The 72,089-nt window shown below is 33.3% G+C and overlaps 4 protein-coding genes and 1 long non-coding RNA gene across 10 annotated transcripts in view; 2 read left to right on the top strand and 3 right to left on the bottom strand.

Moving 5' to 3' along the window:
- Positions 1-2,835: 2,835 nt before the first annotated feature.
- LOC126723528 (uncharacterized) lies at positions 2,836-8,170 on the bottom strand. Of its 2 annotated transcripts, none has more exons than XR_007654371.1 (4): positions 8,028-8,170; positions 7,386-7,597; positions 3,379-3,704; positions 2,836-3,225 (listed from the first exon to the last, which is right to left on the bottom strand). It is a non-coding gene; the product is annotated as an uncharacterized LOC126723528 (long non-coding RNA). The 2 variants fall into 2 exon arrangements; XR_007654367.1 differs by having other exon boundaries at positions 3,379-3,753; positions 8,028-8,169.
- A 19,782-nt stretch (positions 8,171-27,952) lies between these two features.
- Positions 27,953-31,435, bottom strand: LOC126723523 (uncharacterized). Its single transcript, XM_050427047.1, has 3 exons — positions 30,756-31,435; positions 29,271-29,434; positions 27,953-29,167 (listed from the first exon to the last, which is right to left on the bottom strand). Exons 1-3 carry the CDS (start codon positions 31,363-31,365, stop codon positions 28,073-28,075), a joined length of 1,869 nt encoding a protein of 622 aa, XP_050283004.1. The 5' UTR covers positions 31,366-31,435; the 3' UTR covers positions 27,953-28,072.
- Positions 31,436-36,548: 5,113 nt separating this feature from the next.
- LOC126723509 (stomatal closure-related actin-binding protein 1-like) lies at positions 36,549-49,560 on the top strand. 2 transcript variants are annotated; one of them, XM_050427030.1, is made up of 13 exons: positions 36,549-36,743; positions 37,474-37,773; positions 38,129-38,257; positions 38,663-38,755; positions 40,531-40,671; positions 41,059-41,127; positions 41,676-41,759; positions 43,552-43,732; positions 46,065-46,181; positions 46,582-46,640; positions 47,960-48,094; positions 48,945-49,094; positions 49,198-49,560. In XM_050427030.1, exons 2-13 carry the CDS (start codon positions 37,492-37,494, stop codon positions 49,240-49,242), a joined length of 1,485 nt encoding a protein of 494 aa, XP_050282987.1. In that variant the 5' UTR covers positions 36,549-36,743; positions 37,474-37,491; the 3' UTR covers positions 49,243-49,560. The 2 variants fall into 2 exon arrangements, with proteins under 2 accessions (XP_050282987.1, XP_050282995.1); XM_050427038.1 differs by lacking the exon at positions 36,549-36,743 and adding an exon at positions 36,744-36,893.
- A 3,393-nt stretch (positions 49,561-52,953) lies between these two features.
- Positions 52,954-64,177, top strand: LOC126723491 (molybdopterin synthase catalytic subunit). Of its 3 annotated transcripts, none has more exons than XM_050426978.1 (3): positions 52,954-53,099; positions 57,901-57,954; positions 63,207-64,177. In XM_050426978.1, the coding sequence occupies exon 3, from the start codon at positions 63,342-63,344 to the stop codon at positions 63,948-63,950; it is 609 nt and encodes a 202-aa protein (XP_050282935.1). In that variant the 5' UTR covers positions 52,954-53,099; positions 57,901-57,954; positions 63,207-63,341; the 3' UTR covers positions 63,951-64,177. The 3 variants fall into 3 exon arrangements, with proteins under 3 accessions (XP_050282935.1, XP_050282918.1, XP_050282924.1); XM_050426961.1 differs by lacking the exons at positions 57,901-57,954; positions 63,207-64,177 and adding exons at positions 53,937-55,583; positions 55,706-56,485; XM_050426967.1 differs by lacking the exons at positions 57,901-57,954; positions 63,207-64,177 and adding an exon at positions 55,706-56,485.
- Positions 64,178-69,068: 4,891 nt separating this feature from the next.
- LOC126723496 (G2/mitotic-specific cyclin-2-like) overlaps positions 69,069-72,089 on the bottom strand; it is a 4,960-nt gene continuing 1,939 nt past the window's right edge. Inside the window, exons 2-9 of one of the 2 annotated variants that reach the window (XM_050426994.1) lie at positions 71,257-71,377; positions 71,097-71,151; positions 70,769-71,005; positions 70,550-70,675; positions 70,230-70,478; positions 69,988-70,149; positions 69,714-69,895; positions 69,069-69,632 (exon numbers count right to left, since the gene is read on the bottom strand). In XM_050426994.1, the coding sequence (XP_050282951.1) occupies positions 69,488-69,632; positions 69,714-69,895; positions 69,988-70,149; positions 70,230-70,478; positions 70,550-70,675; positions 70,769-71,005; positions 71,097-71,151; positions 71,257-71,377 (1,277 nt within the window). In that variant the 3' untranslated portion in view covers positions 69,069-69,487. The remainder of the gene's footprint in view (positions 69,633-69,713; positions 69,896-69,987; positions 70,150-70,229; positions 70,479-70,549; positions 70,676-70,768; positions 71,006-71,096; positions 71,152-71,256; positions 71,378-72,089) is intronic. The other variant, XM_050427005.1, reaches the window with a different exon arrangement.

Genomic DNA, 72,089 nt, shown 5'->3' with positions numbered 1-72,089 from the left:
CTCTTTTTTTTTTTGGGTTAGATTTTGATATTTTCTATTTATTGAAGTGCATTCCCCTAAAAAAAAAAGGTGTTGTGAATTTATAAACATGTCATGTATAATTTGATCAATTATGGAGATTACAAACTTAAGTGACACTTAACTGCCACCTTCATAATGGAGATTAACAAAAGAAAATCTAAATATTATATAACACTAGCCGCGAATCCACGCGTTGCGCGTGATAATTATTTTTATGGTGGTTTTATTAATTTTTTTTTTTTACAATTTAAACTAATCTAATAATGAGTAATGTATTTCGTAATTATATTTTTATTTATTATAGGAATAATCATAAATGTAATATAGGAACACTCCAAAACACCAAAAAAACGTAAACTAAAAAAATTAATAAAACTTAACAATGATTAATTGAACCAATATTAGGATAAAAATTTTGTTTTTGATAATCTATTAAGGTTATTTTCTTTATAGAAATTATAATTTCGGCCGCTCAAAACATATTATCAAATAAACAATTATTAGCAAAATCTAAGAATTAAATTTATATACATGTATTGTTATAAAATAATAATAATAATAATAATAAAATTGTAAAAGTTAAAATTTGTCACCTATCCGATTATTTTCATTTGGCTAACCTTTGCTTTTCTTTAAATAAATGGCATTATAGAGTACTTCTAATACAACTATTAAGAATACTTTATCCACCACAAAGGATTAGAAAATTAAAAAAAAATTAGTAAAGTCTCATAGTTTAACATCTAAATTGAGAACTATAAAAAAATCATGCTATGTAACAGAATAAATACCAAATTATCCAAATCATGCTATGTAATAGAATAATATTATATTTTTATATGCTATATTTAATTCTTTAGAACACAATAAGATAACATTTAAAAATCAAAGAGAATAAAATAAAATAAACAACAACAACAACAACAACAACAAAAATTTTAAAAACAAAACTAAATCACAATTTAAAAAACAAAACTAAATCACATTAACCCAAAATAGAGTTTTAAAGAATATAAAAAATTATCAACCTAAAGTAGAGATGCAAGAATAATAAAAAATCCACCAAAAAATTTAGAGAGAGAGAGAGAGAGAGAGAGAGGGAACTTTTTTTTTTGTGAGAAAAAACTATGCATAGAATAGAAGAGATAATGATAAATTTATAGTAAGAGAATGTGAATAAGAAAAGACAAAAATAAAGTAAGATGAAGGAAAAGAGGAAGAATGATATTAATGTAGAGGGTAGTAGGGAGATGAAAAGGTAAGGGGAGGGAGAAAAATTGAAGAAGTAGTGGGGAGATGAAATGGTAAGGGAGAGAGAAAGGTTGGAGAAGTGTAAATATTAAAAAAATAAATGTTAAAAACAATTATAAGAAAATTGAAAAAAAAAAAAAAAAAAAAAAAAAAAAAAAAAAACCCTAAATCTTGAAAGGTTTCAACGTTTTGTTTTTTTGTTTTTTTTTTTTTCTCTTCCTTTAAGTTGAAAAAGGCTTTGGGTTAGGCTTGATAGTGAAACTAAATAAATAAGAGGTGGGCTGGATTAATTATACAGATTTATTATAGGGTGATAGTAAAAATAAATAAATAAGTAATGGGCTGCATTTATTATAGGGTGATAGTGGAATTAAATAAATAAGTAGTGGGCTGCATTTATAGGGCTGAAAATTGTAAAAACCATTTTAAAATTGTAGAACAAATTATATTTTAAAAAGAAAAGAAAAAAAAATGACGTGACAACTGATGTGGCACAACGTGAGAGCAGCAGCATTAAACGATACGTTTCAGCTTTTAATAATATATAGATTAGGGATGTGGATCATGATTCTAAAATTATACAGGACAAAATCAATATTAATTCAAACTTTAAGGAAATAATATGTTATTTAATTTTTTTTTTTTTAACAGGGTTTCGACAACTTTAGCCCACACATCCACACTTGCCTGTGACAGTCCTTACTAAGAAATTTGTAATGACTAGATACAAATTGGTGAAACCCAAAACATTCAAAATGGCTTGTGTTGTGCCCAAAAATGTGCAACCCATTTGGGCTGGGCTTGGTCCTAAATCCCTTTTTTTTTCTCCTCTGGAAAAAATTCATGAGGATTCCATGCAAAACCTATTGTTTAGAACTTTAAAGCCTGTTTGATAAGAGATTTTTAGTAATATTGTTTAAATGCTTGAAAATATGTGTGAGTGAAAAAACTTAGTGGAAATACGTATTGTATTATTTAAATAATAAAAATTGTTGTTCAAACAACGTTACCAAGCTGGTCCTAGATCTTTCAATGAAAGAGTGTCATTCATATATATATATATATATATATATATATATATATATATATATATATATTTCAAACACAACAAAACACATTAACACACAAATACAATTCCATTAAAAACTCTATTCACTTTGTATTATGAATATTTTAATTTTCTCTTAAAAAAAAATAATAATAAAAAACTCACCACCAGGCTACTAGCATGTGTGTTCTGTCAAGACTCCAACGTTGTTAGCCGAGACCACTGGCATATGTGCTCTATCAAGATTGTTTGCGAAGACCCTTCGTGCTTTCGAGGGAATAATTAATAGATACTCCCATAAATATAAAAGGAGAGAGCATTACATTACCATACTCCTAAAATATCTAATAATTTTCCTTGTCAAGATCTTCCTCAATTTTTCTTAGAAAAGAGCAAGTCATTTTTTGATGTAGTGAGGGGCCTAAAGCATTTGTTCTTGGATTTTGGTATCATCATAATGCGATTCAAAGTGATACTTTGAAACTAAGGTAGAAACATCTAGACATGCACAGACCTTGTTCCTCACCAATAGAGATGAAATATCACCAAGAAGCTTTAACAAAACATACTAAAAAAAAAGGGTAGAAAAGGATGCCCTCTATTCGAACCAACATTTTCTGAACCTCTAGACACTAGAATTTTGCATAACATCGTGACCCCATTAAAATGCAAGAATACATTTGCAGACAGGATAAAGGGATTACCATTCACAGATTTACTAGCAATACAGATTGTTAGACCCGAAGTGTCACCCTCTCAGTAGGGACGGAAGAAATATTTGCTTCCATCGATAACTTCACTCGACTAAGGCCCTTTACTATTGCTAGAAGGACTTATGGTGTAGTGAGATCATTCCTCTGTTGGTTTGCAACAGCCAAATTTAACATATTACTGATCTCAGTTTGCTGCAATAGAAAAAAAAAAAACATTTATTAGTGCAATATTATTGAAAAAGCTAAAATAATAATTTGTTATCACTATTAGTGCAGTATTTTGTTTGTGTAAATAATTTATTATCAATACTAGAGCAGTATTATTAATAAAGCTAAAATAATAACCTGGTACATATGGATAGCCGCCTTTGAGGTCGTGAATAGATAACCATGTTGATGGTACCATGTTAGTCCACACCTAAATGGAAATTGTCATCCCCAACTACATGTTCAACTCACTCGTTCCAAAGTCAATGGTATAGTGCATGCTTCCTAAGCCAATTAACACCGGACTTTCCAATCAACTTTACACAATGCACAGATTTATTGAAATTGTCAGGTCACTTTGGATATCTTTGCAACAACCCAAACTGTTGAATGACTTTCTGGATGGTAATACTTCAAAATTTGGAATCATAACAATGGCGCTGTTGTAGTCCATATATATTTTTCTGCAAGACACCATGGATGCAAATAATTATCGTATGGTGTCCAAAAAACCTGCAATTCCAATTACAATAACTATATTATAATCAATCAAGATAATAATATACCTAGTAAATTAACCATTGATGCATCGTAATATATTACATGTTCATTGTTATGTGTGTCGTGATTAGAACGGTACGTAGGCAGAACATGCGTTGGTCTGTGAGTAAATGTTCTTTTGGTATCTCTCCTATACACAATTAATGATTGCCACTGATTTTAGGGTTTGGCAGTATCAAGGATAAACGCTACAGTATACAATATTGAATGAAAATAGAAATTAAATGCTACAATGAGTTAAACCATGCAACATCCATCTGAAAGTATATTTTTTACAAACCATCCATATAAAAAATTACATACTAAGAAAATAATTTTCAATTAAATTAGAGGTCCGAGAAGCTTAATACAATTGGGATACGAAATAAAGGAATGTAGGAATTATAGAGTGATACTTGCAAGAAAAGAAAGAAAAAAAAAAAAACACAATCAGATAATCATATAAACATCTTGTAAAAAATATAATCCTAAATAAAAACAAAATAACAATAATAAAAAATAAAAAAATTAATATATTGTGACTACTACAGTTTTTTATGCTTAATATTAAATATAACTTACAATGCTTGTAGTTCATAATAAAATTGAATGAAACTCAAATAAAGGATTTATGAAGCAAAATTTTTAATAATAACAATAATAGTTTTGGCAAAAATAATCATACACACAATAATTAGTATTAACTATAATATAACTATATATAATATTTATAAAGCATATGATTAATTTTCATTTCTCCACCTATAACCACCTTAAAAAGTGAAGATTCAAGAAACTTAATAAATTTTTATACCAACTAAACTATAAAGAAAAAGAAACATAAATGTACGATTTATTGTACTAAATAAAAATAATAATAATAATGCACATACATATCTTTATTATAAACCAACAAACATATTGTACAATATATTTTTTTTCCAAGTAATAGATGCAACAATTGATAATAACAAAGTAAAATTGATTATAAAAAGATCACAATAATACAATTTGTGTCATATACTAAATAATTTCAAAATTAACAAAACACATACATAAATTTAATTATAGAGTTAAGATGCTTACCACAATTGTGATACCAATTGAAATAGTGAGAACTATAGAGTGATGCAAAAAAAAAAAAAAAACACACACACACACACACACACACACAATCAAATAATAATAAATAAACACAAAATAACAACACCAAAAATGCTTGTAGTCCTAACCATAAATAATTTATTAATCTAAAATTTGAATAACAACATCAACAATAATCATAATCATAGGCATACAAATAAGATTAACTACAACCGTATATTATTTTACAGTGTATTAGCTTCTAATATTTTCAAAGCATATATTTATATCATAATAATAAATTTGTTAATTTCTAGAGCGGTAAGTTGCAAAGTAAAAAAAACTTACATTAACTCAAAACTTACAATTCTTAGTTGTGCACACTAAAGCAAAACAGAAGAGTAACTAAACAATCGAAGGATGTAACTTTGTGAGGAAATGCAATCCTTCAACGAGGGTACTTGCCTTTTATTACAAAGAGAAGAAATAAAAAGATAAAAAAAGAATCTATGAGAAAGATTTTAGGCGTGATATCAATAGGTGGTTTTATTGGGAATGATCAATGAATATATTCCAAGCAGAGAATAAAAATCAAAGGAAAATGTGAGGTGATAGGTTGATTGACTCCTCTCAGAGTACTTTTACAATACGAAATGAAAGAACACACAAACCAAGTCAAAAAATACTACTGAAGAATAAGAATGTGTACCATATTCTTTTTATTCAGACAACTCTCTCTCTCCTCCAATTTTCGACAAATAAATTGTAACAATTTTTTCCCCTTCTATTTTGGCAATTCCATTGCCACAAATCTATTCCTAAAAAAAAATTTCCTTCTATTTCGACAATGTCATTGCCACAAATCAATTACAACAATTTTTTTTTCCCTTCTATTTCGACAATATCATTGTCACAAATCCTTTTCCACAATTTTTTTTCCTCTATTTCAGCAATGTTATTGGCACAAATCAATTGCCACATTTTTTTTCTCCTCTGTTTCAACAATGCCATTGCCACAATTTTTTTCCCTTCTATTTCAACAATGTCATTGCCACAAATCCATTGCCACAATTTTTTTTTCCCTTCTATTTCAATAATGTCATTGCCACAAATCCATTGCTACAATTTTTTTCCCCCTTCTATTTCGGCAATACCATTGCCACGATTGGTTTCCCTTTCAGGCACTCCCCCTAACATGCATTTTGGGTACTTCACGAACAGAACAAGAATTTCGATAATCTCATTACCGAAATTCAATTTTTTTTCCCTCCTCATCACATCACTTACCTTTCTTCTCTCTCAATACCTTTTCTTATAATTTCAACAATGGTGTTGCCAAAATTCAGTCTATTTTCTTATTTTACCAAATAATTTTAAATAGTACCTATAACATCAATAAACTCCATTTATTGCAATATTTAGTCAAAATACTCATGTTCAATGTGTTTGTTTTTTCTTAAATTTCTTATAAGTTGCTCCAAAAAACATTTTTCTCGTTTCTATAAAAATCTTCTAATACCTTCATGTTATGAACTGATTCTAAAAAATTTTCTAACGGGGCGTGCAAGTTTACTCTTTGTTTCATTAGTTGAAACCCATTAGAACTTGAAACTTTCATTTTCTAAGCACACTTACTCATGCTTTTTGCCACAACTCCTAAATAAGCATTCAACCTATCTCACACCACCAATAATATCCTACAAATGGGAAAAAATAAAAATAAAAGACAAATAAAAAAGGTAATAAGTCATTATATATCATGTCACACAATTAGTAATATGCTATTTCTGAAGAGTATTTGCAAAAGATTATAAGAATAATTAGTGTTATCAAGTAGAGTTTGTTTGGGAATATTTAGATTATAAGAATATATGCTAAAGATTATAAGAATATTTAGAATCCTTTTGAACGAATTATTTAAGTGAAACTATTTTTTTTTTACTACAGGTCTTATAAATAAAGCTAAAAATTAACTGAAACAATATCTCATAAATAATCCATATAATAAGACCATAAATATTAACATTAATAAGCTAAGTAGTAAAAATAAATTGACTTTAACAGCTAATGTCAAAGGCAACCTTATTACCCACATCCTTCATACCAAAATAAAAATTGAAGATAAAATCATAGAGCCAAAAAAATATAAAGACGAAAAAATAATAATAATAATAGAGATTAGAGCCTAAGAAGTGAAGATCATTTTAAATTAGAAAAATTAGAGCCCGTTTAGTCATTGATTTCAAAAATTGTTATTTAAAATAATGTGAAAATTGTGATTTAAAAAGTGTTATTAAAACGTGTTTTTAGTGTTTAAAAAATAAATAAAAAATTTGTTTGGTATCATAATTTAAATAACATGTTTTAGTGTTAAAAAAGCAAAAATATATATTTGGTATTTGTGTTTGATTTTTAAAAAAAAAAAAAAACAAAAAAAAAAAACAAAAACTGACCAAGTAGAATTTCGGATTTGACCGTGCATAGACTTTGGGATAATTGTGAGAGGGAGAGATGAGACATACCTGATCAAGTTTAAACACTAAACACCTGAACACCTGTGTTTAAACTTGACGACCATAAAGCCCTTTAATTACCTTCTTTCCAATCCTTCCATTCCAAAATAAACGTGTTCTCTTCCAAACTCCAATATAACACGTTGGCTTAGGAGTAAACATTCTTTATTCCACCCCCTCCCACACTTGAACCACCAGTCTTTGCTCTTTATTGCCCAATCCTTCAAAAAATAAAAGTTTAAGCAAGCACTAATTAGCTAAATATTAAGTGCAATATGAAACCCTAATAATCAAAACCTTTATAACTAAAATATTAATACAAATGATTCTCAAAAAAAATATATATTAATACAAATTTAACATGAGTGTTGTTGACAAAAAACATGTTTAAAAATTTCGTAATCTTTCGAAGAAAGAGCAAGGAACTTTCTTATGCAGAATCTAAAGGGAAAGCATTTAAAATTAATAAAAATTTGGGTTAAACAATAATACACATGCTTAATCCCAAAAACAAACCCAATAAGAGATTCTATCTAAACAAACACTAAATATAGATCCAACAAAAATTCAAGCTTTTGGGTGGTACAAATTCTAGTGCATCATGTTGATGAAAACAACAAAAACATATAGAAACGGCCCACAGATGAGTACCTTTGCGAGCGTTGAAAAGGCTTTACCTTCCTTCATATTGCACAATCGAGGCTCACTAATATGAAGGCTCTTCTTCTCTTTGAGGTTATTAGGGGTGTGGAAGATGAGAAAGTGTTGAGGAGTATATAAAGAGAGACTGCAGAGTGAGAGGTCTCATCAGTGGGTAGGTGAAAAAATTAAAGAGGCTGTGAAGTGATGATGACTTGATTGGAGTCTGCAAGATTCGTACGGACTGAAACAAAAGAACGGAAAACACGTTATAGTACGATAGTTAGCGTAAACAAAAGAGCGGGAAAACACATTAGACAAATGACTTGATTGGAGTCTGCAAGATTCGCACGGACTGAGACAAAAGAACGGAAAACGCGTTACAGTGCAATAGTTAGCGTAAACAAAAGTGAGGGAAAACCCATTAGACAAGCGGGTCCTGCTCACTGGACGGTTAAAATATGGACGTATGTTCAATTTTAAACAAGTATTCACATCGTAATATAGCGTCATTAAACACAAACTCCATCCTTTCTTATTAATTTAACTTTACGAAAAAAACTAGTTTTTTTTTTCCTTCCAAAAATAAAAGATATATTAGGTTTGAAACTTTGATTTGAGTCATTCGACCTATACAAGAGGAAATAAATAAATAAATTATAAATTTCATGACCACAAAATGAATTATTATTAATTGGGATTTAGTAAAGTATGCTCTTAAAGCATACATTAATAAACCATTTTAAGTAACTCTTTATGAAAAAGTAATTAAATATTTTAACAGTTTTTTTAATTTCCCATAAAAACTTTCTCAAAATAAATGGTTAATATGTGTCCTGAGGGTACACATTAACAAGACTCTTATTAATTTTGGCTTTCACCTGCCATAAGAGGTAGATTCAGAATTTTTGTTCAAGATTATAAAGATATTTAAATTAATCAAAATTTCATATAAATTTTTTTTAAATATATCGAGTTATAAAAAAATAAAATTTTATAATTTTCTTCTACGAATTTTCAAAACTTGAAGTTGTTACATAATCTAGATCTATACTATATGAGTATTTGGATTCACGTTTGTATTTTTTGCATTTTATTTTCCAGCGCATATAAGTAGTGAATGCACATGGATTCACTGTGTAGGAGACAAAGTGCACTGTTCATGCACTGTTCACAGGTCCCACGACAATATTCACACATTTAAAAATTATTTTGCTACAATGTTTTCAGTTTTCAACAAAATAAATTGTATCCAAACGGACCCTATATATAAGAGGATTCTCCTCTTTTAACTATACTTTTATATGGTTCAAAAATATCTTCATTAATGAAGAGTAACTTTACTTAGAAATATGGTCATAAATGTCAAATAACAAATTTCATTTTAAATTCAAAAAGAGAATTCCAAAAATTTTGGATTTTTTTTCATTCACGTTAAAAAAAAAAATTACAATTACTACTTATCTCTAAAGTTTATCCTTTTATTTGTTTGAAAAATAAAAAAATTATTTATAAATTATAATATATGCAAATTATTAATTTTTACCCAAAAAAATAAAAGAACCTCTGAGCACGCGCTAATGCGTGTGCTCAGAGACTAGTTATATATAAGAGGATTTATCTCTTTCAACTGAACTTTTATTTGATTCAAAAATGCCGTCATTAATGAAGGGTAACTTCATTTAGAAATAGGGTCATAAATGTCAAATAAAAAATTTTATTTTGAATTCAAAAAAAAGAATTCCTAAAATTTATGATCTTTTTCCTTCATGTTCTAAAAATAAATTACTGCTTATCACTAAAGTTTATCATTTTTATTTGTTTGAAAATTTTAAAAATATATATTTCTAAATTATAATAGATGCAAATTATTAACTTTTACCAAAAAAATAGAAAAACTTCTAAGCACACGCGTGAGCATGTGATCAGAGTCTAATAATACTATAATAGAATATAGCATATATATATATATATATATATATATATATATAAAAGAGGATTCCACTCTTTCAATTAGATTTTTATTTGATTAAAAAATACTCTCATTAATGAAAAGTAACTTTATTTAGAAATAGGGTCATAAATGTCAAATAAGAAATTTCATTTTGAATTCAAAAATAGAATTCCTAAAATTTATGATTTTTTTCCTTCACGTTCAAAAAATAAATTACGGCTTATCTTTAAAGTTTATTATTTTTATTTTTTTGAAAAATAAAAAAATATTTATAAATTATAATAGATGTAAATTATTAACTTTTACCCAAAAAAATAGAAAAGCCTCCAAACACACACGTGAGTAATACTATAATAGAGTGTAGCATCACCCTTATCTATATATATATATATATATATATATATAGAGAGAGAGAGAGAGAGAGAGAGAGAGAGAGAGAGAGAGAGAGAGAGAGAGAGAGAGAGAGAGAGAGAGAGAGAGAGAGAGAATGAATTCAAGTTAAATACGATGTAATAATGTTATATCACTCAGTATTTCTTTATTCAATGCAAATTTTAATAAATCCACCAATGGATTAGATTCTCTTCTTAAACTCTATATGCTTGCAAAATTTCATGATGATCTAAAATTGATAACTATGTCATTGATCATATGTTTAAATCATAAGTTTTTTAATTTAAAATTGGGTATAAAATATAGGCTTTTAGATCGAATAGCAAATGACATCTGATTAGTATAAATTTGATGTGCGTGTTAAAAATATAAAGAACATATAATCCGACAGTGTGATTTTTGAAATATTAAAATAATAAAAGTTATTAGGTGGTGTAATATTATTTAGAGTTACAATAGGTATTACTTGATTCCAATTATATTATTTATTTATATATATATATATATATATATATATAGATATTAAATTTGTGCTTATAAGCCAGTAAATAATTATCGAGTATATTTTATCCTTTGAAAAATGTGCTATGGGAGGACAAGAATCCAAGAACAGGGACAAGTAAAAGAAGGCCAATGTCAGAAGAATAGACCTCGGAAAGTACTAACAGCAAATCCTCGAGAAAATATAAACAACTCATCACAAGCACAAGGAGACTACAATACCCGAGGACCCCAAGGATATTGAAGTGTCCTTAGAAGGGCCGAGGACTAGTTCTGAAGACCATTGAGCACAAACCGAGGAAGACGAGGAAGATTTGTCATCAAGCAAGAAAGAGAAGAATGTAGATAAAACACCCATCACCTCTACATTCAATACTCTGAATCCACTTAATTGGTTGCATTAATGAGGAAATGACTCCTGAATAGTGTCATCACAGCTAATAGCCTGGTGTAGAAACCTTCTAGTGAAGCCCTGATGGAATAAGCATCAAGGAAAATGAACCCTAACCCTACAAGTGGAAGGCCAAGATACAACCTAGAAGACTATATAAGATAGAGAGGCCACTGTGAAGAGGGGAGAAAAAAAGATCTGAGAAAATAGAGAAATAGAGAATCATCATTGCACTCTTAGAACAAGTGTAATCTGTATCTCGGACCAATTCCGAAGAACATAATATAAGCAACCCGAGGATATTGTTAACCAATTCTCATGTCTCATACTTGCACTTAGCATTTATCATTTCATTTATAGCTTAGTTCACTTAAATAAGAGTATCAAAGATTGATTGACATCTCATCTCTATAAATTAATTGTGTAAGGAAAAAAAAAACTAGTTTAACTTATTTTATCTCGCCACATGTGCTTTACAACTAAAGATTGGATATCCATTAATTGTTAGAAGAGATCTATTGACAAGACTCTTTATTTAAAGGAAAATGATAGTTGTAAATTTTATTTTAAAAAACTTTTAATTTTTACAAAATCTTTAGTTTACCTTTAGAACATTTTATCTTCTTTTTTTTTTGGTTAAAAATATTGTAAAAAAAAAGTGAAAAAGGGTGTGAGGGAGAGCATTCAAGAGAATTGATTCTCTCTGCCAATTAAGATTTGCACAGACGTGCAAGGTAGAAAGCAAAAGATAACGTGGGTTGGAAAATTCTCAGGCACTTCTTCTTCTTCTTCTTTTCTTCTTTTTTTTTTTTAATTTTTTAATTTCTTTATTTTTAAGATAGAATTATACTTTAGCCTAATCTAAGTGTATATATGTGTGAAACTTCCTCCTGAAAACTTGAACTTCGGTCATTTCCCCCTACACTCCACAAGCACTTATACTTGTGGAGTGACCATCGCACTAAGGGTGTGCGGTGGTTCAAGCACTTCTTAAATATGGAGAAATTTTGTTTCATCCTCTCATATTTATGGTCGATCTTATTATAAATTTAATGAGTAGATCACACTATAAATATGAGAGAAAAAAGTATCATTCTTCGTACTCTCCCGAAAGTTCATAAGAATTATTCGTTTGGGTATGAGAGAATTTGAGTTCAAATTTGTTGGATTGAGATCATGTGCAATACCCTGATGCAATTGGTGTGGATGGTTGAGATTTAAAGTTTGGTCCCTACATTTTCATTTTACCACTTTTAGTGTCTAAACCAATTAACGCGTGACATTTAAGTCCTTACCATCACCCAACTAACAGAAAAAGCTGACGTGGCTGATGGCACATTAAAATAATAATTAAAAAATCTATTTTGGCATTAAAAAATGCCACATCAGCATCTAAATTTAAAAAATTAATTTATTAATTTTAATTAAATAAAAAGAATTAAAAACAAGAACATCAAACCCAAAAATAAACCCAGCAACGATGTCAAACCCAAAATCAAAGAGCAAACCCAGAATAAAAGAACATGAACATCAAAGATCATGAACATCAAACCTACAGGAAATAAAAAAGGAAAAAAAAAACATGAACATCACCAAATCAAAGAGCATGAACATCACCGCAACGTGTCCCAGTCGTCCATCGTCATCCACGCCTAAAAGAAAACCCAGATGCAGATCCACCAAACCCAGTTTCAAACTAATTCTAGATATTTCAATCAAAAGCCCCAAATTCAAAGATTCAAACTAATCCTAAATCCTTGGCTACAAACCCAAATCCACCAATACCCCAATTGTCCAATACCATCCTAAACCCAGATCCACAACAGAGCTTGATCTATGGCCAACAACCCCAAAGAAAACCAGATCCAATCGATCCCGATCCTGATCCCGATCCTGATCCCGCCCCACCTGACTCGGATCTCCTCGTCTCAAGCTTGACCAGCATGGACCTAACCTCGGATCATCGTCACCATGTGCAGCAATAACATCCCACGAGCTCCTCATCATACATGGATGTTGGTCAAAATGATGGAGATTGAGTCAAAGGATTGGCCTTGACAGAGATCGAGCCTCATCTCTCTCGCCTTCGCTTCCGCCTCCTCCTCCTCCACTCAACAACCTTACATCTCCGAGCTCCTCTCCTTCAATCTCAATCGTCTCTAAAAGGTTTTGGTTTTCTCTCTCTCTCTCTGCTTTTGTTTTGTTGTGTGATAAAATTTTGATACAAAAACTTATAGGAGTCGGAGCTTCTTCGAGTCAATGCAGAGCGGATCCGGAGGCAAATGCAAGAGGTGGCTGTTAGAAGCTACCGAGCATTCATTGCCGCATCCAGTGCATTGTCTACTATTTAAGAAGTGTGGTGGTCGGGTTCTAGGTTTCAATGTAAGTTTGGTGATTGAAGAAGTGTGGGTTGTGGCTTCTGGGATTTGATGATTTTCTGGTTTTGAACTTTCTGGGCTTATGGCTTGGGGATTTGATGATTTTGCTGGGGTTGAAAATGAGGGCTTTGAGATTTATGATTTTGTTTTTGAGCTTAATTTTTTAGGTTTTTTTTGTGTGTTTGTTTCTCAAGAAAATTTCTGGAATGAACCCAAGGAACATGAACATATTCTTCAGAAAAAAAATAATGAGAGAAATAAATTTTTTTAATTTAATTATCTTATTTTATTTTAAAAGAATTTAGGAAAAAAATGAAAATGTCTTTTTTTATTATTATTTTATGCTGACTTGGCATTTATTAAATAATAAATAAATTTTTTTATTATTATTTTATTCGTCACGTCAACATTTATTGTGTCAACAGTGCACTCCGTCTGCCACGTCAGTTTTTTCTGTTAGTTGAGTGACGGTAAGGACTTAAATGTCACGTGTTAATTGGTTTAGAGACTAAAAGTAGTAAAATGAAAATGTAGAGACTAAAATAGAAATGACCCCAAAATATAGGAGCTAAAAGTCCATTTACGCCAAAAAAAAAATGTGAGGGACTTGGATGAATTGCACGGTAAAATTGCATTTACCGAATGCCAATCCAAATTTGTTGAATGCAAAAGAGCATTGAAGTGGCTAAGGATGCAGGGTGAGTGAGAGAGCCTTTGAATTGACCCTCTCTGGCACTGCTTACCTTACGAAAAAGCAGAATCCCAAACGCAAGCAAAGAAGATCTGCGTATCACATGAGATAGAGAAAAAGATATGGGTTTGAACTTTGATTTGACGGTTGAGAGGGGAAAGGTTGCTTTCACAGATAGTTTAATTAAACCTTGCAAAGCAACAAAGGTGAACCCAAATATCAAGAAAGCCGTTTACCAAAAAAAAAAAAATTCAAGAGAAGAAAGCCTTATTTGTAATAATTGATTCTTGTAAGATCATCCACAATGGTGAAGTTAAAAATTTAGTTATTTAACATTACAAAAAATTATTTTATTTATTTTACTTATTTACATTTTACCTATTTATATGTTGCAGCAATGGATCTATTTTAACTTTCAACACAATAAAATAATATAAACATTTGGAGTGTGCACAAACCAACCGATGCTGACCTAACCGACCGGCGCCAACAATACCGCACCGCCGCTGGAGCCGACCGATGGAGCTGAGGCCGGTGAACAGAGGGGAACCCTAGTTTCGACGTTGGTGTGGTACAGAAGTTGAAACACAAGTCTGAAACCGATTCAAAAAATCGAACTGACTGATAAAATAAAATAAAAAATTAAAACGACAACGTTTTGTGCACAACCTTAACCCTAACTCGTAGGTATAAATTCGTTATTTTCTCAGTCTTCCTCCTTAACTCTCTCAGTCTCTCTTTTGCCTCTGGGCTTTGCTGGGCGATGGCTCTCCTTAAGTCACTGTCTGACATGTCTCTCTCTCATTGCCTCACCAGTCTTCGGCTAACCACCTCGCTGCCACCAGCCACTCCACTGGTAACTCCATGTCTCCACTCTCCATCTCTCACCTTGCCGTTTTAAAGATTCTCTCTCTCACTTTGAGTCCAACTATCCAAGTCCATCTGTGAACTATGATCTATCTAACGTTTTTTGTTCTTGGCATTTTTCAGCAATTTGATTTTTGGCATCTGTGAACTATACCGTTTACTCATGTTTTCGTTTATTTATTTATTTTATTTAGTTATTAAATTAAATTTAGGGTTTTCTTATTGTATTGGCTATTTCATTGTTGGCCTTGATTGCCTAATTGAGTAATGAGTAACTGAGTATAATTTGTCTAAGTATGGGTTGGAATATGTTTTTGTGTATGGCAAGTTGTTGTGAAAAATTATTTGTGATGTTTTTAGTTTTTACTTTTGTGTTTGTGTTGTCTGAAGAAAAAAAAAGTTTCAAACCGACCAAATTGATTAAACCGACCACAAAAAACTGCACCGCTATATGTTGGAAAACCGACCCTAAGCGGTATGCATCAGTTCTAATTATGAGAAAATCGATCTCTATCGGTTCGATAACAAATTTGGCAAAACACCGAGCCGACTAAACAGTGCACACCCCTAATAAACATCACAATAAAATAATATATGTACTATAATAAAATAATATATCCCACTAAAAAAACACCACAAACTGATCATCGTCACAATTCACAACCACCGCCAACCAAGAACAACCACCCACAAAAACCTTTCAGCCAGCCACATCCACCTCCACCACCACTCCACTAGCAACAACCTCTATGTGACAACCACAACCCACGGCAAGAAAAAAAAAATCAAACCACCACCAACACAGCCAACAAACAGCCATTTCAACCACAATCCACAATCACAGCCAAACTCACCAAAAAAATCAAACACCAAAAAACCCATGCGAAGAAGAACCAAAAACAACAGCAAAAAAAAAAAACATATCGGAAACCCACAAACCCAGCAATCCAGAACCCATGAACCCAAAATTCCAGTTGTCGTCAATCATGGTGCCGTAGGGACGAGCGATGTTACTAATTACCATTGACGTTTTGTGACAAGCTGTAGCTAATGTTACTGTGGGTTCAATGGAGAATCAACCCTACGACGATGTTGCCCATGCTGTCAACATCCTCGTCGTGCTTTGGTTTCCGATTACACTTCGATCTCATCGCTCTACCCGTACATCTCTCTTTCTGCTTGGGACTTGGGGCTTGGGTTGGCGAGCTGGGTCAGCAAAAGGGGTGGTTTGGCAAGCTGGGTCAGCGGTAGGGGTGGGTCGGAGTTGGGTTTGTGGCGGCGTGTGTCGACGACATGGGTCGGGGGGGGGGGGGGGAGGGGGGCCGGCGGTGTGAGAGGTCTGAAAGTTGAGAGCAGGGACGGACGCAGGAATTTAAGTTAGGGGGGGCTGGAAATAAGCGGAAAAAAAAAAATTTCGGGAGGTTGGAGCGGACATTTTTTAATCTAAGCCCGTCAAATTTCATCTAACAACCTATAAAAAAAATTGTTATATTAGGGTTGAAATTTTTTTATCAAGGGGACTCTGAAATTTTATCACTTTTTTATTTTATAGCAATTACAAAAAATTGCTTCGTTTGATAAAATTTGAAATCTATAGAGTAACATGGGGAGTTGAAACGACGACGCTTCTCTCTTGTACCAATAAAGTCATTGTAACACAGTCAAGCGTCACAGTCACTCTCTCTCTCTTTCTCTGTCTTCCACGTGTCACAGTCACTCTCTCTCTTTCTCTGTCTTCCACCTCCATGAAGGAGAGGACTTTTGGGTTTCCTTTCTCTTCTTCTCTCAAAATTTGATACTTCCAAAACCCAAAAAAAAAACAAAAACCTCTCTCATTTTGTTAAAAACTCATACATTTTTTATTTTCAGACATCCTTAATCTCTGTCTTTGCTCATGGCCAAACCTAGACCTGGGAAAAAGCACTTGGATGCCTACACCATTAGAGGCACTACCAAGGTTGTTAGAGGTAACGAACATTTCAACTAACACAACCCCAATTCTTTGAAAAATTTTCATTTTCAGAAATGTAATTTGGTGGAGCTGTTGAGGTATGAGAACGGAAAGCCGTTGAAGTACGAGATGGGTCTCTCAACTCACAAGCGCCACGGCGTCACGGCGACACGGCATGGGCGTGGGCGGCGACGTCACGGCGTGGGTGAGTGGGTCTCCGTCTCTCTGAGTACTCTCTATCTCTACTCTGTCTCGCCTCTCTATCTCTCTGTCCCTCTCACTTCCCTTTCCTTTTTTCCTTTGTTTCCTTCGTTTTTTGCTTTCTCCGTCTGGTTTTGGACTGTTGAGAGTGAGAGCTGAGTTTTTTTTTTTTTAAAGATTTACATGGGTCATGGGCTCCTGGGCTGTCCGGATGATGGGCTCTAGGGTTCATGATTTTTGGGAGGGGGGCCGGGCTAAAAACTCAGGGGGGGCCGGGCTAAAAACTCAGGGGCCCAAGCCCTTTTTTTTGAAAATTTTACTTGCTAAAAAAAAAAAAATTTGGACCCAGGGGGGGCCTGGGCCCCCTTAGCCCTCTACCTGGGTCCGTCCCTGGTTGAGAGAGAGAGAGAGAGAGAGAGAGAGTTGAGAGTTTCGAGAGTTCTGAGAAGAAAAGAAAAGAAAGAAAAGAAAAAAAATAATATTTTAATAAGAGGGAGAATAATTTTTTTTTTTTTTTTTTAGCTTTCAGCTACAATGCACATTTATTTATAAATGTGCACTGTAGCAATGATGGTAAAATAACTATATAGTGTGGATTTTTGTGTTTTGGTGGAACTAAAATAACTATATAGTTATTTAGTTTCACTGCTGTGAGTGCTCTAATGATATATTTTTATCCAACTATTTCTTGTGCAGAACTCATAGATTCAACGTTTTATTGGGCATGTACTAGGCATAATCTAAAACATGCAACACATTTACGTAGAATTTGATTGGTCATTTTAAAAACTGGTTTTCATGATTTAAAAACAAAATGTGGTGGTGATGGATGGATCCCACTTTAAGTTATTCGTATGAATTTGAAAATCAAATATCATCCTATTTTAAGTCATTATTGTCCCCCTTTAATATAACGTTCTTGATCACCACCCCTTCAAAATCAGAAATGGGAAAAAGAAAATTTATCAACGTTTTAACAAAGTGATGGTTATTAAACTGAGAATTGAGAGATAAAATCTTCTAAAAAAAAAATTCCTGAGAAATAGAAATGATTTTTAAAATGTTTCCCCTTAGGCGAATGTTTGGCTCAGTCAAAGGATAAGGTCAATCCGGTGGGTGCATTGCAAGTGCACAGTTTCCAAAGCAATCTTTTAAGATCGCTTCACCATTTCATTTGGGATAATATGGTCCTCTCTTTTGATCTCTTATGATCCAATGAACTATTTTTCCTAAGAAAAAAAAAGGGAACAAATATAAGTGTATAAGTGTGCGTTTGGGTCGGGTTGATATGTTTGTGTTTATGTTTGCATTTTTTCTTTTTTTTTTTCTGCTGCACGCGTTTTAGAGGAGACAGATTTCACTATTCATGCATAGTACATGAACAGAATTTTGGCCAATTTTCAACACACCAGTGGGTTCCGTGCACTGTTCACGAATCCACAAACTTCATTTTGCAACAACTTTTCATTAAAAATAGGTTTCACGGTACTATTTACACATTTAAAAATTATTTTACTACAGTATTTTTCAGTTTTTAGTTTCAGCAATATACAAACGGACCAAAATAAAACACAAATATTACACATCCCACGAGGAATTCCAAAATCAAAGTGCTCCCTGTCAGGGCAACAATTAACATCAATAAGAATCCAAGTTTCAACTAGGGGTCTGTTTGGATAGAATTTATTTTGCTGAAACTGAAAACACTGTAGCAAAATAATTTTTAAATGTGTGAATAGTATTGTGGGACCCATTTTTAATGAAAATGTTGCTGAAAAGTGTAATTTGTGGGTCCATGAACAGTGCACGTATGTACTGTTCACTGTGGAAAGTTAACATTTGCGATTACTGTTCGCGTGAAAACAAAAAAAAAAAAAAAAAAAAAAAAGCAACGCAGCTTTAAGTGAACCCAAACACACACTAAGGGTGACAAATAGCGAGTTGGGTAATAAATAGGTTGGGTCATAAAATGAGTTGAGTGTGTAATTACCAATTTATCTATTTATGACATGTTTATATATAAATTAATTATTCATTACCAACCTAACCCATTTAATTAGTAACTCACCCATTTAACTCATTATAAAATTCATATTTAACAATTCAACAAGAAATTTTCTGAAAAATTTTCACACCCATACAAATATCATGCAAATCATTTGAGGGTTTTTTTTTTTATTTTTTGGTTTGGCAAAACTAATTCACCTTTCCCTCAAAACATAACACTGAAACTAACCTGCAGATTTTCTTTTCTCCCAACTTTTCTTGGCAACCAAACAAAAGATAAGTAAAAAAAAATATTAATTAAATCATGAGAATTGAGGTATCATTCTCAAGTCTTTATCCACCTTGTGCAAAATTGCAAATCACATAGATTTTTCAATCCAAAACAAACTTGAAATCCCTCTCACTCTCTCACGAAAATGAAAATTCTGATGCTCTGTTCTTAACTTGCTTAGTTGCTCTGTTCTCGGAATTTGCTTTTACATTTCCGTCACATGAAATTCAAAATTCCATCGGAAACTTGCTCAGCAAAAAAAATCTCCAGAGCCTTAAATTTCACCGAGATTTCTCTTCCGCAAGTTTGAACTTGGCTTGTTCTCCGATCCAACGGAGACCCTGCTCGAATCGCATGAAACTTCGCTACCGAAGTAGGAGCAAGAGCTAGAGTCCACTGGAAAAGCAGAGAAACCAGAATTCTTACAAGGAAGAGTTAAATTCAGAGACGAATATAGAATCAGAGAGACATGTGATGAAAAATGGTTATGTTTTCTCTCTTTATATCGAAACCCTAGAGTCGTACTAGTTGGATCTAAGAAAGACAAACTTTAGAAAGAGGAAGAGGGAAAGGAGTTTAGATTTTGTCTAGTTTGGTAGCTGAGAAAATGCCTAGAAAATGGAGGAGAAAATTTTTACATTAGATAGAGGAAGAGGCGGCTGTGATGTTTTATTGTTTGTTAGGGTTTTTGACTTTTTATTTAAGTATTAAACTTTAAATTTTAAATGGGTAATTGGATCCCAGTGGTTTAACCATCAAAACCTATTTAATTGAATTATCCATTTGGTCTTATCCATTTAACCCAAATATTTAATTGGGTTGGGTCAAGTCTTATTCAAATTAAGTGGGTTTTGGGTGGGTTTATGGGTTTGGATAAAAATTGTCACCCTTAGTTTCAACTAACATAAACTTTAGAAAGTATGCATCAAATACCAATAGATGTATTATTCTAACAAAAAGTCATATATCCAAGTCTAAAATTTTATTATAGCCGTCAGTAGCAACCCAAAGATAAGAAAAGAGACACTTATTAAATTGGGCTATAAAAAAAACCCAGACAACACCCAATTTGAATAGCCATGTAGAGAAAAAAACATTTGATGATTGCTACAAAAAATCATGAGCTAAAACTGAAAGTTTAATCCAAAAGTCCTCCATAAAATAGGAATAGAGTATGGAAAAAACAAATAGATGAAGTTTGACTTATCTCTAATTCTAACAACACGATAACAATGCCATATGAACATATTTTGTAGCACCTTTAAATGAGAATGAATTTCATTGTTACAATGCACGGGCTAGTAAAATAAAAAGATAATTAACCAACCACATGGTAAGAAAAAAAAAGATTTCAATTTCATTGAGACATTCTATCAAACACTTAGGGTGATGGGGAAGATTTTAACAAAACAAACATAAAATTTTTACCAAACCTTTAATTTTCATTGATTCTAATTTCTTTGGGACATTTTGTAAAACACTTAGGGTTGGCCTATTTTCACAAAGGATACCAATTCTTATATCATTCTCTTGACCATTATACCAGCAAAAACATGAGAAAGAGAGAATTACAAAGAGAAAAAGCAAGAAAGCTGGTGAATTTGTCAAACAAAATTGGATTTTGAATCACATATGAAAGACTTTGTATGTTTTGAATAAAAGGAAGATCATCTATATATAAAACAAAATAAAAAAGAGAATAATCAAATAAGATAGCCAAATTGGATTGCAAACATATATTATCAAATAGAATAATATAATTAAGAAATAAAAACTCACCTGGAGAGGATACAAATTTTGAACGAAGAGTATCGATTCACGGTGATGGGCTGCAGGAGCGGCTTGATGTATTTGGGGGCCTAAGACGAAAATTAATTATTTTGTTTTAAATGCAAAATTACTACTGATTAACATAAATTACGTAGATTTTTTTTTTTTTTAAGAAATTTTATAAACAGAAAAAACTTGACAAAATTTTTCATACTTATTGATATGGTAAATTGATAATAGTAAGTAAAAGAGTGATGTTAGTGGTAGACTTAGACAAGAACTAGTAAAAATTTGCTAACTAAACTATTATTATTATTTTTATTTTTTTTAGAAGTACAACATTCACAATATTTTTTTACAATAAATTCTAGGTTTTAAGTTTTTTTTTTTTTCTTCTCTTTGAAAATATCACTATAATTATTTTTTTGCCATCAATAACAGGTTGTAACAACCTGCTACTTAGCATAATTGTAAAAGTGTTGTAAAAAATATTGTGGATGTTCCATTTTTCTCTATTTTTTATTTGTTTTTCATCTCGTAAAAAAAATTATTTTATTTATTGATTATAAATAACCCTATTGGTTAAAATTTGGGAGTCTTTTTTTTACTTGGGGCCTTAGGCGACCGCCTCTCTTGCTCCACTATTTAGCCAGCACTGATGGGCTGGCCTTTCTTTACAAAGGATATTGGTTTGAATGACAGAAAGAAAGCTTGGAATGAAGGTAGAGAAGGGAAAAAGATTGGAAGCAAGGGAACGTGTATGTAGAGAGAGGCATGGAGGAAATTGTGTGTTTGAAGAAGGAGATGGGACTGCGTGAAAAAGAAGAGAAGGAGTTTGATGAGTGTTTTTTTTTTTTTCTTTTTAATAATGCCGGTTTTTTTTTTTTTTAGTCTTAGAAAAGTTTTTTTTTTTTTTAATGTTTTTTGTGCTGACATGGAAAATTGTGGGAGTTTCAGAAATTTCAATTTTATATATATAGATGAGAAGTGCTTATCTTATTGAATTATTATTATTATCATAAGGTGAAATATTCTTTTCCCATTTTGACATATATATATATATATATATATATATATATATATTGAAAAGAAATATCTCAAAACTACTTTCTTTCTTTTTTAACTCAGCCATAATTGGTGATAAGAACATGATGAAGGTGTGGAGGAACATCCTCCATCCACAGAGTAAAACCACTAACATGTCTCACATGTTTAGCTAGGTTATGAGTTACAAAATTGTCTAATCTATGAGTAGGAGAGAAATAGATACTGCTAAAGGCATCTATAGATTGTTTATGAAGGTTATTAGGTCATAGATAGTGTTCTTTTGATGACTTGATGAGAAGTGTAAGTGAGGTTCCATCATATGATGATTTGTTAGGTCATATTTGAAGGATTTGATATTTATGTCTCTTGGGTGATGCCTACATGACTTATAAAACAAAAAGGAGGATTTTAATTGATATACTTCTATGTTCTTATACTATTATTAATTGGGTGTGTTTTGCTCTTGAAAATTTTGTAATTGATCAGATTGGTTATTAAAACTTCTTCTCATTAAAAAGGAAAAGAGAGTGAGAAAAGTATATGTAATCGACTAACCCTTGAGTTACGGTACTAATACAAATAAGATTAGGATTTCTAGAAAAATAAACCTAGACTAGGATAATATGAAAGACTTGGCTTTCACTAGGACAATACAAGGGGTTTGGGACTTAGATACCCCTAAGGCCCTAACACATTATACTCTTTAAAATGACGTGACAGCTGATGTGGCAGCAACGTGAGAGCAGTTGCATTAAACGCTACGCTTCAGCTTTTAGTAATATATTAATATATAGATGAGAAGTGCTTATCTTATTGAATTATTATTATCATAAGGTAAAATATTCTTTTCCCATTTTGACATATATATATTGAGAAGAAATATCTCAAAATTGCATTTTTTTTTTTTTTAACTCAACCATAATTGGAGATAAGAACATGATGAAGGTGTGGAGGAACATCCTCCATCCACAGAGTAAAACCACTAACATGTCTCACATGTTTAGGTAGGTTATGAGTTAAAAAATTGTCTAATCTACGAGTAGGAGTAGGAGAGAAATAGATACTACTAAAGGCATCTATAGATTGTTTTGGTTTTGACATATATTTGGGGTACTAGTCTAATTATTCTCCACAATATTACTGCTAGTTTCCACACTCATCTCTATCTAATATATACACTCCATGGGAAAATTCTTGGGCACTCCATGAGTTTGTACAAGTTGTTGTAGAATGAGTAAAATGAGATCGGAGCTCAGTGAGCGGGATTTTGGACTGTGGATTAAAAATCCCAGTTTCATAACTTGCTTCTTCTTTTTTGCTTGGAGTTTGATATTTATATTTGGACTGAAGCTGTGGTGTTTATATTTTTTTTTTTTTTTTTGTTTTTTGTACTTGACTATTCATATAATGACTGGGCGTAATTTAATCTCATTCAGTTATGCACATTTCTATATAATACATACACCGCAACTTCAGTCCAAGATTAAATTAATGGAATATAATCTTATTTAGTTGTGCATAACTGAATAAGATTAAACCATCTGAATAAAATTTTTTTTTTTTTTGAAAGCAATCATCTGAATAAAATTAAATCATAATCTGTCATCAGTCATCTCAACTTTAGTTTTTTAATCTTAACTAATAATTTTTAAATTTATATTATACATGCTCCATGATGATTTGTCTTTATCATCTTTCCAAGATATTAATGAATTCTTTTTTGGTGTAAGATTCAATCTAAAGTCTCTTATTTGATCACAAGAGAATTTACCAATGGAACTAATTGAAATCTACAATTATGAATACTCAAAGCTTAGAGATTATGGTTATAACCAAAAAAAAAAAAAAAAAAAAACCTTAGAAATTATGTAGTAATTTGAATAATGAGAACTATGCCTTAATAATGTCTACAGACAATAAGAATCTCATTCTATAATTTTCTGAAATTTGTGGAAAAGAGAGGAACATTGTTAATGCCCAAGAGTTTTATAACTCAATTGGCACTTTCTTATATTTTTCAATGAGATGCCAAAGGTTTAAACCCCCCCCCCCCCCCTCTTTTCCTCTCTCCCATTGTTGTAACTATCAAATTATAAAAAAGAGAGAGGAAGAAAATCATTGCTTGTGGCTCATAAGAGTCGTAGACTTACTTTTTATGCTATATTTTTTCTTAGGTGATTGATTTAAAGATTTTGTTATTGTTAATATTTGTTCATACATCATCATAAACATACTGTAGAAACATAAATAAGTTTTAGAGTGACCAATGATCCTTTAGGTGTATTCTTAGTGTTTGATGAAGATGTTCGTGATTCAAATCTTCTCTCCCCACTTAAAAAATATTAAATAAATAAATAAATCAGTTTTTGAATGATATCTTTTGCTCTCTTCAACCATGTTAGCAGAATCTTTGATTGGTTGCTTTACATTGATGATTTTTATTTTCTTTTAAACAATGCTACAAACATAAAAAATTTCATAATTATTGAGGTGATAGATTATGATTTGCGTAACGTTACTTTTACATGAGACCACCACTAACATCACTTTTATTGTATATCAATCACAATTTGTCACATTAGTAAATAAATAAATAAAGTGTTATCCCTTTAGACTTAGTGTTGTTGCAATGAAATATGATACCACATGCTCTATCTTTTTACTCAAAAATATGATACCAAATTGGAGAAGAGAGGGAGAGAGAGCGGACTGGATCATGTTGATGAGAGGAAAGAGAAGAGATAATATATATTTTTTAATTTTTTTTACTTCTCTCTTTTTTTTTTGGGTTAGATTTTGATATTTTCTATTTAGTGAAGTGCATTCCCCTCAAAAAAAAAGGTGATGTGAATTTATAAACATGTCATGTATAATTTGATCAATCATGGAGATTACAAACTTAAGTGACACTTAACTGCCACCTTAATAATGGAGATTAACAAAAGAAAATCCAAATATTATTTAACGTTAGGGATGTGGATCATGATTTTAGAATTTTAGAGGACAAAATCAATATTAATTCAAACTTTAAGAATATAATTTGTTATTTATATTTTTTTAGCAGGGCTTCGGCAACTTTAGTCCACACATCCACGCTCGCCTGTGACAGTCTTTACTAAGAAATTTGTAATGACTAGATACAAATTGGTGAAACCCAAAACATTCAGAGTGGGCTGTGTTGTGCCCAAAAATGTGCAACTCATTTGGGCTGGGCTTGATCCAAAATCCTTTTTTTTTTTTCTCCCCCAAAAAAATTCATTAGGATTCCTAGAACCTATTATTTAGAACTTTAAAGCCCGTTTGATAAGAGATTTCTATTAATATTGTTTAAGTATTGTGAAAATAAATATGGGTGAAAAAACGTTGTGGAAATATTTGTTATATTGTTTAAACAACGAAAACTTTTGTTCAAACAACATTACCAAATAGGTCTTAAATCCTCCAATGAAACAACGTCATATATATATATACAAATTAACACACAAATACAATTCCATTAAAAACTCTATTCACTCTGTATTCTGAATATTTTAATTTTCTTTTCATAAAAAATTGCCTCCAAGCTACTAGCATGTGTGTTCTGTCAAGACTCTAAGATTGTTAGCTGACACCACTAGCATATGTGCTTTGTCAAGATTGTTTGCAAAGACCCCTAGTGCTGTTGAGGGAATAATTAATAGGTACTCCCATAGATGTAAGAAGAGGGAGCACCACATCACCATACTCCGGAAGTATCTAATAATTTTCCTTGTCAAAATCTTCCACTATTTTTCTTGGAAAAGAGCAAGTCATTTTTGGATGTAACGAGAAGCCTAAAGCATTTGTTCTTGGATTGGTATCATCATAATGCGATTCAATGTGATACTTTGAAACTAACGTAGAAACATGTAGACATGCACAGACTTTGTTCCTCACCTACAGAGATGAAATATCACCAAAAAGCTTTAACAAAACATACTAAATACGGTATTGAAAAAAAAAGGGTAGAAAAGGATGCCCTCTATTCGAACCAACATTTCCTGAACCTCTAGACACCAGAATTTTGTATCACATCGTGACCCTCATTAAAATGCAAGGATACATCTGCAGGCCGCATAAAGGGATTACTATTCACAAATTTACTGGCAATACAGATTGTTAGATCCAGTTGCATCTTGCATGAGCCCGAGGTAGAAACTGGATTTTTTTTCTATTATCATGATTCTTCTTCGGCAAAGGAAAAGGTTCTGGTGTCAACAATGCATATAAGTATAACACAAATTATATCATAGACACTATATCAGACACTATTCTAAGACTATACGTGAACTGAACTTGTTAAGCAGGTTCTGTGAACAAGAGCATTACGTGTCCCAATTTGGCGTCCACCCACACATTGACAAAGGTCTGGCATCATGCAAAAAATTGTAAGGAAATGCATATCACCTTCAACAAAAAATTTTAAAATTAAGCTGATGTTATAAGAATGAATCAAACAGTGACCTCAATTGAGAAGCTAATTATGTTCATATCCAGTGTTCTACATCCAAAGTATGACATCAAGAGGTAGTAAGCAAGAATGATGTTCTTCCCAAGAGAAGTCAAAAAGGTTTGAGTAAGATAACATGCCAATTGAGAGCAATATAAGATGGCCCTTGTTTTTCTTCAACAAAAATAGAAAGAGAAATGAGATCAAAAGATTCACAACCACTATAAGGAACTCATTCCGAATTTTACACTTTTTCAATAAAATGTAATGTTGAGGTTCATGTTGTATACACAAAATTAGTGACAACTGACAATTCTCGATCTTAGCCAAAAGGCTGAGAAAGGTATCTAGTGACACAACTGTGGACAAAGGGAAACTTGCCACAGCCTTAACCCTGAAGTGTTTGAACACATTGACTTTAAATAAGGGTTTAAACCAATCACTTTCGTAACATGACATTTTTTTTTTCACACAATATTCAGATCTAAAATCAGCCCAAATTTGAAATTTTTTGCATTAAACTGAACAAATCTACAAAAAAAAGGGGGGGGGGGGGAGACAGAAAAAGAGTGAATCCAGCTAGCATCGAAAACATGAGAGAAACACAGAGAGAGAGAGAGAGACTGAAGGTTGTGGAGCTTGATCTTTTGACGTCGTGCAAGAGGACTCAGTGGCACCTCTGAGCTGAGCATGTTTACCTTTACAAGACAACTTGGTTTGAGTTTGAGAGGATATTTGATCTGGTTAGGTTTAGAATAAAATTGTAATTTTGAGAAAACATTGAGGGAAACAATAAAAATATAAATAAAGGTCTACAAAACTCAGAATCCCTCCCACTGCTTTGGGGAATTGAAAAAAGGGGTATCCTACCAGAGGGACATATATACCCCCAAATTCCTCTATACTCCTCTCAGATCTTCCCCATCCAAATACATTGTTAGCGTAGTCCTTATGAACCATATCTACCCTTCGTTGTCCAAGTTGGCCTGGAAGCATGGCTCCATTACAAAACAGTAAAGGTCAAGCAAATAATTTGAAGAGTGCCAATGTTCCGAAATTTGCCAGACTTGATTTGGTTTACAACTAAGATAAAATGGCATTAAAGAATATGAGCAAAATTTTTACAGATAAAATACAAAGATTCAAATTTAATTGCTGCCACATGTGCTATAACCTGTGACAAACAACAGCTATGCACGAAAAGTCACTATCCACAAACCACATACCCAACTCTTGAAGCCGCTTCTGAATTAAATCTAAAACTATCTCACTAGACCAAAAAACCATCTTCTTTCCACCCCCTAAAGAAGATTGACTAACATTATTGGTATCAATATTCAGGCCAAGGCTTGTCTCATCAACCCTTTTAATCCTCACACCCTTCTGTTCCAATAAGTTTGCCGCTACATACACAAAATTCATGCCATCTCTTGATATTGAAGCTTTCCTCGTCAAAGAGTCCACCATCTCAGCAACCTTGGACATTATAGCACCAGTCCAGAATTTCTCAGCAGAAGATGAGCTTCTGACATGCATAAGTTCCAATCTTTTCCCAACATAGAAATCAACAGTGGGATCAATGGTTTCAAGAAACAGGTCACTACTGGTGAAAAGCATCTTCCCATCCACCATCCAAGAGTTATACCTATACTCCAAGCACTTCTTGATGACATAGGCCTTCATTAAAATCTCCTTAATCAGCTCTGCATTAGAATCTTGAAACGTCATTGATTTGTAAGCTCTAACACTATAGAGAAACTTGTCAGCATTAATCACTGGATGTCCCCTTCTTGATAGATCGAGTAAGAAGTCAGATTCAGGGCCCATAAATATGTAGTTCCAAATATTTAGCCTCTCAAAATGACATAGCAAGTTCCTAGTGACCGGCTCTGATACCCCAAAGAGGCTTACCAAAATAATGGACTTCTGATTCTGCACACCATAAAGAACAGACCCAAGTTCAGCATCGCTTGTTACAACTCTTCCAGGAAGTACTTCTTTGAAACAGAAATCATACCATTTCAGATTACTCAAGGGTTGCATTTCCAAAAAATTGAAATCAAGAGAACTTTCATCCAATAAATGAGAATCAGGACCAGCTGTTTTTCCGTAGTTAACACCAGCGTCCCTGTGAGAGACACTAAGTGCTCTCTCACGTAAAAAATTGGTGTAGATATTAAAATAACCGTGTGAATGAATAAATTTAATAAACCAAGGAGTCCATATTCTCTCCCCCATCTTCTTGTACCATCCTGTTGTCACCTGCACAAAAATTTTAAAATTTAATCAAGATGTTGTTAATACTAAAAGCTTTCCAAGAAAGATAAAAGTCAACAAAATATGAGTGACATTTAAATTTGATTACCATCCCCTCAAGAAATGGCTTAATGCCTTTTGCCTTGTGTATGTCATACCACAACCTGAACTCTTTCCAAGGTTTGGGAAAGAGAAGCTGGCCCCAAGTGCCAACCAACTGGTACAAGAAAAGTCGTGCATTGTTATCTAATTGTATTTTGTTTCCATGTTTACCTGTAGCCAGCAACCAATTAACTCAAGAGGAAATCTTTTTTTTTCAATAAGTAACTCAATAGGAAATCATAAAGGGATGAAAACTAACAAACCAAAAGTTGGTTCTAGGCAAATGTGTAACAAGGGTCACTGGCATAATAGTTATTCATGAAAATACAATAGGAAGCAAACATAGATATGATAGTCCTTTTGCATGATTAAAAAAAAAAAGAGTCAACCAGCACATTGACTTAAATTGAAAGTAACAAGGCTAGTTTAAACAGGCAAAGGAATGACACATATTGCAATAGGCATGTCATACATAAAGTTACTTGCTGAAATTTTAAATCATTATGTACTCTCATTTCAAGCTTTTTTTCAACAATTAGGGGTGTTTGGTATATGTTTTTAAATAACATTACACGTATTTTCACACATTTTTTCACCCACACATATTTCCACACATGTTTTCAAACAACAATTTTCAGTTTTTAAGTGCATAAACCAAAGACCCCCAAATAATAAAAACTAACAACTCTGGTGACTTTTTTTTTTTTTTTTTTGATAAATAACGTAAGTGATTTTATTAAGAATAAAAATCCAACCACGTACACAGGAAATGTAATACAGTGGCAAAGATCAAGAACCCAAATTACAACAATCAATAAGATTAGGGAGGGACAAAGAAAAACAAGATGGCAAAACTAAACTCCAATCAAGGAGAGTACAGAAAAAGAAAGACTTCATATCACGGAGAGACTGTTCACAATCAAAACAAACAATGAGGCACAAACAATGAAAACTGACAACTCTGGTGGCTATTTTGTTGCTTGATTGATTACAATGTCACGAACGTGATAGGAACAATCACAATTCTGTGGCCATTGGGAGGGAAGTACAGTGGAATTGCACAGAATTCTTGTACTTGACAATGAACTTTTGATGACCACCTCTCAATCAAGTCTCCTTGTATGATAAGATCAGGTATTAGGAGAGTTCCTTGTGAATTGTAACGGGCTATTGAAGCTAAACTACAATGTCATCATTCAATCAAATAATTGCCATTAAACAGGTTTCCAGGTAAAGCGAACATAAATACTTACTCGCAATTCAACTTTTCAAAACACAGTTTACAATAACAACATATATTTAGAATCTTTTTCTAACCTTCCAGTTAATGAGTTAAGGTTCTTTAATTCTATTTGAAGAAAAACAAAACTCTTTCTCTGTCACATTTTGTTGGACTCATAATTCAATATAAATTTCAATGTGTTCGAACAAATCATTCACATTACGATCTCTGTAAATCTGTTATTATGTCCAAGCAAGTAACAAGCGGTACCTGGAACGAACCTAGGTCGCTGCAACGAAGCTCCAAAGATGTACGGACTGTAATTCGAAGCGTTGTAATAGAAATTCACAATCAAGCTCCGAAGAAACCTGTAATAAAGCGGCGACACTTCCAAATCGTCTTCGACCACGAACGCAAACTCGTTATCGGAGCTCGGCCACCACGCCTCCAACCACTGCGCTTGCAGCCCGGCATTCCCGGTCCGATAATGCACTAGCTTTTCGCCGAATCTCCAGTCGAAATCATCGACGAACTCCAGGATCCGATGCGAGGATCCCAAATTGCGGTCCAGTTGGAGAGAATCGTTGTTGGTGGAGGCGAAATGGTCAATGTGGATATGGAGGTGGACGGGATCGGAGAGGTAGTCGGCGGCGGCGAGGGAGCGGAGGCAGCGGGAGAGAGAATCGAGGCGGTTGAATGCGAGGACCTTGATGATGAAGGTGAAATTGGGGGACTTAGGGTTAGGGTTTTTGAGGGAATTGATAAAATTAGGGTTAGAGTTAGGGTTAGAGGTGGAGAAATAGGAGTGGAGGAAGAGGAGGAAGAAGGCGGAGATGGAGAAGAGAAGGAGGAGTGGGAGGAAGTGTCTTTTGGGACCCATAATTTGCGAGAAATTCGAAGCTCTGTCTATCTCTATGCATTTGAATTGCTTATCGTTTTAGGTTATCTCTTATTTTTCAAAAATTGAAAAAAAATTTGCCCAAAATATTATTGTAAAATAATTTTTAAACATATAAATAGTACTGTCGAAATTCAAAAATGTATATATATTTGTTTTTGGCTAGATTGTGAACAATATCGTGAAACCCAGCTAAAAACAAACCCAATTAAGAACCCAAATGCCATCATCACACACTATTGGTACGATGATCACTCTATAAGTATAAATATTTGTGGGTGTGAGGATAAGTACCGAAGTTCAAGTATTAAAGAGAAAGCTTCATACATATATACACTTATATTATACTAAAGTAGAATTACTATCTTGTATTAAAAAAAAAAAAAAAAAAAAAAACCCAAATGCTGAATATTTGATTCACAAATGCGGGTGCATTTTGATTAAAATGAAAAATTAAAATTATTTCACTATTTATTTTTTTTGCTATTTATATTCCCACTACACTTTTTGGTACTATTTATAAGTCAACTATTTCAATTAACTTTTATCTTTATTTATAATACTTTTTACAATAATTTTTCAATTTCAACAAAATAAACGGTATTTAAACACATTATTAATCTGTATTTAAATTTTGATAATTACGCTTTTCATCATCGTATTAATCAATTTTTAGCGAGAATTGACGTCTCTGATTGATACTGTGAGTGTGACTGTGACTGTGACTTAAGTTATGAATTTACAGTACAATGTGACAGAGAGGATGTGTGTGTGTTTGCGTGTGGAAATATCAGACTCACTCTCACACGAGCGAAGAGATTGGGTGGGGGAAGGAGGAACACTGGGGTGAGTGAGTGATGTGAATGTGATGTCAGTTAACAGAATGATTAATGAGCCATCATTATCATTACCTTTTTAAAAATAATAATAATAATAATAAATTTCAAATTTTGAATAAATAAGTTATGATTACTACACCACACCTGTTGCCGATTAAATTACTTAGGACTTAGGAGAGTTGTTAAAAATCTTTTCCATTTTTTTTTTTTTTTTTTGAAAGAAATCTTTTCCATTTTTTAAGGATGGTCTTTTCCATCCATTGATAATTTAAATAAAAATCAAAAGTAACAATGTCGTTAGTTAAAACATAAATATTACCGTTGGTAAGTTATAATTCTCTTTTTCTAAGTTGTTCACAGTTTTTTTTTTTCCTTAAAAACTCAACTTTACCCCTCTATTCTAAAGGCAAAACACAAAAAAAAAAAAAAAAAAACCTAATAACTAAACATGTATCATATAATTTTTTTTTTGGTAATCAGGAAATTGCATTAAGACTAGAAATTTATATGAGTTACAGGACAACGCCTGTTTAAATACAACTCAGAATTGTCAAATTCTAACAGAGGTTTCACATCCTTTGGAGGACTAGAATGAAGACTACATGTATGATATATTATCGTTAGAAAATCAATGTTGCTGGTGACCAAACTCTTTACTGAACTCACCACACCTTATAGTTCAATGGAATTATATAAATCTACCTGCCTCGTGCTTGCTTGAAACGTCGTTATCACTTCCTAACACGTTATCGGACATGCCAGTGGCATCTTTGCCTCTCTCTCTCTCTCTCTCTCTTTCTCTTTGACATAGAGATAGAGAGAACTCTCTTAAATGTCTTCACCCCTAAGTAAGCTTTTTAATTCTAAAAATAAAATAATATCTATCTATTAACTTCCAAAGATTAAGGGTGTGTCCATGTGTGTCTATGAATGGAAATAGAGAAAAGAAAGAAGAACAACCTATAAAGAAAATGATGGCTAATTAAACAGTTAATTTTTTCAAAAAAACATTTTTTAACAGTTTTTACTAAACATTATGTTTTTTGAAAAAACTCATTTCCAAACAGCACTTACTAAAACCATCACTTTTTCAAAAAGTACAATATCAAAAAACTTAACCAAATTCACCCTAAATATTATTGACACGGTGAAATCTAAGTCAACTTAAACTAATTCAAAACATTTTGGTGAAAATACTTTTGTATTTTTTGTGGTTTTGTTTTTTGAGAAAATATTTTTTCTTGGTTGATTGTGTAATTACAAATATTCTAGTATTGGGGTTGGGGTCATGGCTCCCCTTCCCACATAGTCCATCCTTATTATGCTTATAGTTTTAGACCAACATTTGTTAAATATGATACAGTGTATGACAAATAGGCCCATAATTTTTATATATATATATATATATATATATATGCATGGCAACTAGCAAAGCTCAATTAAGCAATTTGACAATTTGCAGTCATAGTCCTAATGATTTGGCACATCTAAATACATTGCAATCCAAGTCTTCTTTATCAAATGAACTTCCCAAGATTAACGTAAAACTCTCTTTTCTGGCCATACTAGTTAAAAGTTGAAAATTTATATCATAATTTCATAATATTAATTGAATTGTATTTTGAAAACATGATTTTAAATGAACATATACATCAGCGAGTACGTGATAGAACGTATATATTGATGAAAGTGTGGACAAAAATTAACCTTTATATAACATGCATTAGAAACTTTTAATTTTTTTTTTTTTGTTGAGAAAGAAGAAAATTATAAACTTAAAAAAAAACAAAAAATTGAAAAAGTGTTGTCGTTATTGCAAGAAAACTAGAAAAAGTAACCAAAATAGACAAATTCAAAGAATATTCAGTTACTCGTATGCTTCGTGAACGCATTAGACAATCATAGATGCTTTTAGTTATTGCTATTTTGAGTCTTGGGGGGTTTGTTGACTTTCCTCAAAAGACTAATGTGTATAAACTTTTTATTTTTATTTTTATTATTTTAGATTAAACACTAATATAATCTTTTACAATAACTTACTAGTATGCTTCTAGAAAGTATTAGACTATTATAAATGCTTGTAGCTATTTTAGCAAAAAATAAATACTTGTAGCTATGGCTACTTTGAGTGTTTTGTTTTGTCCTTAAACAAGTAGGGGAGAGGGATTTGAAGTTATTTATTCGATTGGTTAATAATTCAATAACTGAGAAGTGGGATTTTAACTTTGAATTTATCTATTAGAAACACTAAAAAGTTCCAATTAATTGAATTACAAAAATTTTGAAAATTGTGCTGTATCTATTGTCTATAAATAATAAACAATTTTTTTTGATGAAAAATATAATAAAACAATTTGATTATTCACAATCATGTAACAAGCTCACAACAAATTATATAAACTTTAGCTTATTATTTTAATCACTAAAATAAATAATCACTGAATATGTACCACTTCATAGAGCAAAAGTTCCGCTAGAAGAACACCCTTCTTTGTCCAACCATTCTTGAAATATATAATAGTAAATCACTTTTAATATACATAGATATTGTTATACATATAGACATGTGTTATCAATATACCATGAATGGTGCACATAGGTCTATATATATAGGTTCATAGAAATTACTCAAAATAAATGAGCATTATCAGCATATTTATTTTCATAAATATCATACTTATTATTATAATGATAGGAGTTTCTAAAATTAAAGATTAGAGTTATTTGTAATTCAATAACTCTCCATTATATTTGAAATTCCAATTACCACAAAATTCAATATAAATAAATATTATATGAACATTTTTTTTTTGAAAAAAGTATAGAAATATTTCAATTTATTTACTAATTAGTACTCCCTCAATCCCACTTTGTTTGTTCTATTTGAAAAATCAAACTTTTTAAGAGAACATCATTTATTATCTTGTTTACCTTTTAAAAATATATGACTTTCCAAAAATACCCTTAAATAAATTTATCAAAAAATTGAATTAGTAAATTAATAGGGGTATAATAGGAACATTAGTAAATTAATGACTTTTATTTTTAGAAACAGGACAATATTTTGGAACATCTCAAAATGGAATAGAGGACAAACAAAGTGGGACGGAGGGAGTATTAACATGCACCAACAAATTTGAAAAGTTACTTATTCTCGAAAATATAATTTAACCATCCTTTAAAAAAATATCATTTGTATAATATTGATAATACAACAATGTATTTAAACACAATTTAGAACTTAATATATGTACTATTAACTAAGAAATTGTACTTATTCCCCTCTCTCTCTCCCGTCCCCCCTCCTCCCAATAAATCGTATTATAAGAGTTTTGTAATTTAATAGTACTATTTGAATCTTCGTCATTTGGAGAACTTAAGTTGGAATTTCTTTTCCCCTCAAAAAAAGAAAAAGTTGGAATTTCTTTCCTTATTTTTTGTAAAATGAATCATTAAGATAAAACTCCTCCGAAAAAAGAAAAAAGAAAAAAGAAAAAAGAAAAAGAGAAGTGGGTCTTCTTAATTTTTCAATATACAAGTTTCAATGTCCAATTTTGGTTCAAATCTTTAAGTAAACCAAATATAAAAAAACAGCTCAAATCTATTTGGCTGTCTCAAAATAATGTTTAGTTAGCCGGCCCAAACATAAAATAAGATAAAATCCATAACCTTTGAATTAAAAAAAAAAATGATCAAACACAACAATTCATTTATTAACAAACAAAGAAAATTGAAAAAATCAAATCAAACCGTTTTCTTTCAGCACCCGTCCGTGTCAAACTTCCAGCTGTTGTAATAACGACTTTGGTCAACCATAATTTCCACCAAATACTAGAAAAAAATTAAGAACCAAAAGTTTTAGTCAACCACAAATCGAGGGCAATCTAGTCAATCCTAAACAAATTGAAAAATATTAAAAGCACAATTTTTACCGTAACTTATTCACGTGGCAAGTCGGGAGTGATGGGATAAAAATAGCGGGTGTACAACTCCACTGCTTAGGACTTAGCACACGAGTAAAATTGTAGTAAAAATTGTGACAAAAATTATGGTTTCTAATATTATTGAAACAAAAATCTAGGAGAAAGAGAAAAAAAGAAACATAAACGCAAACACAGGAAAGGATAAAAAAAGGACAGAACAACACGTGGGGACCGCCAAAGAGGTTTAAGTTTAAAGCACAAGCATGAGTCATGACACAACACAGTATCCAATTCTAAAAAGTTTTTCAACTCAAACTAGCTCGCAACCAATTTTTTTTTTTTTACTGTTACTACTAAAACCGTAACATTAGAGGACGGCTTTATCGTCTCTCTCTCTCTCTCTCTCTCTCTCTTCCTTGCTTTTTGAAAAGCAACACCACCATATTTCTTTGCATATTCTCTCACAAAACTCTCTCTCTCTATCTCTTTCATTGTCACAGGCAAAGGTTATTGGATAACCAAGTTGAAGCTACTAGGCTTGCATCTGATCCAAGAATCTATTATAGCCCTACATAGTTAAATGTTTTTGTGATGATCTGTAAGTCCAAGTCTCCCTTTTTGTCTCCATTGTTAACTTTTTCTCTGTTTCTCTTTTTTATAAAAGTTGAGGGAAAAAAAAGGGAATTCTATGAACTAGGGTTTTGTTTCTGTTGTCTTAGCCCTTGTTTTTACTTCTAAGCTGTATTGGGTAATTGCATTTGGTCTTATTTTTTCTTTTCTTTTGTGTGTATTTTAATCTAGTTTATCATGGCTATGTGAATGGTATTTTTTTTTATGTAATTGTTTGAGTTAGCAATGATCAGTGTGAGTGTCTTGAAAAAAAAAAATTGCTATGTTTTGATTTCAGTGTTGAAATTAGGAAAAAGGTATTGAATTTGGGCTTTCTGGGTTCTGTTTGTTTGTTTGGGTTCTGGTATTTGCTGTTACTGACTGTTTGGTTGCCTAGAAGACGATGGAAAAAATGAGAAGGATATGAAAATGATGAGTTTTTTAAGAAATGGTTTAACTCCTCAACTAAGCTGTGATATAAAGGTTTTTCCTTTTTTGCAGTTTTTATATATTTTAAAATTTTAAAACGATTAATTTCTTCCATTTCCTGGGTTTTTCATACTGACCAAGCAGATGAATTTTAGAAATTGATTATGTAATTGAAGCAATATGGTTGGCAGACTCTAATTTACTATTGTGATGAGGTTTACAGGCCTTTTTTTAAGACTTGTTTTGTGGTTAATTCGTTTCCATTAAACTTAGCTTTTGGTGATTTGCAGAGTAGCTGGTCTGAAACAATGACGAGGGTGACTCGTGATTTTGGTGACACCATGCAAAAAGAGGCGGTTCCGGCAGTATCTGCTGATGTGATGTTTAATTCCAGTCGGTTTCCGAATTACAAAATCGGAGCTAACAATCAGATAGTGGATGCGACGGATGACCCCAAAGTGCTATCCATGAAGGAGGTTGTTGCCCGGGAGACTGCACAACTGTTGGAACAGCAGAAACGCCTCTCAGTTCGAGACCTTGCCAGTAAATTTGAGAAGGGGTTGGCTGCTGCTGCTAAGTTGTCTGAAGAGGTTAAGTTTTTTCTAAAATTTGTTTGTCTCTGCTAATTTCAGAAATTACAAACGGCTTTGATTGTACCAGACTTGTTCATTGCTGTAGAATTTTGTTTCATTCACTAAATTTTCAATGTTTTTTTTTTTTTTTGGAGCTTCTGGTCACTTAAGAGACTAAGGAAAGTTATGGAAATTGTTTCTTGAAACTTATGATATCTTATATTAAAGTTTTGGAAAGTTAATAAACCCATTTCTGATATGTCAATTAGTGGGTATTAAGCTCTGTTGAAAGGAGAGTTTGTTTTTCTTAATTCAATTGCTGAAGAATGAATTATTGATAACCAAATAATAAGCAGTCATTTTTGGACTTCAGGCTAGACTAAGAGAAGCAGCTTCATTGGAAAAACATGTTCTTTTGAAGAAGCTTAGAGATGCACTGGAGTCCTTGAAAGGGCGTGTGGCGGGTAGAAACAAGGATGATGTAGAGGAAGCTATTTGTATGGTTAGTTTTCTATATTGTTCTCTTTTTATTGAATTTGTTCCTCTCAGTATTCCTATGCCATGTATCATTCATGATTCTTTGAGTTCCTGATTTCAAAAGTAATTTTATATATGAAACTGCAAAAAGAGGAAAGAGCCATAATTTTTTTTCCTTTTGCCTTCAACCCTTAAAAACCATTGTTGTTTCTTGCCTCTCTGAAGACAAACTATAAGTATTTATATTCCAACCAGTGGCCTTGTAGCTTGGTGTTACTTATTAAAGGAGGTCTAGGGTTCAAATATGGTGTTTGAGGGGTTGGGGTTGGTTTCCCTTGTTGTTTAGCCAATGGTCTTTAGATCAATTGAAATCTCCTCTCTTTATAAGTGAAGCAAATAATGACTATCAAACTATTTCCACTTCCTGCAGGTGGAAGCTTTAGCAGTACAGCTGACTCAAAGGGAAGGGGAGTTAATACAAGAAAAGTCTGAAGTCAAGAAGCTAGCAAATTTTCTTAAGCAGGTGATCTGAATTCCTTAGTAGAAGTTGGGTAATTTGACATTTTTCTGTGTTGTGTATTTTTATAAGCAAATTCTTTTAATCACTAATATTAGTTAGATACATCTTAATGACTTAAATAAATCTAATAAATTATAAGTTTAATGCTTGTGTGGAGTTAATTTTCTGTTTGTTAAGTAGGTTGTAAGTTTGTTATTCATGTAAAACTATAATGAACTAGTTCTGATGTTGTTTTGATGGCTACTATCACATATCAAATCCTCTGGAAGTTTCATTGGAACTGAGCCATCCAATTCCTAAATGGTATTTCCTTCAAGCGTCTTAGAGTTTATTGTGTTATTTTTAATAGAAGTCTTGGCTGATTAGGTGTTTTATTTTATTTTGGGTAGATAAGTAATTTTTGGCCTCAAGGGGAGGTGAGGGGAGATTCAAACTAGTGAGTAGTGACTTTTGTTTCATGAGGCATGGTCCCTAGTTTTGGCTGATTAGTTTTTTCAGTTCACAATCAGTTATTGCTATGGTATTGGAGGATGTTGTGCCCATTTACTGGAGCTTTGTGTTTGTCTTGGGGTTCATTTGAGTTTGAGTTGGACACCTGATGATGGGATGCTATAATCAGGGTTGGGTTGTGAAGAAACATGCATGACTGACATTATAAGATCGCTGCCTTCCTTTCTTATATTGGCTGGTGACAGCAACTCCCAAGTCTGTCAGTGTGCTACATGTTCTAGATTTCTAGGAAACTTTATGTTTTTTTTTAAGTCTATTTCTAGGAAACTGACAATGGATCTAACCAAAATACCTAGGACAGTGAAAATTCATAGTCTGCTGTTTACACACACACACATACACTCACAGATGCTGAAATACATGGAAACACTCAAAAAATTTTGGTGAACATGTTAAAGAATCAAGGAACAACGAGAGAAAAAAATGGAGAGCAGTGGTTTTGATTTGGCAGAAAACAATGGTGCTGATTTCTAGTAAAATGATATTGATGAAAGAAGTGGAGTAGATATATCACTTTTGATACTGACACCTTCTCCAATATCATCCATGTATGGCCTCTAGTGATCTAATTGTTGGGTTCAAATATTTTTAAAATGTGATAGAAATGTGTTTTTTATTTTTGTTTTCTTTAAATCTCGGCAACTTTGATCTGTACTACCCTATCCTGGGAAGTTAAGGAAGCACCTATCAGATGTAAACAATAAAAAAGCTGTAATGGAATAGCAATTCCTATTTATCTGGTTGGTGATTATACTGGAACAGAACCTTGAATCTTTATTTCACAATTTAGTACAACATTGAAGATGATGGAATAGTATCATATTCCAATTCAAATTTCATAAAATGCCCAAATAAAATTATATTTGCACTCTGTGGGTTTCGCTTAATATTCAATTATGTACAAATTAAACAATTGTATAATTGATGTTATTGTGCTTCTTTCAAAAATTACTATCTCACAAACACAAACCATTTCTGTTTCATTATTGCTTTTAACATATACACCTCACAAGGCTTTCTTTAGAACTCCCCCACCCTCTTTTGAACTATTTACTCCCGTTTGGTGACTTCAGTCTAGCCTTGAGCTCCTTGATACACTTCCAAACTCCTGCTCTATCTTTCTTACATAAATTATTTTGTAATTTGCGCTGGTTTTGTGTTACGTGAAATGTTTGCTCTTCTACATTTATGTATTATCTGAAGAGAAATGTTTATAGTTCTCTACCTTTTCACATTTCCCCACTTTAACTGTTTGGATTCATTTGTAGGCATCAGAAGATGCAAAGAAACTTGTTGATGAGGAAAGAGCTTTTGCTCGTGCTGAAATAGAAAATGCCAGAGCAGCAGTTCAGAGAGTGGAAGAGGCCCTTCAGGAACATGAACGAACGTCTAGGGCCTCTGGGAAGCAGGTACGTGTTATTACTTTTTTTTTCTTTGGTAGGTTTGTGTTATTACTGTATTTTTAAGAGCACTTGATCATGACAGTAATGATGCAGTATTCAAACCTTTTTTTAATTTGAAAATGTTCGGATGCACCCAGTTTTACAGTGTATATGCATGTGTCCTTTGTTGCGTAAGCTATTTCTATACTTTTTTATGTTTGGACCTGGATGGGTGATTAAATTGATTTGTCAGAGGATTTAGGAAGATAGTTGCATCGTGGTTTATGTCTTGAAGCTGGTTTCTAGTGTTTGATTATTGTATGCGTAATAATTAGTGCATCTTTAATACAAAACACTATCTTTATTCTCTATTCTGTACTTTTTAAGCAAATATCTTTTATTTGGTTCTTTTAGGATGTGGAAGAACTGATGAAGGAGGTTCAAGAGGCTAGACGAATTATCATGCTGCATCAGCCAAGCAAGGTATTTGTTAGCCTTTGGTCTTAAATCTGTTGCATATTATAAACTCAAGAATTCCCTTTTGAATTATTCCCTCCGTGTGCTTTGTACTAGCAATTAAGTTGAACTAATTGCTAAGAGCTTTAGTTTTTGGGAGATCTGCATGAAATTCATTTCCTGTTGTCATTAGAACCGTGTTAGACATCAACCCTGCCAAGAGTCTGGTCATAGATTTTCCAGCAAATTTGTCATCTGATAGTTGAGTAGCTGGTCTTATATCTGGTGTTACAGATATAACGTTCCAGACAAAGACCAGCTATTCAACTATCAGACGACAAATTGTTCTTATGTATAACTCTGTCAATGAATTATTATAGGTATCCATTAAAGTTGAACTCTCCTGAGTATGTTTAATTTGTTGCATTGTAAATATAAGTGGTAACATTTCAAGCCATGTGGTGAATTAGATTACTTTTATTTCTATTTTACTTTCATACTTCTGTTTTGATTTAAAATGTATTGATTGGATGATATTTTTTTTTATTAACGAGTGAATCAACATTAATCTGTAGGTTATGGACATGGAACTTGAGCTTCGAGCACTGAGGACACAGCTTGCAGAGAAGTCAAAGCATTCTCTGAGGCTTCAGAAAGAGGTTTGTTTATTATTTTACACCATGTTTGCAGGATTTTGTATGACTTTAATAGGCTTCCCATGTATTCTTGGCTCAATAATGTGTTAATATGTGCCTAATCTATTGGTGGCATATTATTTTTCTGCATTATCCATGTGTGAAGTAGTCACAGTTTTACCTTTGTAGTTTTCCTCCATCAATTTTTTTATTGCTTTAAGTTTTCTATTTATTATGTCTGTATTCAGAGTGTTCTGTTACTTATTAAAAATTTATTAGAGTGTTGTATTGTTTAGCATATCTATTCTATAGGGGTTTTGAATAATTTGTTTTGGGATGTTGTTTGAATTTTTTGAGGGAGCCAAGTGCATGCATCTCTGGAAGCAACGAGTTTTAAAGCTAGTTGATCTTTTAGCATGAGCATACGGTAGTCTGCAGTTAATTGGGTTCTTAAGTTAAAAGCTTGAAGCAATCCATTTATCCTTTTAAGTTTTTTTTTTTTTTTAAATTTTATTATTATTATAATGGGATGGAGGGTGTGGTCGTGGGTTTGAGACCCACTGGGTGTGTGCATAAATTACCAATAAAAAGAAATCTATGTTTTTGCATAAGGAGTTGCAATTTTTGTTAATAGGAAATTTCATTTATCCTTATGGAAGATTGTGGTGGCATATATGATTCCTGTTTCTCATGCACTCACACTCATTAACCATTTATGCTAATGGATGTTAATTATTCAATCTGAGCAAATGACATTTTTTTCCCTCTCTCTGTCTCTCCTTTTCTCACACATGGAGAAGCATATACGGTAAATAGGCACGCCAGAATTTTATATTATTTTAAATGCTTTTAGTCCTGTTTTGAAGACAAGGGTGACATATTTGTTTGTACATATTTTTTTTTCTGGCTGCTTCATTTTTCTAATGAAGTAGTCTTTTCTTAATACAAGTTTTCTTCCCTATCAAAAAAAAAAAAAGTGAGGAGGGTGACATATGCGTATTATATTATTTTAAATGCTTTTAGTCCTGTTTTGAAGACAAGGGTGACATATTTGTTTGTACATATTTTTTTTTTTCTGGCTGCTTCATTTTTCTAATGAAGTAGTCTTCTCTTAATACAAGTTTTCTTACCTATCAAAAAAAAAAAAAAAAAAAAAATACAAGGGTGACATATGCGTATAGGGTGTGCACGAGTCCCTCTTAAATATCCCCTCAGGGTAGTATTGTATTTGAACAACACATGATCATTTATATGCATCTGTATCTATCATTTTATTGATGCTAGAGTTCCTTCATGATGTCATGATTCATGTAGTAGAGTTTCTTCATGATTGTTTTTTGTTTTCTACTCTCTCTAGAAATTCTTCAAAACACCAAAAGGGCATGATAGTGAAATCTCTGGCCTAGGTGTTCTTAGTACTTTTCCTATTTCTTAAGGCTTTACTATTTGCCTTTGCAACAAGGGCATGCAATCAGGCATTAATTACCAAAAATGGAAAAAAAGTTACTGACATTGGGATTTTATAATTGTGACACAGGCGACAATTTATTTGTATTTGATGTGTCATTGGGTTTCACACGGCAAGAAATGATAGAATATTATTGTTGTTTGTAGGGATTTGCTGGTGAATTATTTTTGTTACTATTTATATTTAATCTTTGTGGTGAATGTGTATGTGGCTTTCTGGTTTAACCTTTGCTTTGCTTTGCTTTACTTTATGTGGTGTGCTATATAAATAATTGTATATTGCATGGAAATGTAGCATTTGTTCCTAATTTTTTATGCTCTTTAATTTCCATCCCTCATATCTGTTCAGCTGGCAAAGAGCAAGAGGGTCGTGGAGAATGGTTCCCAGTCATTTGAATTAGATGGGCATGAAGCTTTAGGTTCATACTTGCGGATTCAACCTTGCACTGACAATGCTCCAGAACTTTCTAAATGTTTGATTCAGTGGTATCGTGTATCACCAGAAGGTGGCAAAAAGGAGCTTATATCAGGTATATATGCAGTAATATTTTGCTGCTTCGCATTTTATGGACTTTTGAGAATAGATTACTATAGCAATTGCATTCTTGTGCTATTCTCTGTGTAAGAGATTATGCTCTCTCTCTCTCTCTCTCTCTCTCTAAATGCTTTTTCCTTTTTCAGACAAATTTAATGGCTAAATCCTTGACTTGTTATTCAGAATGTAAGATCAGAATAATTACATAGATAATCAGAGAATGTAATATAGTTGTGGAAGGTTTTGGGCACATGGTCCCCAAAGAATATAAAATATATTTTTGATTTTAATGGAAAAAAAAAAAAAAAAAACAGAAATTCAATGGGACCTTTAAATGCAAACCAGCACTGCCCTACTGGCCTATTCCCTTTGTACTCTCTCTCCATATATTAGCAGCTTCATCCTGGGTGTGGAAGTGCCCATTCCATTAATCTTGCCTGCTCAGCTCAATCAACGGGAGGAACGAGAACAGCCACTATAGAGCTCAGCCTTGGTGGTACTAGATAGGGAGGACAGTTAGGAGTTCTTAACCTTCTTGGGACTCAATGGACCACGAGAATGCTGGTGTCAAGGAGAACATATCAGTTCCTACCCAATTTGCCATCCTTGCCACCTCTATCTATTAGTAAAGCTTGGACCACTTCAGAAAATTCCTGTACTTTTTTGCCACCTCTATCTACCAAAATTGTTTTGTGAATCAATAAATATCATGAAAATTCCTGTACTTTTTTCCTTTGTCTATCTTGCAACCAGGGGAGTGGTCATGTCCATTATGTCCTCTCTTATTCCAAACATGCTATGGTGCCCCAGGATGGATAGGAGTAAGTTTGGTCAATACTGTGATCCTCTTGCATTGCTTAGGGTATCGTTTATTGGCTAGAAAGTAGCCTATCCACTACTCAATTAGATATTGTCCAGTTGCTCTTGGTGAGGACTGAGGAGACCTTAGGAAAGTTGTTAAAACAAATGGGATGGAAGGCTTGCTGTCACACCTGTAATGTTCATGATTGGCCTGCTCAGCTGTGTAGATCTAATACTTATTTAGATGTTGACTTGTTCTGCCTTATCCCAGGCCTTGGGCACCTTAAATGAAGGTTCCCTTCTCTGTGTGGTGTTCGCTCTCAATATATAAAGACATAGCCGTATTTTCTTATGATAGCCTGACACCCTTTGCTTACCTTCCAAAAGCTGAACATCACCCACTGACTTGAAACCAGTAAAAATGACCTTTCTCTATGGTACTCAAATTCTATTTGTGAGAGCTTCTTGAAATTCAGCCATAAGCTTCACCTGAAGAGGTTTGTTTACTTCTTGAGTGATAGTTCCACGATCTTCACTGATGTTTGGAGTAGGGACATCCAAGCTTGACCAACAAGTTACTGTTGGGATCATTGAACTATCACTCGAGAGGGCAAGATTTCTTTTTTTTTTCTTTTTGGTTTCTCTGCAGCTTGAAACAAAACATCTTTTTGGTCTGTCTGTCTGTCTATAGACCTATTTTGGCTGCTGACTATTGCTTTGTGTTTGATTCCAATCACTACGTATTAGCTATATATATATGGATCAGGATCAAGTTACACTTGATTTAAGTTTTTTCTTAATGGTACACCACTTAATAACTTTTTATTAGATTAATATTATGAAAATCGCACTGTTAGATTACATATTTCTATTTTCTTAACAAGCATGCCAACTTATGTGTTAATTGTTATTTACTAGTTTTTAAATTTAAAAAAAATTAAAATTTACATTTTGTAGATGAGATTCCAACCCCCCCACCCCCCCCCCCCCCCCCCCCCCCCAAAAAAAAAAATCTATGATGTTGGATATAAGGAGACAATGTGATCCAACGGTGGGTTTTTAAAAAATATATCCAATATAAAGCTATTAAGTGGTGTAATATTGACAAAAGTTACACCAAGTGTTAACTTAAACCCAACTATATATATATAAACCAAACTATATATACGGGCCTCACACCTGGCCTATGACCATCCGTCATTAATAAGCCAACATTTGCAAGTTCTTTTTGTATGTACTTGTTTCATTATTTTATCTATTGGTTCGGTTAACACGTCATATTCTTAGATTTACTTTCTATATATTTGTGGTCAGTTATCGTAGGTTTCACATAATAATCACTTGCCCTTTTGTACCCAAATCAGCTTTTGTTTTTAAAATGGAAAATTTGTTAATGATGGTAATTGTGTTGCCTACATTGTTCTAAGACATCAAATCAGATGCATAGAGTTGCAAAATTGCAAAATTGAGTACTTCTTTTTTCCAATCTTTGTATGTTTCTGACTTAACTTTCCCTCATGCCTCAGGAGCTACCAAATCAGTTTATGCTCCTGAACCTTTTGATGTTGGGAGAATTTTGCAAGCCGATATTGTTTGGGAAGGACAACAAATCACATTGACAACTGCAGGTCCCATTGATCCAGGTCTTGTACTGATCTTGACTCTCCTTTTTTTTTTTTTTTTTTGAGTTTGATTATCAATTTGTGAGGTTTCAATCTCTTCCTTTACTCCAAAATTTTATTTTAATTTTATAATAATGATTAAATTAATATTTTTTGAATTAGTTAAGCTTTTGGGAATAGTGGTAGTTTATCATGGAATAAGAGCTGGTAGTCCTGAGTTCCAATTTCCAACCTTGTCTCTATTTGTCTTGCATTTGAAAAAATTACAAATTTCACATGTTGGGCTCAACTTGGTTAGGTATAATGTTAGAATAATGACTAAATGATTAAATTAACCCTTTCTTACCAGCTTAAGCTTTTGGGACTAGCAGTTGTTTGTCAAATCTAAATTTGTGTAATTATGTTGTATTTTCTTGTGCAGCTGCTGGTTTGGGAAGCCATGTGGAGGCACTTGTGCGAAGGCATGACATTGAATTCAATGTATGTTGTCCTAGTTCTATTCAAATTTATTTTCCTGTACATAGCTAATTATATGTTAGCTTCAATGTCAACATATTGATATTTATTGTCAAAACTTTTAAAGTTCTTTTATTTTGGGTAGCGTGCATCATTTTCATGGTGATCTTGATGATACTCTGTCTACCATTCTATTTATAGTGTGTGCGGTTGGTCAACTTTTATTCTTTCAAATATCATGAGTAGATGCCAAAGATTGAATTTTTATAACTAGTCAATGTTACTGAAATTTGAAACAAATAATTACAAAGGGTATACCAGCTACTCAAACTCAAAAGTATCCCTTCAAATGAAGGACACAATGACTATGAAATCACATAAGTTCGAAGGTCTACACCCATGCAAAGAAGCCCAATTGAATACGATCCCAACAAACCTAGATTTCACCCTCTCACAACTCATGCTTACATCTTCTATTTGAAGCATATAGTTCACAGAGCTCACCACTTGTTGATTACATCATGCTCAGAGCTTGTCAATTTCTGCATGGTTTGAATACATATCTAGATCAAGGCCCTAAAGATATAGTGTTTGCCTGTCTGATTATATACTTTTTTAAAGCCTGAAAATCTTTATTAAAAAAACAAAAACAATGTACAAGGTCACATAAAGCAAGTCAGATGCTTGCCTTGGGGTAAAGCAATAATGAAATATCTGCAGGCTTTATAAGTTAAATGGTGTTCTCCTCTGGCCTACACTTTATGAGCCAAGTTTATTTGAGAGGTGCATCTTTGCACTTTTTATTCATGATTTTTCTTTCCTCCAAGCAACTATTCATGTTGCCTTTACTACAATGAAGACCATATTTTGGGAATAAAATAGAGGACTAACAAAGAGGAATGGAGGGAGTATATATTAAAAAGCAATGCTATGATGTTACCTCACTATTACATAGCTCTATTTGATAGATTTATTTACCTTATTTGATTATGTATTTATTGAACTGCTTATCACTCTATATGGTGTACCTATCAGAACCCTTCATAGAATGAGGTAGTGTGCTGCACCTTGAGTTACAATGTACAAGATTGGTCTGCAACTTACCAACATCACAGGACCATTTAGATTTATTGAAAGTGTTTACATCTTGCATGTTTATATAACATGAGTAATGTCATTGTTTCATGTACCCTCATCAAAAAAAAAAAAGAGTCATTGTTTCATGTCTAAATCTTTTGAGGTTTAGATTTTCTATATATCTGGATATTGTGGAAAAGATTGAGTCTATTTTTAGAACCTGTAGATCTGCTGTCTGTTTTGACATTGTTTATCGCACTTTGCAGGTGGTTGTTACCCAGATGAATGGTGTAAATCACCCATCAGAATCAATTCATGTGCTTCATGTGGGAAGGATGAGGATAAAGCTTCGTAAAGGAAAGACAACAATCGCTAAAGAGTACTACTCCACTTCAATGCAGGTATAGCAGATTTCAAATTCGTTTTCTCTGTTAATGAAAGGGCCAAGAGTGATGTGACATGCATTTCCTGTCACTCATTCTCTAGATATTGTTTAAGCATACCATGTGAAGCATTTGATTTATCAAAAAAGGAAAGATGTATTTGACGGCTCAAATAAAATAGAAAATTTTGATTTTTCCTTCTCTTGTGAGTGTATTGGACAAAATTGAAGGATGTCTAGGAAAGTATAATTACAAAGCTCATGAGTGGTGGTCCTTTGTATTCTCTATGTTCAGAGTTCAGTGGGTAGTGCCTGAAAGAGTTGTGGATCTTCTGTTTGGGTGGGGGAACTGGCTTGGTAAATCTGTAGTTTTTTTACTTGGAATATAGTTCCCCTATGCTTGTTGTGAGTAGTATCGAAGGAGAGGAGCAACTGGACTTCTTAAGGAAGTGGAGACCTTGGTTGTCGAGCTGAAATTGGTGTTCTTGAGATCATTATTTGAGTGGTCTTGTATTCTTGGCAATAATGATTTGCATGTCCGTTTGGGAGCAGTTTATTTAGTTGAAACTGAAAACATTTTGTTGAAAGTATTGTAGATAAAGGTGAAAGTTCGCTGAATAATACAGTGAGACCCATGAATAGTATAAAAAAGTGCAGTAGGACCCATGAATAGTAGCAAAAGTAAGCTGAAAGTGTAGGTTAGCTGAAAAATTCAGCTCATCCCAAATGCACACGCAATCTATTGTAGACTAAATTCTCTTTCATTTCGAATGGAACTTTTTATTGTGTTGAAGAACTCAAATATCTTTTCTTTTGTTTCAATGTGTCACAAATTTTGTTGGTTATTTCTGACACTTTTCCTGCTTTAGCTCTGTGGAGTTAGAGGAGGTGGGAATGCTGCAGCACAGGCACTGTTTTGGCAAGCAAAAAAAGGTCTTTCTTTTGTAGTAGCTTTTGAATCAGAGAGAGAGAGAAATGCAGCTATTATGCTGGCTAGGAGGTTTGCTTTCGACTGCAATGTATGTGTTCTCAATGGCCTATATTAAAACTTCTTACTAGCAATTAAGTCTCTATTCTTTTTTTCTTGCTTGTGTTATTGATTCCAAACACTTAAAATGTCAGATCATGCTAGCTGGCCCAGACGACAGAGCTCCTTTAGGAACCTAATGGACCTCCATTGATCTCACTTTTGCTAAATGTAATTAATTTGAGTTTCCCACATATCATGTATTATAAGTTTGTAATGGTAGAGATGGCTTTGTATAATTGTGATATGGTGTTCCACATTTTTTTTTACCTCGATTCTTTTTACCATTTTGTTTCCCAACATCAAGGCAATTTTTTATTTGCCTTTTTGTCCCGAGTGTTAACAGAATTTCCCACTTACATTTTGAGGAATGGTTGCAGCTCATTGTAAATCTGTAAAACATCACTTGAGGTTTTGAATGATTGATATATTTGATGACTGGTTCATGATTGATGATTGCTATTGGAGTTATATTTGCAGCATTTTTCATTGAAGATACTGCAGCTCATTTTTATTACACATTTAGTTGCGCAATGGATAAGGAAATGGAATGGAACAATTTGCAACTTTGTTGTTTATAGATTAATATGCATGGTTTTGAGATAAGGAAATGGAATGGAACAATTTGCAACTTTGCTGTTTATAGATTAATATGCATGGTTTTGAAACCCAGACCGGACTGTACGGTCCGACCGGGAAAACCGTGAACCTCACTATTATGGTTCTTTCACCTCTCCAAACCGTTCTAAGTAAGAAAAGCAGGGAACTGTTCAAACCACGATTGAACCGTCTAGGTTTGAGAATCGTGAACAGTTTTACAGTTCAAGTCAGAGCTATTTTTATTAAAAATAAAAATAAAAACATTACAGACTCATAGCACCAAATCACCATTGTTGAAGCTTCAACCATAACATTCTGTCAAACGTTGAACTCGCACAATGTTCTAGATAGTTTCAGGCGAAAATTCCTTTTTGGCAATAAGTGGTTCTATGAAAATTTTTATGACAAAAAAGAAGAAAAAAAGAAAAAAATGAAAAAGAAAAGAAGAAAGGAGCAACCACTGCACGGTGACAATGTAATGCTCTGCAAGAGTTTTTGACAAAAAAAAAAAAAAAAAACCCAGGATTGTTTCTGTGAGTGAGACTGAGAAGGAGGTAGATGAAGAGTTTTGTGAGGAGATTTGTGAAGAAGAAAGAGAGAAGAGGGTTCATCAAGAAAGAGAAAGAGGGAACACTGAAGAAACGTGTAAGCAACTAGGCATTGGGAAAGTAAAAGAGGCATTGAGAAGGTAAAATTTTTAAATGCGTGGATGAGAAAAATTTAAGATACCAATGAAAAGAAAAGAAAAAAGAAAGAGATAAAGATGTAGAATTATAAACGGTGGAGGAGATAAATCAATCAATCAAACAGTGGAGAAAAAGGGAAGAAAAAAAAAAAAAAAGAAACAGAAAAAGGAAAAACGAATTGTACTTAGGCAATTTGAAAAGTTTAAGAAATTTAAAAGAGAAATGAGATGTTCACAGTATTTTCATAATATTTTTACAATAAATTTTAAGTGGCAGGTTGTTACTGGGTGTTATTATTGGAGCAAAAAAGTAATCTTAGTGTTAGGTTCAAATTTGAACCAATAACAACTAACCACCTATAATTTGTTGTGAAAATATTGTTAATGTAGTACCTCTTAATCTAAAAACATCCCTTCTCACGTCACTTCCTCTTCACTCTTCATGGTTATCATTGATTAATTTTTTTATTAATTATAAAATGGGCTGAGTTCTATTGGATCATGTATAACTTATAATTGAGAATTAAAACAATATGGAATTTTTGATACTTTATAGGAATATTTATCAAATAATTAAATCTATATACATTAAAATAATATATCTTCTCAATGTTTTACTAATTTAATTATTAATTTATATTTTAAATAATTATTAATTTAATTATGACATTATCGCGGTTCAACCTCGGTTCGACCTCGGTCGGACCTCAAAAACCTTAAACCTCTCATTTGTCTGGTTCTTTGAATGGTCCGAGTTTCAAAACCATGTTAATATGACAGTTCAATATATTTATTTTACATTTCTCTTTGATGATGCCTTATTCAACACTTCAATCTATGTACACTATAATAGTCAAATAAACTAACTATGTAGGTGGTTGCACATGTTGAATGCACTAGGATGGGGATGGGAATGTTTAGGCGTTTTAAGGTTGCGAAGTTTTACTGTAAAATGGGGGAAAGATACAAGGGAGGTATACATAGAAACTGTAAAAAAAAAAAAAAAAATGGTGTCTAAAATTCAAAAAGTAATGAGAATGAAGGTTTCCTAAAGCTTTTGCCAATCAGTCATATACTAGGGCTCTTAAGAACATATAGACTTGGATTGAATTAAAATTGAGCCAACACCATTGAATGAGAGTGCAGTTATTTCTCTCTTCAAAGCATCCACAAGAGACAGTCTCATCTTACATTTTCAGAAAGCGATCCTCTTGTTAATTGTTGAGACTTGTCGTCTAATGATAACAAAATGACAAAGAAAAATTATTTGATAACAAAAGAAAAAAAAAAAAATTATCAGAAATTTAATAAACTTACTATACTCGTGGTTTCCAAGGGCGGGATAGGAAATAGCAAGAATCAAAAATAGTTTTTACCCCCAAAAAAAAAAAAAAAAATCAGAAATAGTGATATGGATGGGTATAAAAGAGATTGTAAATTACACAAATATTGATGATATTCCACCACAAACAAAATAATACTTTCTTCCCTTGATATTTGAAAAAATCAATATTTTAGTTCTTCCATTAATAACAATAACAAAATATTCTAAATTTTGAGAAGATTTCTTGACTAAATTCTAACTATATATATATTTTTTTGATCTAAGACTAAATTCTAACTATGGTTTGGTGATAAGGAAAACTATTTAACAAAAAAAAATCCTTTCACTATTGTGTATCGAAAGTTGGTTTGCATCCATGGTCCAAATTCAAATGTATAAAGTACACCGTCCAACTACATAACTTTTTCTTTTTCATTATTTCCTTGGTTATGCTTCTATCATGTACAAAAGTGTTGTCCCTTTCAGGTCGTCAATATGGAATTGCTAGCAACATAAGCATATGTCGGTACTAGGAGTACCCAATTTATGTTGATTTCACTACTAACAGTTTTGAATTTAATATTGTTCCGCAAACCCCCCAAATATTTTTCAACTTTGCACCAAAACGTTATACTAGTTAAAATCTTACATTATTTTGTCAATTCAACAAGGGCGACTAAATGCCTAATTTTGCCAATTTAATAAGAACGGTTAAATACCTAAAACTTGCCTAAAATGAGTCAAACCCACTCTACTCTACTCCCGTTTCACATGAGTTCTCTTCGTCATAAAGAGGGGACGAGACAGTCCTAATCTGATTGTTATAATGCCTTTTTATAATATGAGGGAACTTTCCCCCCTCTTTTCTTCCTCCAAAATATGCCCTTAATCCTATGTTTGGTTTGAAGGAAGAGAATAGAAGAGAAGAGAAAATGAATGTGGGGGAAGGAAAAATGTGGGTCCAAGTGATAGATTTTTTAACAAATTTAGTTAATTTCCTTTTCCATCATGCTACCCAAACAACGGAAATGATTTAATTTCTCTTCTTCTCCCTCCTCTTTCTCTAGTGTAAATGCGAATCCATGCGCGTTCCCAAAGATACCCTTGGAAGTCAACACCAACTAAGTTGAACATTGGGAAAAAGGGTTTGCACTTTATTGTAATTAAAGTAAAATATGAGTGCCTTTTATAAAATACTAGAAAATAAAACTGGGTCTATTTCATAAACTCCCATATAATACATTAATACTAATAGAAGGCGTTGAAAAAGAAAAAGAAAAAAAAAGGCGCTTGAAGTAGCGAGGTTTATGAGTGGACAACGAAACCCTTAACATTTCTGCTGGACTCACTCAAGCACTTGAAAAGAAGAAGACAAAACCCTTAAAAAGGTGATTTATGTTATTTCTAACTTCTCTTTCATTTTTCTTGCTACAAATTTTTAGCTACTCTCTATTGTATACATCGTTCAATATCGATTTGAGTCTATGTATTTTTATACTATTTTATTTTTGTAATATATCTTTTAAAGTTGTTATTCTGTTAAGTTTGTGATACCCATCTGAGAAAAACGCATTATCTCTCTCTCAATACCACTAGAAATTCTGAACTGAGTTGATAAAATTTGGTCTTAGAGTTCTCAATTCAGGAGCATGATTTATGGTATGAAAATTAGTCCATTTAGAACTTCTTGTTGCTGTTGTTGTTATTGGTGGTGGACCCAAAATTCCATACAATAGATTTAGAATTCGGAAGCAATGCGTAATGCATTCTGGAACGATTGAAACGATGTGAATATAGCTCTATGGAGCTCTAAATTTGCCAATTATCATGTGTTTTTAGCCGCATTTCCAAGTATGACAGAAGCTCTTAAGGATTGCTCCCTGTTATTGGTCATGTTTAGAAAGTTCATATTTTTAAAGGGGACATTGTTTAATGCAATGTCTTTTAAATGAAAAGATACGCTTTTCGAAAACTTACCCTCTTTAATTTAGATTCTAGTGGAAGAGGGGTATTCACTTTTTGAATGAAGTAAAAAGGGTAGTCACGAAATTTATTTATTAGCTTTTCGAAGAAGACTACATTTTGGGCATCCTGAAATAGAATAGAGGACTAACAATTTAATATAGAGGAGTATTTGCGTTTCTAATTGTTGCTTGTGAATCTTTGTGTCTGATGTTTATGGTGTAGATGGTTGTCAATGGATTAACTTGTACCTATTGTTTTAGGAATATGACTTGTGTTGCTGGTAGTAGCACTCCCACGGCTGAGGATGATATTTCCCCGCTTTGGAAGTATGTAACGAAAATAGACAAGATAGGTGTAGGGGGAGGGAATTGTAAATTCCAATGCAATTATTGTCAGTTGATTTTTAAAGGGTCATATACTAGAGTTAAGTCTCACTTGCTAAAAATACCGGGTCAAGGAATTCGGGGATGCTCCAAAGTGACACCTCAAGATATTCGAGAAATGCAAAGAGTGGTAGTGGATCAAGCTGAACCGAAGGTTAGAAAAAATCCCCTTGAACTGGTTCCTTTGCTACTGCCACCGCCGCCACCGCCGCCGCCGCCACCACCACCACCGCCGCCGCCGCCGCCCCCTTTTAATGTAACCTCATGGTCTTCTAGTGCTTGTTCTGGCATTGGGGCATCTGCCATTGGTTCATCTAGGCAGGAGAGTTTAGAGCCAAAGAAAAGAAAGGCCGCAGAATGTGCAATTGTAGGGAAATCGTCGACTCTTGATGCTAAGGAACACTTAGATGCTATGATTTCCAAGATGTTCTATTCAGAGGGCTTGCCGTTTCAATTTGCTCAAAATCCATACTACATAAGCGCATATTCTTTTGCTGCTGAAAATCTAATCAGTAATTATTGTCCCCCTGATATCAATATGTTGAAAACAACACTTCTTCAAAAAGAGAAAGCAAATATTGAGAGGTTGTTGGAACGCATCAAAAACACATGGAAGGAGAAGGGTGTAAGTATCATAATTGGTGGATGGGCTGATGAAAAAGAGCAACCGTTTGTAAGTTTAATGGCAGTAACTGAAGATTGGCCAATTTTTTTGAGAGCCATTAACTGCGAAGGTAAATATGAAGATGAAAATTTTCTTGCTGTTGTGATTATGGAGACCATTGCTGAGGTCGGACCCCAAAATGTGGTTCAAGTGATAACAAACAATGCCCCTGTTTGTAGGGCTGCTGGAATGCTTGTTGAGGCCCAATATCCACACATTTTTTGGACACCGTGTGTGGTTGAAAGCATCAATCTTGTTATAAAAAATATATGTGAAGCAAAAGACACAGAGGCTAAAGATGTTACATATGATGAATGTAGGTGGATTACAACTATTATTGCAGATGCTATGGTAGTAAAAAATTTCATTATGCATCACTCAATGAGAACAGTCATCTTTGAACTGTTTGCTAATTTGAAGATGCTTGCAATAGCAGATACACGCTTGGCCACAATGATTGTCTTGCTCAAAAGGTTTAAACTCATTAAAAGCGACCTTGAGAACATGGTTAATAGTGATAGATGGGCTCGTCTGGAAGTTGATAATGTTCAAAAGGCACAATTTGTGAAGGAAAAAGTATTAGATCACTTATGGTGGGAAAAGATTGATTACATACTTTCATTTATGGATCCCATATATCAAATGCTAAGGGTTGCTATTGCAGAGAAGCCATCTCTTCATTGTGTATATGATATGTGGGACTCGACAATTGAAAGAGTAAATGTGGCTATATATCAACATGAAGGGACACAGGAAGATGAGGATTCAACCTTTTATTCCGTAGTGCACAAAATATTAGTTGATGGGTGGGATAAAAGTCACACGCCTCTTCATTGCTTGGCACATTCATTGAACCCAAGGTGAATTCTGAGCTCTAACATGCTTAATGTTTGTTAGGTTTTATAATCATGATTTGATCTATACTAAGGATAAGTTTATTATATTGATTTCTTACAAGGAGCTGTCATTTCTTGTTTTCTAGGTACTATAGCAGAATGTGGCTTGATGAGGCTCCTAACCGTGTTGCACCCCATGGGGATGCAGAAATTTCTCGTGAAAGGAACAAATGTATGAAAAGATATTTTCCAGATATTGAGGAGCGAACAAAGGTCAATACTGAGTTTGCAAAGTTTGCAGCTAAGTATGATAAGTTTGGAGATCATGATTCCTCGCATGATAGAGGAATCATGGATCCAAAGATTTGGTGGATTGTCCATGGGTCTTCAGCGCCCAAACTACAAAGTTTAGCCATAAAACTACTTGGACAACCTTGTTCCTTATCTTGCTGTGAGAGGAACTGGAGTACATATTCGTTTATAAATTCGATCAAGAGTGACAATTTAAATCCAAAATTTGCTGAAGATTTACTATTTGTGCATACCAATCTTCGTCTCTTGTCAAGAAGAAGTCCACAATACATGCAAGGAGAGAACAAAATGTGGGATGTGGGAGGAGATGCTTTTGAATCATTCGAGGGTGCTGGCATGCTTGAGACTGCATGTCTTTCACTTGATGAACCAGAGTTGGAGGCTGAAGTATTTGCCGATGCAAGAAATAGCTATGATGTTGAGCCTATTAAAGTGGGGTCCAATGGAAGAAAATTTTAGTTTTAATTTTTATGATCTGTTTTCCTTGATTGAATGATGGATAGTGAATTTATGATAGTGATATCTTTATATGGAGTTAGATACTTTAATGGGGTCAAGTACTGTTCTGTATTATAATGGTTTTTAGATGCAATTAATTTTGATTTATTTGTTCATGTATTTCATTTTGCGCCTTCTGCTGTTTATTGCTTTAGGTATGTATGATTGAGTCTTTGTCTATTTCTTTTGTTATTTTAAAAAGAATGTTTTCCTTATTTTTCCTTTATTGTTAAGCAAACAAATTGCAGATTCTGGCAACATGGTCATTGAATGTTAAAAGATACAACTCATTTTTTTAAAACTTCAAAAATTTCATTGCCATATGTGTGTGTGTGTGTGTGTTTTTATTTTGAAAATTTTGTTCTTTTGGCACTTTCGGCCTTGTCATATCTCACCGAAATACTATACTACTATTCAGTGTGATGATTGTTTTTATGATCAATTCTGCTTGAATATTAGTGGAGTTTACATGAGCAGAGATAGTCTTAAGGCTGTGAACTCTTGTAAAATACTTTATTTTCTAGTTTTCACTATCAATATTGGCTGCCTGTTATAATGTGCTTGTGGACTGGTGCTAAATAAACAGAGAGTAGTGCATTTGTTTGTAGCATGAATCAGTAAACTGAACTTTGTTATGTGGTAGTATTGCAATTTGCCCTCTGATATCTGTGGAAAGCTATCAATGTGATTTGTCACATACCTGAATTCATCCGACCACAGTTGAGTTTTGTAGTACAGTTCACTAATATGCATTCCATGCATATATTGTAAATATATAATCTATCATAATTAGTGAGGTTACTATTAGGTGGATTAGTATGCTCTGACTTGTAGCTGAACCATCTCAATAGTATCTCTCATAATTAGAGTACAGGTATGGGTTCTTTTTTTTTATTATTTAATTTTTTTTTTTTCATACCGACCTATTAGCCTCTCTAGAGGTACTTTCTCTAGTTGGTAGTAATTTTTAGACTATATACTGTGCCTTTATGTTCTATAGTTGTTAAACTTACCCTGCAATTCATAATTGTTTTGGTTTTTGTTTTCTCGCTCCATATTCCGAATATTGGTTGCTTGCATTTGCATTTTGTTCTTCCATGATTATTTCCATTTGGGATATTTTATTAAACTGGTGCACTTTAAGCTGCATTATGTTTATGCCTAATGAAAGTGCGGAAAGTCTGCTCATAATGCAATAATTTTTTATTATTTATATATTTAGAAAATTATCAATATGATCCTTGGAAGGTAGGATTTGGTGTGTTTGGGTGGTTGGGGCCATTACCTTTAATGTAGTTCCTTTTTTGGGGTGTTACCATTTCTTCTTGCCCTTATTTTGTGTTAGCTTAAAGAACATATAAGTGCCTTCAATTGACAATAATTGTGAGCATATACTGTTCATTGGGTTTGTGCAACTGCCTTCTTTTTATCAAGTTTCTAGTGCTTCTTATATGTTTTGAATTGGTTTTGTACTACTTATGCTTTGCCTTCTTTGTATAGTTGATTAACTTGAGTATTTCTGTTGGTATAGGCATGTGCTTCGATAGATCCCAAAGTCTTATGATATTAGGCTTCATTGTTAAAGGTATGTGATCTTTACATCATTAGCTGAAATAGAATCTGTTTGATTGTGTGTACATCGTTGATATCCTAAAACTGCAAAACATTTTAAGTGACATCTGACGGAACTTCTTCTGAAGCAAAACTATGCTTCTCTTGTCCTTAGTTGGACAAGCTGTATGGTATGTATTTGATAAAAGGCATGCTGCAGATATCCATGCCCATGGTCCCGGAATCAAGTTTATTACATGAATATTACATACATCTTGGAGTTTCTGTTGCTAATATCTTCTTCATCTTTTTTTTTAAATGTTGTTACTAGTCATTGTACCTTTTGTGTTCTTTTTCCTCTTCCCTCTTCATCCTTATAGTTGCTTTAATTATCTTTCAGGTTCTCAATCTGCAATGTGATCTCTCTCTCTCTCTCTCTTTTCTTTTTTTCTCATTTTTCAAGGATCCCACATGTTGCAAACAAAAAAATGAAAAGAATCACTGAGTTGCGGATTGAGTTGGTCTTTAGACATCCCCAATGTATTCTTAGCTGATTTTTTTTTTTTTTTTTAATAAAAAAAATTAGCATTTGAGTACACAAGTTAGCACCAAATTTATGCAGTACTTATGTTGGTTTTGCAAACCCCTTGAAAGTCCTCAATAGGCACTCCCAAATTAGGAAATAAACGTCACACCAAACACCTGGAAATATTTTTCAGAGCATTTTTAGGAATGCAACTGAACACCAGAAAAGAAAACATTTTCAATTGAAAACATTTTTACATAAAAAATGTTTTACAACAAAACAACCAGAGCCTAAATAAATTGTGGAATACTGACTAATTCACTGTTATTGACTCAATGGCTTACAATCTTATGATTTGTGGTCTAGGTTAAGAGAATCCTTCATCTAGTTGAAATCTTCTTTTGTAATATTATTTTTTGAATGGCCTCTCCCAGGAGCTCTAGCTCAACTGGTACCTCCTCCCCCTTATAAGTCTAGGTGGAGGGTGAGGTCATGGGCAGGGCCAGGGGGCCAATTGCCCCCCTTACCCTACCTGACCCTTCCCAAAAAATTATTTACCGTGTATTCTTTATAAGCTTCTTGTCCCTTCCCCTAAGAAACTGTTTGACTGACTTCTCTAAGTAAAAAAAAATCCTCCATGTTGTCCACCTATAAAAGGAAATGTGATATATATTGAAGTTATATTTCAATGCTTGATCTCTCTTAAAATTCTTTCCATAATAATGTAATATCATTGAGTTGTATTTGGATTTATAGATTATATTTTCCTTTTTTAAAGTTACTAAATTTCAATTTGCTCTTTACATACCAAGTTACATTTTAAATTTTTTTTGTTTAAATCAATCATTTAAGTTAATACACCAATGATTATATAGATATATATATTTTATATATATATTTTAATCATATGAAATTCATAATATATACCTATAGCTATTTGATTTTGCCAGGAAACATGTACATAATTAAATTATATTAAGTCCCAATTTAATCCTAAATGAACTTGTATTGAAAAGGATTTTCCAAATATTGTTCTAAATCTGAAAAAATTTAGTACCGATTTCAATTATAGTTCACATTTACATTATACTTCTTACAGCCATTAAATTTTTGATTAATAAATTATAATATTAGTTGATAATTAGTTTTCTATATTCTATTTTAATTTTGCCCCTCTAAAATCCACAACCTCATCCATCCTCCACTTAAGCACTTGCAAGGGAAGGAGGTGTTGCTTTAGCTAGAGCTCATTCCTCCTAGAAATTGATTTTTAGATCCTATCATTTTGTTTTGTTCTTCTTTTTGTTTCTCAAGCACAAGTCCTCTCTTAAGAGTTTTTTATCCTATATCAATTTTGGTATTAGAACAAACAAACATTAATCCATCAGTTGCCCGTCTTCGACACCAATAATTATCTCATGTCTTGGATATATGCAACCTCCTTACAATGTGTGGGTGCCACAGACTCACACACTGTGAAATGGAGGATATATATCCGATATATGAGATATCTCCTCCTTTGACACCAACAACCAAGACACCATCATTCATAACAATAATAATATCAGTTGACCCATGCCCATAAACCCAAAATCACCCCAACCTGCCCAAATCCTACCACCCTGGTCACCCTTTCACCTCCAAATAGCAACCACAACAACAATAAAACCACCATATACCTCCTTGATTGTGACTGGAATGGTCGTTGGGGGGGGGGGGGGGGGGGGTGGGGGGGGGGAACCTGTTGTCATCGTGAATCAGTGATAGACCCACAGTGCATAACCCCAAACCACTACCATCAAAGCCAAAAATATCACTCTCACCCCAACCACCCAAACTTCCTTAAGCCGCCATTGTTGCCTTTCAAAATTGTGGTTTTTTTCCCCCTGATAGACAAGATAGAAATCAACTTATGGCTGCTCTATGATGATTGCTTTTTATCATCATCATCATCATCAGCAGCCCAAAACACCAGTTGTTTTTTGGTGTAGACGAGGTTTGAACCCCAAATGTCTTATTCAACAATGTGTTATTCTTGCCCAAATAAACCCTCATAGCCGGACAAAACCATAAAAGACTTATCATCCCATCTCTGTCAGCACTAACAACCCACTTGTCACAGCATGACCCAACCAGTGTAAGCTCATGACTCAAACTCTTGGGCACCACCCAACCCATCAGCAGCAACCAAGCTTAAACTTGGTTTCTTGATCCGACAACTCACATTAACAGGCAGCCCCAATCAGATTTGATCTGGGTATGCAATTAAAAGATTTACTGATTCATGTAATCGCAATCTTGTGAACATGTCGGCCGAAACACCAACTTGAAGCTCTGTCTTTGACCCATCGCTCTGCTGTTGACTTTGACCACAAAGCCACATATCCCAAACATTGTCAAAGCCCACTGGGGAGGCTGACTAGCTGCCACCACCACCAAGCCCTCAAAATCCATTTTCTAGAGATTAAAACCAAACCCATTAACGATCCCCAATCCCTTCAACCTGACCTTTTAGAAGGGGGGAAAAACTCCAATCCCAGTTCACCCATTACTCAACCTGACTCATCAAAAAAAAAAAAACAAACAAACAAACAGTTCAGCATAACTTGGCCCATGTGGGGAAAAAAAAAGCCCCACTCACTCCCAAGGTTTCCCAGCCATCTAATATCAACATGAGCTACATTGATAGGAATTGAGTGTCTCCCACCGCAGGAGAGTTAGAGTGGACACTAAATTAGACCCATTTGATTGATTTTGTTGGACCTAATTGATTGTGATTGATGATGATTAGTGCTGATTGATGCTGTTAAAGAGATTTTGTTTTATTTGTATTTCCATATACTATGCTATGTTGCATGGATACGGACACAATATGTAGAACGACACGATATCTAGTACGGCGACACAACATTTCTTGAAAAACTAGGATACGACATGGCTAGGATACAACAATTAATATTTATTTTTAGGTATATATATTTTATAATTGGACATAATTTTTTATACATTGATCAACATGGCAGGGCAATAAGTATTACTATGTACTCTCGGCATTAGTTTATTTTCTTTCCATGTTGATGTAATTTGGAGAGCCTATCAAAAGGCCATGGACTGAACAATCAGCATTAGATAGTTGATCAGGGATTTATAAAATTTGAGTTGGAATTTTACCAGATTTTGGTGATGATTCCAAGGAAGCCTAGGTGCTGATTGATAGGTTCCTATCCTTTTCCTACACTTGTTGATTCCAAGAAACTCAACGTGGTGAACTGGTGAGTCTTGGGTTCTATTTTTCTTTTCCAAAGCTTTGTGCTGATTTAAAGCAAACCTTAGTTGATTCATAGGTCTTAGTCCTTTGTGTTTTTCTTATTTTTGTTTCTCAAACACAAGTCCCCCCCTTAGAGTTCATTGTTTGGCATCAGTCTGTGCTTGTACTCTTAGGTAATATTGAAAATATGCCTTGGTAGCGTTTTTGAATGTTTCAGTTGCAAAAGATGACATAGATAAAGCACCAGTGACTGGCTGAAGAACTCTATGGCATTTTCTTACCTTATTTTATTGGTAAATAAAAATACACACACACACATGCATATATTTTGTGTTTAAACCATTTATCAAATGTCTATGTAACTGTTGTATGATGGGTGTTTTCAAAAGTGTAATTACTGTTGCCTATAGGTGAACATTGTCTTCAATTCTGTATAAGGAAAAGTTTTGATTGGGCCCCCCATCTAGTCTTGTGCCTAGTTAAATTGCTAAGAAACTCATATAACATCTTTGCTATTCACTTGTGAAATTGAATCATCTATGGTCTCAGTGGCTTTACTGCCTCCATTGACATGTTTGGCTTTAGCGACTGTTTTAAAATCATGGCATGCTGTTGCCTTTTGTGACTGTTCTAAAATCACGGCATGCTAAAATTTACTTTTAACAAATTTCATTTTCTGAATTTTACATTTTGACCATCAGAGAAATTTCAGTTTAAAGACAAAATTGTGCTTTCTCATTGAACAAGAGCGATTATTAAAGCCAGAACTTTTCTTACCTCAATTGAACTTCTTGAATTAATACATGAATTTTCCCTTTCATATATTAGGTGGCGTGTTCCTTTATAAGAGAGTGTTTCATTTTGTTACTGAAAAAGGGAGTGAGAGAGAATGTGTTTCTTCCAAATCCAAACCATATAAATGGTCTGTATTTTTATTTTAAGCAGAACACTAAATTCAGTTTATGAGGGATTTTCATGCAAGAGTTTTTTCTCCCATTTACAACTTGATCTGATTATGTCTAGATGTCAGTTTGAATAATTCTATGAACTATGAACAAGCTCTGAAAGGCTTAATTGTGTGCTAGTTAAGATGAAAACTGCCTTTTCCAACTTTCAACAAAGAATCTCTGATTGTGGACGCTAAACTTTTGTCATACTACTTTTTTATTTGGTGCCATATTTCTTATCATAAGAGAAAGAAACAATAAAATCTTATTTCTAATGAACTCACCTCATGAAGAGGTCATTATTTCGGATCTTTCCTTCCCCTTCGTCCTCTCCTTGAAGTTAAAGCTAGCTTATGTGTGTGTATATATATATATATATATTTAAAAAAAAAAAAAAAAAAAAAAAAAAAAAGAAGAAAAAGAAAAAGTTCTCCGATTATGATGTCATTAAACCTTTTTTTCTTTTAAGTTTTGTTGCTTGGGTCATGATATTGACATTCCAAATTCATACACCAATCTTCCCCCTTGTTTCCTTATGCAAACAGTGTGGCTGATATTGCCATCCTTCTGGAATCTGGACCACTGAACCACACGTTTCTATTACTCTTTGGAAATCTACGCGAAGGAATATAAGTTAACTCAATCTTTCAGAGCTCAGAATAAGTCCAACTGTCCCTCAAATGATGGCTGCTGAGGAAAAAACTTTAGTGGAAATCTTGGAAGAGCATAATCCAATTGACCTTGCCAAGTACATAAACTATGTAAGCGCTCCACAAGCTGGTGCAATAGCAACATTTTCCGGCACAACACGTGACACCTTTGAAGGAAAAGTAGTCTTGGAGCTAAGATATGAGGCATATACACCAATGGCAATTCGATACCTTAAATCCATTTGTTCATCTGCTAGATCATCCTGGAATCTCCACTCCATTGCTGTTGCTCACCGGCTGGGGCCGGTTCCAGTGGGAGAAACAAGTGTCTTCATTGCAATCTCGTCTGTTCATCGAATTGATGCGTTGGATGCTTGTAAGTATGTGATTGATGAGTTAAAGGCGACGGTTCCTATATGGAAGAAGGAGGTTCTTGCTAATGGAGAGGTCTGGAAGGAGAATTCGGAGTTCCTTGAGAGGAGATTGGAGCTTGGAAAGAAGGATGGAGACTGCTGTGGGAAAAAGGTTGAGGCCGAGGTGCATGACAAGAAGGGCTGCTGTGGGACTAAGGTTAAGGTCAATGAAGAAGGAATTGCCAACAACAGCACTGGTCATGAAGGCTCCGGTGAAGTTGAGTAAGGGAAAGACCTCTTTTCTTTTTCTTTTTCTGGCTTAATGGGGAGGATCCTAATAATGGTTAAGTGAATAAATTTAATATTTCCCTAACAAGTTTTAAGCTTTTGGGATAATCTATAATTTATCACTTTTTTTTTTAATTGTCATTTTCTTTTCCCCTTAGAAATAATGGAGTATTCTTGTAATCGCCTTGAAAGTGGGAGACATGTAGCATCTCTTGATTCTCTTCCCATCCTTTCTGTGTGTCCACATGAGTGACTTTGACAGAATTTTGAGACCTACTGGGTGGTGGTGGCCGGTTTGGATTAGGAACATTGTCTTAATCTTAGTGCTTGGGGAATCTCTTTTGGGGTCTCTATCCTTGGCTAAGTCCTGAAACAACATGGCACATGCTTAGCCCACTGCACTTTGATTAACCAGCATCTGCTTCTTGTAATACCAAGTCAATTTGAGGCTCCTTTATAACCATCATTTTTTTCTCCTAGTAAAAAGATGTGATATATCAAAGAAGAGCTTTTGGAAAGGACCAGAGAAGTAAAGCCATGGCCGCAAAAAAATTTCTTCAAATGTTTTAATAATAATACCCCTAACAATATAAGGAGCATTTTTATTTATAAATTAACCATTTAAATATTATAGAAAGATGTTTGAATATTAAAATTTACAATTTGAAGGTGTGTCGGGATTATCTAAGAACTTTTACTGTCTTGCAAGAAGAATTTCTTCTTCACCTATAACAGGTAATAGAGGAAGAACATTCATACAAAAAATTTGTTACTTTTTTTTTACAACTGTTAGGATAGCATGTTGTGAAAGACTCACAATTTGACACAATAGAAAACCGTGAAAAGGGTTGTGCCCCTAACACATATGACCATCTTTCGCCATCTCAACTATGATAAGAAAATGCCATCCACCAAAAGTCCATTTTTCTCTTCTCCACCAAAAGTTCTTGGTTTTGCTGTATGACATTCAGTAACCAAACATAGAAGAGGCAAAGAACACCTGGTAAAACTAATCATAATGAAGGATGGCCACAAGTACATTTAGTAATCATCATTACCCAAAAGTTGAACAGCCTCATACACATGTTTTTGCAAACTACAAGTGAAGAAAGAATGTATAACAAATCAATCAATATATATATATATAAGCAGAGACTTCATGTGAGAGTGCACGAGCTCTTGCCATATGGCGCTCTAATATATGTAGTTTTAAGGACTCAAAACAGTTCAAATATTCAAACGTAATTCATATTCTTAACAATCTTATGACTATGGTCACGTTATATCTCCGTGACTGAGCATCAGAGTACCAATGAATAATTCCCATTGGCTGGGTATCAGATTACCAATGAATAACCCCCATTGGTTTGGGTATCAGAATACCAATGAATAATCCTCATTGGGTGGGTATCAGATTACCAATGAATAACCCCCATTGGCTGGGTATCAGAGTACTAATGAATAAGCCCCATTGGTTTGGGTATCAAAATACCAATGAATAACTCCCATTGGTTGGGTATCGTGTTAACCCCTTTTTTTTTTTTTTTTTTTTTTAATTTATTTATTTTACTGTTAGCATTTACATTGTGTAGTGCTACGTAGGACTCCACTCTCAGTCTTCTCTTCAAAAGCTTAGCTGTTGTTTCCTCTTCTTCTACAAGATTTAGTCGTTTCAAATTGCCAACCTCTCTGTCTTCCTCATAATTAACATGACTTTTCTTACGTTCCTGCTTTCATCTATTATAAGTGAAATGAACTCGGTAATGAGACTGTGCCCAAAAAAAGGAGAAAGAAAGATGGTTGCTACTCAGGAAGAAAGGGAGAAAGAACTTCAAGGCTAAATAAGACCTTCACAGATACAAAAGGAATAATCTTCAAAGGCCAGACCTAACTTGCTTTTAATTGAAGGTTAATCATTCTTCTTCTTTTTAATATGAATGTACTGTCTCTATGTTTATGCAGTTTTTTTTTTTAATCCCTTCATTTGTTTATTTTATTTGAAAGATCAACTTTATGAACATAAAAAGTTGTTGCGTGTAATGTGTTTAATTAAATTTCTCTAAGAAAGGTGGTTTGTAATACTTTGATTCAATTTCTTAGAGTGCTACAGACTTCTATATATGTGGTAATTTGTAAATTTTTTTTTTTTATTTAACCAAAATTAAAGTAAATTTCGTGTATAAGTTTTTAGATTTGCTATAAGACTTAACGTTGTTGCTATATTTATCATGAAGTGTGGTTTGTGAGTTTCTTATTCATTTCTTGACCACTGAATATTGATGAGAAAACCAGATCTTTATTCTAGACTAAGTAGTGAAGACCCTTTCCGCATTTGATGTTACAAAAGAAAAGACTGTGTCTTAATTTGTTGAGAGCCAGGATGATTCTTTTTATGTTCACAAGCACTAGAAGTATCTTCTCAAATCAATCTCATAGTGTCAGCTTTTTGGCTTAATATGTTTCTGTATATGTTCACATACGTTTATGTTTTTGCTTAATGGAGTTTGATAGTTTGACAGCTGAAAGTTTCTTCTAATGATATATGTACTAATCTTTCCAGTTCTTCAAACAGTTTTTAGCTTTCCTTGACATACATCAAATGGGACCCTCCCTAGAGGATGTTTGTGCTTTCATTGTGACCAAAGATTAGAAACCATTCTCTATTCACTCTCCAAGGTATTTTGTGCTTAAAGTCATTAGTTTCATATATATTGATAAACAGTATGATTTTTCCATATGTTCTACAATATTAAAAAGGTCCATTCTCATCTTGATATGTAGATGAGATTAACCTACGATGAACTCAATTAACAAGTTCAAAAACTCCTTCAATTTGTATTTAGTTCTTCCCATAAATAACATATATGAATTTATATATTTGATAAACTTAAATATGCTCTCAACGAAATTTGCTTAAATATCATTTTGATTCCTTTGGTACAACCTGCAATTAACTCCAGTAAACCAAGTGTTGGAAAGACCCGTCTCAAGGAAAGAGGCATGTTTACTGATGAATATTTGTATTGGGTTTGTATTGCAACACTGCTGGTTTTTCTCTTTGTTTTAATGTGTTTTCATTACGTTGTAATCATAAGCAGATATTTTTCTTTTCTTACATTGGTTTTTCCTACTGCAATAAGATCCATGGGGTTAGTGGGTGACATTATTCTTAATTATGATGGTTAGTGGACAAAGTTATTTGGTTTTCATAGAAAGTAACATCTAAAAAAAAAATTCTGAAACATTTCCTTTCAAAATTAAATGGATTTTAGGTTTATATGTGGTCTTTTAATGTTATGAATGATCCTACACAAATGGATTGGCGTAGAACCTTAAGCTAAACTGTGATTATCGTGGCCTGTCTAGGTTAAAAAGGAAAAAAAAAAACACTATGTTTGTGCTTTGTTTTTGTTTGTTTGTTTATATATATATATATATGCTATAGTTAAGTTCTTGTAGCAAGTGATGTGCTATAATATATGTACAGCATTCTCCAAAACTATGTGCTACTCTAATTTTACGTTATCCTTAATCATTAACTTTCTTCCAACTCATCCTACTATACTTCAAAACATGGGCTGGCGTTTTAAACTTTATTAAAGGCAAGAAGCCCATTAAGATGACAAATTAGAGCAAATTACAGTGCAAGTGTAACTCTTTTGATTGTCCCCACATTTAGATGATAGTAATTGATTGTTCCCACGTTTAGCTCATCTCAACACCAGGATTTGTAGTCTCAATGTAGTGACCAGTTTAGTCAATCAATTCTGAAGATTAAAAATATTTCAACGTATTTAGTCTTTTGGACTTCAGTATTGGACTCTTCCACTACTAATTTATTATTATTATTAATTTTTTTTTTCTGAAATCAAATAGTTTCTCCCATTATTTGCATGTTATAAAAACCCGTTATAGTCCTATAGCTCGCTGGACAAAGAAAAGTGAACCGGTGTATTGTTTTTTTAAAGAATAACCCAAATGCCATTATATTTATATACCTCTGATTTTATTCTCTCACTTTGCCTTTGCTTCCTCCATCGATACCAATTTGCTTTGAAGCTTACATCTTCCTCTGATAGCTGTGTATTAGATTCAAACTTCATTCCTTCTTTGCTAAACTCAAGGTATTTTTTGCCTTCTATTTTCTTCTCTCCTTTTTATTATTTAAATACTTCTGTTGTCTACTTGAATATCAAATGGGTATTTGCACGCAAACTGTTAGTTAAAATGCCTAAGTGTTTTGCTCTTTTTTTTTTCTTCTTTTTTTAGAATTTGATTTTGATAACATACCTCCTATTTCATTTGGCCAGCCCCTAATAGAAATGAATAATAGGATGAAATTACCCTTTAACTTTTGTGATTTTACTTTACTGTTATATAAATCTCCACATAGAGCAAAGTCTCACTGAGGAAGAAGTTGAGTTGGTTATAAGTAGTAATGGAAGCCATGAAAGTAGAATGCATGGATTTTTTTAAAGCTCTCTGATTTATTTTGCTTACTGTGTCGATGTTAAGGACTTAATGTCAAAATGATTTTGTGTAGGTACTATTGTATTAGTTGTGGGCACAATTTGATGTGTTTTGATGTTTGTGTTTGCTGTTCACAAGTAGAGGGATATTGCTCCACTGGATGTGAATGGCGATGTTGGGGTCTCAAACAAAAATTGTGAGGTACATGTCTTTGATGTCAAGGTTTCTGATTTCCTTTTATATCAAGTTGTGATAGTTGTTTAGTGACATTTAGTGCTGCCCCTAATTAACTAAAAGTGAGTTGTTAATTCCTTTTTTTATTATTGAAGTTATTTGTAATTTGTGGAGTTGAAGATAAATGTTACATTACAAATGCCACCTAAACCCAATTTTTTTGTAGTGGTTAATGAAAAATTGTTTTGATGTAGCATGTAACTTCAACTTTTTTTTTCCGCTTAAGTACAATTGGTGGTGCCCCTATTTAACTTCAAGTGAGTTTTGTTTTATTGAAGTCATCTACAACTTGTGGAGTTGTGGATAAATGTTATGTTAAATGAAAAATTCTATTGATGCAGCATGTAACTAATTAGCAAATGTCATTGGATTAATTCTAATTGAAAATTTAATTGCAATTTTTTTTAGTAGATAAAAAAATGTTCATGTTATTACTTTAACATATGTTCCATATTCTACATAACATTCTCATATAGCAGCTTACAACATTATCCGCGCATTGGGCGGGCCCTCCACTAGTAGAAGCTAAATGAAGGATCATAACAGCAAAATGATCTCCTCCCTATTAACAAATGCCAGCCAATTAACAACAGTGGCGTGACATACTGGTAACTAATGCCATCATCTAAGTTGAATACAAGTTTCTACAAGATGATTTGCTTGACAGGCTTTTGGCTGGGGTGAGAAGAGCAACAGCGCCCCTATCTGAACTTGTGAATTTCCTATGCACTGCCTTGAGCTTACTTTCTGCAGCCACAGAATGTAAGCTTACCAAGAGTGGCGTGACATACTGGTAACTAATGCCATCATCTAAGTTGAACACAAGTTTCTTCAAGATGATTTGCTTGACAGGCTTTTGGCTGGGGTGAGAAGAGCAACAGCACCCCTATCTGAACTTGTGAATTTCCCATGCACTTCCTTGAGCTTACTTTCTGCAGCCACAGAATGTAAGGTTACCAAGAGCTCCGCGCAATCCCTGTTACATTGCAAAGTAAACATCATCAATTGTGGTACATGGAAAGAGATGCATATAATAACTAAATGTTCATCAACTTACTTTAGCTGGCATTCAGAATAGCCTGTGTAGTGCTCTAGAGTTTCATTCCAGGAAGGGCTGTTGTCAAGGGTACATCGTGCAGCATAAACAGCAGAAGCAGCAATCTTTGAAGGGCAATATGAAGTTATAGTAGGATAGTGCAGTAGACCAAGTTCAGCTAAGAAAAACACCATATTCTCCATCTACACATCATAAAAATCAAATAATTAGTCCCAATTATCTCTTACAATCAGAATGTTAGACATGAAATTTCATCACAACAAAATTTGTGTACCTGCTTATCAGATGGCACAGAGGCCTTGATATATCGAACAAGGAAAACATAAGGAGTAGGGACTGTCATTAACCATTCCAGCTTTTCCAAGATTGTTTTCTCCATGACCAATATCTGTTCCCTAAGATAGGCATTGTCTGAAATGTAAACAAAGTCATTGACCTGCACATTTTGAAAACCCAAGATTAGGCAAAAGAACATTTCATTAAAAAAAAAGTCATTGAGCATGTACTGATCCCTACCTCTGGTGCCCAAGTCTCTTCATACTTGCTTGCAATTAGCATTGAGCTGATTCCAACCAACTGAAGTTCCCTCCTAGATACCACCATTATTGAAAGGAATCGATCCACAATATTTATTGTGAGATACAGGGTCTCTGGCGTGAGTTCAAATTTGCGATGAACCTCTATCAACCAGTCTACAAGGATTGATCTCATCTTAGCACTTATGTGTGTCTGCTTAATCATGTAGTCATGCACTTGACTCAAATCCTGCATCAGAAAATTCTAACAACATGAGAGAGAGAGAGAGAGAGAGAGAGAGAGAGAAGGTTAAACAGTACCTCAGTCTCTTTGAAGAACTTGTACATTTCATCCACATATTCAGCCACCGCCAATTCATTGTCAACATCAGCAGCATCGATATTTTCTATCAGATCCTTGGGCTTTTTGGTGATTCCACAAGCAGCCTGTGAGGTTAATCAAGTTTAGTACAAACAATGAAACAGAACATGATCAAAAATTAGAAACCACAATGGGGGGTCCTAAAATACAAAAATTACCTTGCTTCGAGCAGTGAGGGTCTTGACATTCTTCCTTGAAGGCCCATCCTTTGATTTTCTTGAACCAGCACATTTACCCTCATCCTCTTCATCTGAGCTAATCACAATCACCTCCTCAGGATTAGGCATCTTGACAATCTTTTGAGCTGCTGCCACCTTTGTTGCTACACCGCCTTTCTTCACAACAACCCCATATCCAGCTACTGCACCTAAAGCATCTTTAATTGGTTTCTGCAACTTCACAAATTCAGTACATTTATTAATTTGGTGACAGTGCAATTCAAGACTTAACTGAAAACATATATGTTTCAAATAAATGGTATGCTACCTTGTTCTTCTCTGCTGCTGTTTGTGCATTAGCAATTAGTTCTGTACAAAAAGCCCTGCAAGACAAGAATTACACATAGAAGCACGTGAGCAAGGTGATGTGTGAGTGAGTGTGTGTGTGTGTGTGTGTGAGAGAGAGAGAGAGAGAGAGAGAGAGAGACCTTGCAATGGGCTGAGCTTGAAGCTTCACTTCCACAGCTCTCTCAGCAACCATATTACCAATATCTTGGAGAACCCGCCTAGTCCTTCCTTCTGCAGGTACATTCTTCAGCATTCCTTCACCTGAAAATACCAGTAATCTCAAAATCAAAAGGCTATTCGAAAGAAAAAGCTAGAACACAAATAACAGGCTTTGGGGGCAAAACATACCTGAAATAGCCCAAAATACAAATTGAGCAAAGAGAGTAATTTACCCCTATTTGAAAATGGACTTGTAACATTGGTCTATTATTAATTTGTTACATTAAATAATTATGACTATAGCATGCAATATTTTTTTTTGATAATTTTTTTTTATGTGAATTAAATAATCAACATTGGTCTTGATTAAATATTTTTTTCTGCTTTTTTATTATACTAAAAAAAACCATCCTTAATTGATAATAATTAAAATAAGAAAAAAAATGTTTGGTTTGTTTGTTTATTGAAAAAATCAACAAAATATTAAATTTTGAGTGTTTCTTTCATTTATTATTATTATTTTTAATATATATATTTTTTATTTTGCTTAGTACGTGAATTTAATTTATGCATTATTTTAAAAAAAAACATAAACATCATTTTTGAATTTGTGATGTGTTTTTCAAGGTTGAATTCGTGAATTTATTTTACATGTATTTTTCCTTGTGTAAACATGTTGACATGTCCTTGAAAAAAGTGCATTGTAATTTATAACAAATAATTAAATGTTTAATTTTCTTATTAAAAAATTGTGTAATATCCTTTAATTTATGGATACAGATAACATACAATTTTTTTTTTCCTCTATTCGCAA

This window comes from Quercus robur, chromosome 1 (assembly GCF_932294415.1).
Source record: "Quercus robur chromosome 1, dhQueRobu3.1, whole genome shotgun sequence".
In the NCBI taxonomy this organism is placed as follows: domain Eukaryota; kingdom Viridiplantae; phylum Streptophyta; class Magnoliopsida; order Fagales; family Fagaceae; genus Quercus; species Quercus robur.
This window is presented reverse-complemented; position numbering and strand designations above follow the sequence as displayed.

What these genes read in the sequence shown, in the direction of transcription:
- LOC126723491 (XM_050426961.1), top strand. Translation starts at nt 53,941, where the DNA reads ATGACTTGTGTTGCTGGTAGTAGCACTCCCACGGCTGAGGATGATATT. An exon ending in GCACATTCATTGAACCCAAG is followed by an intron (nt 55,584 to 55,705) that starts GTGAATTCTGAG and finishes CTTGTTTTCTAG; the next exon opens with GTACTATAGCAGAATGTGGC.
- LOC126723523 (XM_050427047.1), bottom strand. Translation starts at nt 31,365, where the DNA reads ATGGGTCCCAAAAGACACTTCCTCCCACTCCTCCTTCTCTTCTCCATC. An exon ending in GCGACCTAGGTTCGTTCCAG is followed by an intron (nt 29,435 to 30,755) that starts GTACCGCTTGTT and finishes TGCTGGCTACAG; the next exon opens with GTAAACATGGAAACAAAATA. An exon ending in AGCCATTTCTTGAGGGGATG is followed by an intron (nt 29,168 to 29,270) that starts GTAATCAAATTT and finishes ATTTTTGTGCAG; the next exon opens with GTGACAACAGGATGGTACAA.
- LOC126723509 (XM_050427030.1), top strand. Translation starts at nt 37,492, where the DNA reads ATGACGAGGGTGACTCGTGATTTTGGTGACACCATGCAAAAAGAGGCG. An exon ending in TAGCAAATTTTCTTAAGCAG is followed by an intron (nt 38,756 to 40,530) that starts GTGATCTGAATT and finishes ATTCATTTGTAG; the next exon opens with GCATCAGAAGATGCAAAGAA. An exon ending in GGCATGACATTGAATTCAAT is followed by an intron (nt 46,641 to 47,959) that starts GTATGTTGTCCT and finishes CGCACTTTGCAG; the next exon opens with GTGGTTGTTACCCAGATGAA.